We start from the raw sequence: 70,392 nt of genomic DNA on the forward strand, positions 1-70,392 counted from the left end.
TCTCAGGCTGTTAGAAGAGCCTGCCTCCCAAAACATTGGCTACCCCAAGTTTAAAGCCTTCAAAGCCAAGTTTAAATTCCCTTCTGGGAATAAGTTGGATGCCAAGCAGACTCTTGAGTCCACCCCCATCTCAAAGGATGCAGTGCTGTAAGCAGCAGCAAAAGCATGCCTTGCATAATCACTTGGATGAGTGCTCATTTGAAAGCCAAGTTCCAAGATTTGGAACAACTGCCACACCAATAGCACCTTCAAAAGTAGAGCACAGAGGGCATGTGGCTTGTGCTTAGCCATTAGTTCTAACCTCTTATGCACCCCCTGGTTTCTATGACTCGAAAACTGACCTACATAACATTCTGATCTGAAAATTTAAGCCTTTGGTAGAAACTAAGCTGGAAGTTTGAGTTCTTCATCTAGCAGTGAGAGCCAGGACACCATAAACACACACACACACACACACACACACACACACACACACACACACACACACACACACCCCATGTGGGATACTTCTCTCTCCCCGCCCTCTCTCTCCCCCCCCTCTCTCTCTCACACACACTCTTCCTCACACATGTAGGAACATCCTTCACACACATACCTTCCCCAAAGACACACAAAAGGGTAACAAAACAAAACAAAACACTGAGTGTATATTTCCATCCACATACACAAAACCCAACAGCCTCTTTTAAAATGTCCCATTTACCCCTTAGCCAATATCCTACTTGTTCCGGAGTTCCTTGCAGGAAGACCCTACATACTGTACATTTCATCTTTCACAACGATTGGAAGAAGTGATGTCATTGCTTGTGTTAGGTCTCTTGGCTGCGTTAATTATCACTGCTGCTAGGATATGGTGCTGATGGTTGTGGATTTCCAGTAGTTCAGGAAGCAAAGCTAAAAATGATGTATTTTTCGCTCAAGCTCCATTGCTTCATATATATTGCATTTTCATCCATGTGGGTTGCTGGTTATTCCGCTTCACTTAGCACATATGTATATCTATAGCACCACCCGAGGTGACAGCCCTCATGGCTGATAAGAGGAGGTTCTGGAAAGAGTCTATGAGTGCCGTTGTGACGGGCTTTCATGGAGAACATAGAAGAGCCACTCTTTCATGCCCAAATGGCAATGATGGCCATGATGGAGAAGCCCAGCCCAATGAAGAAGAACTTGGTGAGGGGGCTTTCGTGTGAGCGCAGCTCATAGGGGAGGATCTCCAGGAAGGTGACGTAGAGAAAGGTCCCCGCTGCCACCCCTTCCAACAAAGCCTGAGCCAGGCTGGTCCCGTCACTGTTGTAGAGGGAGACGCCAATCCCCACGCCAATGCCAGCGGGAGACATCAGAGCAAACACCACCAAGTACAGCAACCTCCACCGGGCCGGTGTGCCGCTCTGCACCAACTTCAAAGCCAGGCTGAAGACCACAATGGCTTTGTGGATCAGCACCGCCAGGCAAAGCTGAATGGCGGCCGTCTCCTGCTTTTGGACGCCGATGGCGAGGCCCTCAAAGACCGAGTGGAAGGAGAGTGACAGGAACAGCACGAAGGCCCGGAAAGAGCTGTGGGATTCCGGTGGGTCCTTCTGATCCTCTTCGGTGTTGTGGTCGCCATGGGAGTGCACGGCCTTGGGGCAACAATGGAGCACCACGCTCTCAATGAGGAACACCAGGAAGAAGCCGGCTGAGATGACGAGCTCCCCAAATGGGTACATCTGCCACGGGAGGAGAGAAAGAGTTGGACGTGTGTTAAGGCCCCATCTCCAATGCCCATTTCAAGCAGTATCATACCACTTTAAATAATCATGGCTTCCCTCAAATAATCCTAGGAAGTGTCGTTTATTATGGGTGCTGAGAGTTGTTAGGAAACCCCTATTCCCCGCTGCCACAGAGCTACAGTAAACGGCTCAGGACCGCAATACCTCAAGGACTGCCTCTTTCCATATGAACCTACCCGGGCCCTGAGATCATCTTCTGAGGCCCTTCTTTGTGTGCCTCCTCCTCGAGAGGTCCGGAGGGTGGCAACATGAGAACGGGCTTTTTCTGAAGTGGTTCCCCTTCTGTGGAATGCTCTCCCCAGGGATGTTTGCCTGGAGCCTTCATTATACACCTTTAGGCGGCAGGCAAAAACGTTCCTTTTTAACCAGGCCTTTGGTTGATCTGATTTACATCCTAAGCCCTTTTAAAATGTGTGTGTGTGTGTGTGTGTGTGTGGCTGGGGTGGGGTGGAGGGCTATTGGGTTGTTCTTTTTATTTTCATTATGTATTTTGTTGTTTTATATCTTGATTTTATTCTGTGAACTGCCGTGAGACCCCTCGGTATAGGGCGGTATATAAATTCAATATATAAATAATAAAATAAAATAAAATAAAGGCTATGTTTTTTGCCTATTCTGCAAATAATAATAATAATAATAATAATAATAATAATAATAATAATAATAATAATTTATTATTTATACCCCACCCATCTGGCTGGGCTTCCCCTGCCGCTCTGGGAGGCTTCCAACAAACATTAAAATACATCAAATATCACAGATTAAAAACAAGGCTGCCTTTAGGTATTTTCTAAATGTCAGGTAGTTGTTTATCTCTCTGACCTCTGATGGGAGGGTGTTCCACAGGGCAGGTGCCACTACCGAGAAGGCCCTCTGCCTGGTTCCCTGTAGCTTTGCTTCTCGCAGTGAGGGAACCGCCAGAAGGCCCTCGGCGCTGGATCTTAGTGTCTGGGCTGAACGATGGGGGTAGAGACACTCCTTCAGGTATACTGGACCGAGGCCGTTTAGGGCTTTAAAGGTCAAGACCAACACTTTGAATTGTGCTCGGAAATGTACTGGGAGCCAATGTAGGTCTTTCAAGACCAGTGTTATGTGGTCTTGGCGGCCGCTCTCAGTCACCAGTCTAGCTGCCGCATTCTGGATTAGTTGTGGTTTCCGGGTCACCTTCAAAGGTAGCCCCACATATAGCGCATTGCAGTAATCCAAGCAGGAGATAACTAGAGCATGCACCACTCTGGCGAGACAGTTCGCGGGCAGGTAGGGTCTCAGCCTGCGTACCAGATGGAGCTGATAGACAGCTGCCCTGGACACAGAATTGACCTGCGCCTCCATGGACAGCTATGAGTCCAAAATGACTCCCAGGCTGCGCACCTGGTCTTTCAGGGGCACAGTTATCCCGTTTAGGACCAGGGAGTCCTCCACACCTGCCCGCTTCCTGTCCCCCACAAACAGTACTTCTGTCTTGTCAGGATTCAATCTCAATCTCTTAGCCGCCAACATTCAGCTTCACTAGATGGATCAGATGAGGGTGCAAAAATCTCTCCCCGTCTTCATTATACACCGGGAAAATACGTTCATTTTTAACCAGGCCTTCGGTTGATCTGATTGACCTCCTATGCCCTTTTAAAATGTTGGGTTCTTTTTTTTGGGGGGGGGGAGGCGCTAATGGCCTGTTCTTTTTATTTTTATTATATATTTTGTGGTTTTATATCTTGCTTTTATTCCGTCAACTGCCCTGAGACTCCCGTGTATAGGGTGGTATAAAATAAAATAAAATAAAATTCCCAAAGTGGTATGAACCAGAGGGCATGCCACTGTTTCACAGCCTGGGGCAAAATGGGAATGTGCTGACCAGTGCGCCACCACAGACCTGCTTCCTTTACCTGGGTTGTGTGGCAAGATCTTGGGTTCTCATGCAATTTCAACAAGATCTTACAATATTTTGGCAAGGTGGCAGAAGAGGTGGCCGGGTTGGTGGGACCCCTGTTGGGTGGGGGGCCTTCTCTTGAGCTTCCGCAGCCCAAGACAGCTGCTTTACCTCACCTCACGGGGGACCAAACCCCGGGTTGAACAATCAAACACACTTCCAGGGAACTCCCGATATCGCTTTATATCTGCAGTGCAGATGGGGCCCAGGTCTGCTTGCTTGCATATTTATATTGCTTACAACTTTTTATTTCAACAAAGATCTTAAAGTAACTTCACATATCCCCACCCCCCCCCCAAAAAAAAATCAGTATAAAAATGCAAGTGCCACACTGCTGCAACTGCTAATACTTTAAAAGGCACATTTTAAGTAACGTAAGCAACAATAAATCTCAAAAATGCACATAAGTACACAAAAAGTAATAATTAAAAACCACAAAAAAGGAATTGTATACAAAATAGCACATTCCAGTATTGAATTGTTGCATCAATGTTCTCTTTCCCCACTCTTCTGCCCAATAGAGCCCAGTAGATGAAAATACTCCCCCCCCCCCCGCAATGCTCTCCTGCTACAATTTCACAAGCTGCACCATTAGCTTTGCAAAGCTCATTAACCCCATAGGGAATAATGAGTGTTGCGACCGGAAGCTAGCAGAAAAGCCTGTGTGTGTGTTAAGGGGTGGGTCTAAACTAAAAGGAAGAAGATGATTGGAGAGCTGAGTGTTGCTGGGCTAAATTGCAAGTATCCATTTCTTGATTGACAGGGCGAATGCTTAAGTACTCAGCGTTTCCAAGTTCAGCTTATCCTGGCTAGTGATTTTGAATCTCCCTCCCGCCCACCTCCTTTTCTTTGCTGGTTTAGAGTGACCTTGCTATGGCGCCGCCTGTATTCAGGGGCCAGTAGGAATTTTTTTCCATTTGGCTGATTGGCTGTTGCCATCTGGTTTTTCGTCTACTGCTTAGCAATAGTCACAACTTGTTAGGTTGGCGGTTAGGCTTTGGTTGATGAGTTTGGGAGGGGCATCGCATGGAGGTGCATGCCCCTCAGTGTTGCTCTTATAGAAGTATTCCGTTAAAGGAATCCTGGGGCTCCGGGGCTCTCGTCCTTACACCCCCGCAATGGTGCGAGGCTGGGGCCAATACAGAGCACGAGCCTTGGGGAACATTTCTGGTGGGGGAGATGGCCTGGTCTCAGCTATCTCCTCCACCATGGGGTGTTTACTTGACTTTCCTACCATAGGAAGTCAGAGCTGGTCCTGTCCCACCGTGGGGCAGAAGATTAACCAAAGCCTAAGGCCAACACTCAAATTAATTTGTAATTTGAATAAAGTTGTGGCGAAAAAACAAAAACTAAAATAATGTGTCTGTCTGAGTTATTGGGGGGAATTTTCTGGGGTGCCTCGGCACGCAAACCCAGTTTGGGGTTTCAGACATGTTATTTCTCAAACAGCAACTTTACATACTGTGTTTCTCTGAAAATAAGACACCGTCTTATATTTATTTTTCCTCAAAAAACACACACTATGGCTTATTTTCAGGGGATGTCTGTTTTTTCCCTCCTCCTCCTGCTGTGGCCAGCATTGTTGCTGCGCCTATCACTATGTCTTATTTTTGGGACATGGCTTATATTCCTTGAATGCTTAAAAATCCTGCTATGGCTTATTTTATGGCTACGTCTTATTTTTGGAGAAACAGGGTACCTCAGGGCAAACAGTATTGGAAGCTACGTATTCCATTTATGGTGCAGTTTCTGCACATGTGTGTTTTATAAAACCAGGTAGGGGTTGGTTTTTTTTTGGTCTTCTATTCATTTACCCAGGGACTTTATCTAAACCTAAGAGGTGCTCAAGTCTTCATGGAGCTTTTCATGGTTCCTGGTTTTGTTTTGTTTTAAATTAAAGTTGCACCACCAGGTGGCAATCAAGGGCCACCGCAGGATTTCTCAACTGGACCGAGGTTGTTTTGGCAGCTTCTTAGCCTTAGATTGCAACACCACCTCCCTGAAGGGAGGAAAAAAATGTGCTCACAAAACTTGGGTTTCGAAAGAGAGGTGAGAGGTGTGGAAAACAGAAGCAAGGCGTGGGACCTGGGAGGTACAGTAAAGGTAAAGGGACCCCTGACCATTAGGTCCAGTTGCAGACAACTCTGGGGTTGCAGCGCTCATCTCGCATTATTGGCCGAGGGAGCCGGAGTACAGCTTCCAGGTCATGTGGCCAGCATGACAAAGCCGCTTCTCTCAAATCAGAGCAGTGCATGGAAACACCGTTTACCTTCCCGTCAGAGCGGTCCCTATTTATCTACTTGCACTTGGACCTGCTTTTGAACTGCTAGGTTGGCAGGAGCAGGGACCAAGCAATGGGAGCTCACCCCATCGCAGGGATTCGTACCGCCGGCCTTCTGATCGGCAAGCCCTAGGCTCTGTGGTTTAACCCACAGTGCCACCTGCGTCCCGGGGAGACCAGTGTTCAAATCCACACTTGGTCAAAAAGTCAAATCACAGTCTTTCAGCCTAACCGACCTCACAGAGTTCTTGCAATGAAAAAATTGAGAGCTTCGGGGGAGGGGGATAAAAACATACACCACCCTAAGCTCCTTGGGATATAAAAATTTAAATAAATAGTAAGTAAAATAAAATACAATAAAATGCGTTTCAGCTCACCGTTTGGTGAATGTATCGGAACTGGCTGTGTTCCCATCATCAGGTACACAATGGCAGCCCTCTTTTTAAATTTGATTTTCACATATGTATCCATTCCTTCCCTCAAAGAGCTCAAGGTAGCATACATGGCTCTTCCCCCTTTCCATATTACCCTAATAATATGTTGTGAACCACCTTGTGATCTTTGGATGAAGGGCGATATACAAATTTAATATTTTATATAAATTTAATGTTTTAATTATATATATACTAGTGTCATTCAGCCCGTTCAGTAAACGGGCGCTAGAACATGTGAGGAATGGCGGGGCCGCGGCCTTCCCTCCCTCTCTGCGATTGGCTGCTGCGTCTGGGAGGAGAAGGGGAGGCAGCCTTCTGAAGCCCGCTTCCTCCCGAGTAGACCTGCCCGGCGGGGTGCAGCGAGAAGCAGGGCGGGCCGCCAGCCACGACCGAGCGAGGGGGACGACTCCGGCTCCCCGCCTCTGAGAGAGAGAGAGAGAGAGAGAGAGAGAGAGAGAGAGAGAGAGAAGGAAGGAAGATACCCCCACACACTTCCTTACCCTCTCCTCCTCCTCCTCCTCCTCCTCCTCCTCCTCCTCCTCCTCCTCCTCCTCCACCGTGCAGAGCCCTCTTTCCTTCTTTGTGTTTTTTCTTCCCGCCTTTCCCCTCTGAGGCAAAGGCTCCCCTCACGTGAGGCGGGGCTCCTGCCTGGCAGTGCCGGAGCTCCCTGCGGCCGCAATGGCAGCGCCTGCGCTTGAGGGAGCCGGCCGAGAAAAGAGAGACGGAGGTGTGGGGGAAAGAGCTGCAAACTCTTCCCGCCGCAGTGGCTGCTAACGCGGGTGGGCGGGGAAGGAGGGCGGCGGCGGGCATGTGAGGCTCGGTCCGGCGGGACCCGGCCAGGGAGCCTCAGCGAGAGCCAGTTGCCATGAGAGTGTCCTGGGCGCACGAGCAAGTGTCTCTGTGTCCAATCCCTGTGTCCGTGGGGCACATGCGCAGTAGCGCGGACACAGGGACACAGGGAATCTGGACGCAGAGACACTTGCACTTTATTATATAGGATCAGCAACAACCCTGTGAGCCAGACTGAACTGAGAGCTAGTGACTTGCCCAGCAAGCTGGCAGGTCTAAAAAAAAAAAAGTTTAAAAAGGTAAAGGACCTCTGGACGGTTAAGTCCAGGCAAAGGTGATTATGGGGTTGCGGTGCTCATTTCACTTTCAGGCCGAGGGAGCTGGCATTCATCCACAGACAGCTTTCTGGGTCATGTGGCCAGCATGACTAAACCGCTTCTGGCACAATGGAACACTGTGATGGAAACCAGAGTGCACGGAAATGCCGTTTACCTTCCCACCACAGCGGTACCTATTTATCTACTTGCACTGGCATGCTTTCGAACTGCTAGGTTGGCAGGAGCTGGGACAGAGTGACGGGAGCTCACCCCATCGCATGGATTCGAACTGCCAACCTTCTGATCAGCAAGCCCAAGAGGCTCCGTAGTTTAGACCACAGTGCCACCCGCATCCCCAGTCTATTTTCTTCATAGATGGATAGACAGACAGATATATATGCCTTTGTATCTTGCTCTGCAGTTTTAAGAAACTCCTCACAGCAGGAAGCAATTAAGTTCGAAAATGCAAAAATGCAAACACAACTATAACCATAACAAAATTTTACAAGGGAGTGTAACATTCAAGGTAAGTGTTTTCAAAGGTTTGTTTATGGTTCTGTCCGCAGATCGTTAAATAAGTAACCAAAATCAAGACATGAGCCAAGCAAGATTAGAACAGTCATTAAAAGATTGTGAAATATGCAGAGGCCAAGCTTGAGATCTTAATCAACTATCTCACCCCATACACTCTTGCAAAATTTGAGAGCCTTTTGCAGCTGACTAGAAAACAAAATCCTTGACTGTGTGGATCCTGTACCCCAATTCACAGCCCCATTCCCTGGAGGATAGTCAGAAGATGGATAAAAAGCTTTTTCAACTCCCCCGCCAATACCCAAGGTACCAAAATAAATAATCCATAATTGATCACAATGGCAGTTCGTGCCTATCCAAAGCTAACCTGATCAGCAATCTCAAAGGTGGGAGAAGAACAGTGTTCAAACAAGGGGAAACATACCTCATCATCATCATCACCTTCAGAGGTGCTGTTCTGCTTATGCATAGAAGCTCCCTGGGGGAAAAGAAAGAAACAGCTGAGTTGGAAACATTTTGGGGATAAGAATGGTTCACACTCATTGGCTATTATGGTGGTAGAATCAAGTTTCCTCTCTATTCAAGCAGTGGGAGCTCAGATCTTGAAGATCTGTCAAGTTTTGGAACCATGAACTTCTTTTACATGTTACAAACAATATCATCATCATCATCATCATCATCATCATCATCATCATCATCATTTTCTAAGGCCTCTTGTTGTTGCTTTCCCAATCCCAGTGCAACAGTACCCCTAATTATTAGAACAATTTCCAAAGGGGTAGCTGTGTTAATCTCTTGTATCAAAATGAGAGAGTCTTAAATTTATTATGGCATAAGCTTGTGGTTCCCAAACTTTCCCCTCCTTGGACCACTTGAAAATTGCTGGTGGTCTTGATGGGCTACTTAATGATTTTTCTGCCTGGTGTAGAAGTTACAGTGTGCTCTGATAGATGCTGAATGATTTCTGATTGCATTTTTACAGATACGCCATGGAGCACCTGAATGAAGCTCGTGGACCATGGGTGGTCCATGGATCACAGTTTAGGAACCCCTGGCATAAGCGTTCATGGACAGTTGTTCACTTCATAGTGTGCAGGCACTTTTAGAAGAAGGGACTCTATTCATGACCTTGTGATGAAGGGAGGTACATCCAGGAAGAAGTGATCTTTTAGGTCTTAAACCAGCTTTATAGGTTAGAAAAACCCAGTATTCTGAATTGGACAAGTCAGATGAAGCAGTGAAAGCCCCAAAAACAAAACAAAACCCACAACCAAACAAAACCTGTGCAATACATTTATAATGGCCAGTCCCATTCAGATTGTTGGTAACATGTTCTGTGCTGACATTTCCATACCATCTTCAAAGGCTGCCCCATCATTTTGGGAGATGATTCACCAGGAAATTCAAAAATTAATTAAAACCTCGTACGGTAAGAAAGCAGAAGCATATTTATTAGGAATCATGAACAATGACATACCCCGAGATTAGGAAGATATATATTTATATGCAACAACAGCGGCAAGGACGCTACTTGCGAAAACCTGGAAAGAGCCAAGAATACCAACGAGAGGAGAATGGATTGATAAACTTTGCGAATACCTAGAACTAGCCAAATTAACAGACTTGGTACGGAAAAAACCTAGAGATAGAATCAAAAAACAGTGGGAATGCCTAAACGATTATTTAAGGAAAATAGGAGTGGGAAATAAAACGTGGCTGTGTTTAGAATAACTATGCAGGAATATATACAAGAAATTTAGAAAGTTTTTTTTCCTTCTTTCATAGAACTTATGATAATGTGACTATGATTTAGATTATGTGGTTATGATTAAGTATAAGTGTGAACGTGATTATGACGGGCAAACAGAGGACAATATGTAAAAATACCGAAGGGTAAATCCCTGTGTATAGTGTGGAGGAAGTGATAGAGGATGTAATGAATTTTGATAAGAGATGACTGTTGAGTCAGTCAATAAAGCCTTGTTTTTCTTTTTCTTCCTTGTCTTCCCTTTCCCCCCTCTTTTTTATCTTCTTTTTCTTTTCTTCCTTTTTCTTTTTTTACTTTCCCCTACAATCTATCTCCTTTCTTTATCCTTTTCTCTCTAAACTTTTCTTTTTCCATCTTGAAGGTTAGATATGTTTCTTTGGATTTTAAACTTAGAAGAAAAAAATTGAATATATTATAAATATTAGTTCTTTAGGTACGGTATGTGTGTATTGTGTATGGGTAAGTGTATGTATTAATCTTTGTCCATTCTTTGTGTGTTGTACGGTTTGGTAGGTTTGTATGTAGATGTATCATTTTTGTATTATTTTTTGTACAATAAAGTTAAAAATTTTAAAAACAAAAACAAAGGCTGCCCCATGTACAGTGGGTTAAAGGTAAAGGTAAAGATAAACGGACCCCTGACCATTAGGTCCAGTCGTGACCGACTCTGGGGTTGTGGCGCTCATCTCGCATTATTGGCCGAGGGAGCCAGCATATAGCTTCCAGGTCATGTGGCCAGCATGACAAAGCTGCTCCTGGCAAACCAGAGCAGCACACGGAAACGCCATTTATCTTCCTGCTGTAGTGGTACCTATTTATCTACTTGCACTTTGGCATGCTTTCGAACTGCTAGGTTGGCAGGAGCTGGGACCAAGCAACAGGAGCTCACCCCGTCACGGGGATTCGAACTGCTGACCTTCTGATCGGCAAGCCCTAGGCTCTGTGGTTTAACCCACAGCGTCACCCACGTCCCTGTACAGTGTGTTACATTGGTCCAAACAGTTATTTACTAAAGCATGGAACACTGAAGTCCAGTTGTACAATTCAGCCAAGGTCAAAGCCGGGTTAGTGGTTTAAGCTTGTCCAGTATCGTCTCTCCTAATGTTCAACCAAACTGCAGGAGGCACTGGAAGACAGGAGTGCCTGGCGTGCTCTGGTCCATGGGGTCACAAAGAGTCAGACATGACTAAACGACTAAACAACCACAACAACAATGTTCAACCTTGGCTAAACTGGATGAGAATAAGAGGAGTTGTGGTCCAACAACATATAGGGACTCAAGGTTGAAGAACACTGGTCTGCTCTGACTGGCAGTAGCCTCCAGGGTCTCAGACAGTGGTATCTCCCATGATCTTTTTTTAACTGAAGATGCTATGGACTGAAGCTCAGACTTTCTGCATATAAAGCAGAGGTTGTTCCTGTGGCCCATCCAAATTAATTGCAGTGGAATTCAGATTTAAGAAGAAGAAGAGTTTGGGTTTGATATCCCGCTTTATCACTACCCTAAGGAGTCTCAAAGCGGCTAACATTCTCCTTTCCCTTCCTCCCCCACAACAAACACTCTGTGAGGTGAGTGGGGCTGAGAGACTTCAAAGAAGTGTGACTAGCCCAAGGTTACCCAGCAGCTGCATGTGGAGGAGCAGGGACACAAACCCGGTTCCCCAGATAATGAGTCTACCACTTTTAACCACTACACCACACTGGCACACTGATTTAAGAGACTGCTGTGATGGCACTCACCTGCTGCCGTCTCTTTTTCAGTTCCTCCTGGATGTCCCCCAGTGCGTCGGCCACCATGTGCATAATGCAGGCGCCAAGGAACACTCCGGCGGCAAAACAGCCTATGCAACTGAGGATGCGCCGATGCTTCCCTAGAAGAGATGCAGGACAGAATATGGAGGATTATGTCAAATGTACAGTTTGTCAAACAGAGAAGAAGCTGCCAATCCATGTCTTAAAAATATATCTTAATATAAGCCACCTTGCATAGATTTGGTTCCTGAAAGGCAGGATAATAACCCATACTAATACTACTAATAAAGGAGTAGTATTACATGCTCAGAATTCAGTGCATGCTCAAGAGTTCAAGGTCCACCAGCATCAAGAGATAATCTGGAGGTTTAAAGCACCCTTTCAGTTCCAGCACCATGGATAGAGCTTTTTGCCCCATGAAATGTAGTGTTTTTTAACAGAGCCAATTCTCTTGTTCAGCTCGCTTAAGCCCTGTTTGCTTATTCTGGGTGTGGAAGTAGAAGGAACGCTAATCTGTAAAAGGAACATGTGAGCATTCATTCAACAGAAAGATCAAGAGTGGTAAAGAGGGACCCACCTCAATATATGGCTACCTAGAGAGTTAAAGGTCTGTATAGTTAAAGCTATGGTTTTCCCAGTAGTGATGTATGGAAGTGAGAGCTGGACCTTAAAGAAGGCTGATCGCTGAAGAATTGATGCTTTTGAATTATGGTGCTGGAAGAGACTCTTGAGAGTCCCATGGGCTGCAAGAAGATCAAACTTATCCATGCTTAAGGAAATCAGCCCTGAGTGCTCACTAGAAGGACAGATTGTGAAGCTGAGGCTCCAATACTTTGGCCACCTCATGAGAAGAGAAGACTCCCTGGAAAAGACCCTGATGTTGGGAAAGATTGAGGGCACTAGGAGAAGGGGACGACAGAGGATGAGATGGTTGGACAGTGTTCTCGAAGCTACCAACATGAGTCTGACCAAACTGTGGGAGGCAGTGGAAGACAGGAGTGCCTGGCGTGCTCTGGTCCATGGGGTCACGAAGAGTCGGACATGACTAAACCACTAAACGACTAAACAACAACAACAGAGAGTTAACAACAAAGCTGAGGTCTCAAGACTTCCTGGTGTTGCACAGCACATTATTTGCACTCCTGCACAAGTTCTGACAGTCACATTGCATCAAGCCCCTCTGAAGATCAGGCCATACCCACTCCAATCCCTTCCATCGACTGCTCACCTCTGGCCATGTTGCTCTGGAACCATTTAACCTGCGCCGGGATGAGGCCACAAATGAGCGTGACCACCAGCAGACCTGCCAGGCAGCCGATCTTGACCTCCAACAATTGATCCATCTCTGCAGCGTAGGGTAGGGAAAATCACACAGGGAGGAGAGGCAAAGGCTTCTCCGTCGTATCTCTGGACACTTTCCAGGCTGGTCTGATTTCAAGACGTCTTACGAGCGTTAGTAACTAGTCCCAAACAGAGAAATCCACCTCTCTTCACACTCTTCTGGTGCAATAAAGCTTCCCCCCCTTTGGAAGTATGGGTGGCGGAAAGAGCAGGAAGAGAGCCTCACACTATGGAGTCTTCATGAACTGAGCATCCATATATAACAAGATCAAAAGCAACTAGATGTTCCAGCAGCAGTTGGGTGTATGGTGCTGTCTTCAACCTCTGCCTTCTAGATATATTTCATGGAGTCTTCTACTCCCCACCTTGTTCCCTTGTTCCTTACCCTCTGCTATTTCCCTCATTGATCTAGCTTTCTGGCCTCTTGTCCTGCAGATGTTCTCTCTTCCATTCCACCTTCCTTCCTTCTCTTTTCTACCTCCCTCATCAGATTCCTGCTTCCATCCAACCTCGGTCTAATCCTAGCCGCCTTCTAGGGAGTGAGTAATCACCCCGATACTCCAGAAAGCCGCCCGCCCACTTTGGTGTTGTCCCATCCCATCCCCTCCCCTTCATTATGTAAACGATGTAAACGTGCAATTTCATTTACAATAAACAGTCTACAAGCGATCGTTTAGTCATTAATTTTAAGGTCACTGGGCCACAGCAGCCACAGTCGAGGGCTCCACCTTGAATTCTCGATAAGAAATGCTCATTAAAAAAATGGGAGTCTATTGATCTAGCTGAAGATTGCTTTCCAGCCCGCAGCTCAAGGCTAACAAGTGCGTGGGTCTCAATAGCTGCACCTTTCACGTTTTACTTCAGATGTGGATAAGGGGGAAGAGAGGGAAAAACAAGCACAAGATTGTCTTCCATAAACACAATTTTAACAATGGGTCCGTAAGTGACTGTGGAGGCCAATTCTGGATGCACACGTTCTTCCACAGTGGGGACATTGGTTTTCAGGCAGGCAGTTTATCACGGTGTGGATTTGCCAAGCGTGCCTTCCTCTTAGCACGTTTCTCCCTTGCGTCCTGAGATCGAGTTTCTTCAAAGCCCATGACACCTTTGGTAAAGGCTGTTCTCCAATAGGAGCACTCGCAGGCCATTGTTTCCCAGTTGTCAGTGTTTATACTACATTTTTAAAGATTTGCCTTGAGACAGTCTTTAAACCTCTTTTGTTGACCACCAGCATTACGCTTTCCATTTTTAAGTTCGGAATGGAGTAGCCGCTTTGGAAGACGATCATCAGGCATCCGCACAACATGACCAGTCCAACGAAGTTGATGCTGAAGAATTGTCTTCCAAAAAACCACCGAGACCATTCCGTTGTTAACTCTCCACCCTCCCAAAATTTCAACACCTCTTGCGATGGTTTGGCCCCTTTCTGTTTTAACAGTACAAATTCTACAAACACCCTCCATATCTCCTCAAAATCATTTCTCCTGCATATTCCCCAACTTACCTTAATGGCACATGTTAATTTATCATTAATAGCGATATCCCACACCTCTTTATACCATTCTTCCATGTTATATTCTGCTTGCCCCTTCCTCTTCCTGGTTATAATAATTTGTGCAGCAGTCAATAAATTTGCGAGCAAGTCCTTCATAGCCCGTGAACCTTCCACCCCATCGTAAATGGGTATTAATGCTATCTCTGGACTTTTGGTCAGCTTTAGTCATGTAGATCGTGCTGGACAGATGCTCTTGGGCCCTCCTGAATACTGATCAGTGGTGTGTGTGTGTGAGTTCTGAGCCCTTGGGTTTATGATCCCCCTCCACTGCTGGGCACCTGTCTCCTACGGTGTTGAGCACCTGCACTGGGGGCAGGGGGTAGAAACAAACAGGGGCCCACTTCTGCCCACTCAAGGAGACCCACCCCAGAGCCCCCCTTATTCTGGCTCCAAAACCATCCCTTCTCCTCCCCCACTGCTCTGATGCCACAAAGGAGACGGGAAAAAGAGGCACACCTCGGCATGGACTGAGGGAGGCTTACAAAACCCATCCTGGAGCTAATATAGGAAATGTTCCTCCCCTAAGAACCCCCAGGACAGAAATGGATGGTATATCCCTCTTCTGCGAGAATGGTGTAAGACTGGCAGGGCTGTGAATTTGGTATTTGGCCCATCTTGGACTTCCCCCTCCTTCTACCCTGCCTTTTGGTGGCCCTGTAAATGTGGAACAGTGGAGCAGCAAGATTCCATCCATGTTGGGGCTGCTGGGAGCTGGGAGTCGAGCAACAGTTGGGCCACAGAACCCCCACCCTTGTACTAAATCGGTAAGATCTATTTTGTTGAGGTTATGCAATAATCAACCAAATGAGGCAACTTTAGTTCAGGAGCCTGAGCTATTCAAGATACTGACACAGTTCAAGATAAAGACCCTTTGTGCTAATTCTGGCCGGAGCTAACTAGGCTATCCCACCTGCCTTTATTTTGCCTGCCAGCTCCAAGACTGGTTTGACAGGCTGGCTGGAGCCACACCCACGAGCCTTCGCTTTTCAAACTTGGTTTCATTGAGAGCAAACCAACAAGTTTGGATTGCTACATTAGCTTCCTCATTACTCCACCACAGCTAGGAAAAACACGGAACTTTCCCCCCACTGTCTGAAGCCAAGGAAATAAATCTACAAAAGGACTCTCAAGCGGAGACCAGAGGCCCGCGTTTTTGCACCCAAAGTCCTTTGGCTCACAACAGCACCAGCAGGTGAGATTAAGGCTGGAATGAGACATGCTTGAGAGTAGGAGAGATAAATGGGGTTCTCCCAGCACTGCTCTCTTTTTCTACGGGCAGGAACTGTGAATGCCAGAATGGACTGCAGGTATGTGCACTGACCTAGCACTAAATAAAACATAGCCATGAGCCATTTGCTTAAAGCAAATATTGCTCCTCCAAAAGCCTTATAGCAGAGAACCAATTGTATCTGGAATGAAGATTTATTTATATTATTGTTTTTTTAAAAAAATACACAATCATTGGTTTCAGGACTTGAAATAGGGGCACCCTTTGCTTATTTTAACATTGCACTTGAAAAGTACAGTCATACCTTGGGTTATGTTTGCTTTGGGTTACATACTTTCGGGTTGTGTACTCCCCAAACCCAGAAGTATTTTTGCTGTGTGCGCGGTCTGCGCATGCACAGAAGCATTCTGCGCAGTCCGCGCATGCACAGAAGAACGCTTTTGCGCTTGTTCGGGTTACGTACTTTCAGGGCAGTCTCGAGCAGGTCGCGCGCCCTGGTGCTGAGGGGCTGAGATCACTCCGGCGCCCCCCCCCCCCGCAGGGCGCAGCATGGTTTCCGCGCGGCTTTGCCGAATGGCGCCCTGCCTACCAGCCTGGCGCCCTGCACCACCGGGGGTCTACCTAGAGCCGGCCCTGCATACTTTTCGGGTTACGAACCGCACCCCGGAACGAATCAGGTATGTAACCCGAGGTACCACTGTAGTGATTTCCTTTGACGTGTGTGTGTGTGTGTGAGAGAGAGAGAGAGAGAGAGAGAGACACAGAGAGACAGAGAGAACGAATCACTGGGCTCCCTGATATTATTGGGCTACCAACTCCCATCAGCTCCAGCCACCACAGCAAAAGGTCAAGGGATGATGGACGTTGTTCTGCAACATCTGGAGGACTGGAGGTTTCCTCCCCCTTGTATTAAGTCACCATTCTGTCCTCCCCGCCCCCAGGATTTTCAGTTTTTCCTATTCTGCAAACTGCACAACAACAAGGAGTAGCATAAAAATGCATGGGGTTTTTGGAAACAATTTTTCCTGCTATTGCACAACTTTGCAATGGCTGGGAAAGACATTCTAAAGACAAGGAAGTGAACTAAAGCAGTGATGAAAGAAAAAAACATGAAAGGGTTTCTTTTGTGATGGAAATTGCTACTTCTGGGCGTCATTCTAAATTACACAAAACCACATTTCAAATATATAGACCCAGTAAACCTGTTTGGTAAAGTGGAAGGTCAAGGGAAGAAATTACACCCTCCCAGCATCACTGGTCCCTGGTGTGCCAGGATGGAGGCCTCTCCTTTTCCCAGCCACTCTGGGCGGCTCCCAACAGAATATTAATATAATAATAATAATAATAATAATAATAATAATAATAATAATAATAATAATAATAAGGCGATATAACATTTAAAAAATCCCTAAACAGGGCTACCTTCAGATGTCTTCTTTAAGTCAGATAGTTATTTCCTTGACATCTGGTGGGAGGGTGTTCCACAGGGCAGGCGCCACTACTGAAAAGGCCCTTTGCCTGGTTCCCTGCAACCTCACTTCTTGCAGGAAGGGAACCTCAGAGCTGGAGCTCAGTGTCTGGGCTGAACGATGGAGGTGGAGACGCTTCTTCAGGTATACTGGGCTGAGGCAGTTGAGGGCTTCAAAGGTCACCACCACCACAACACTTTGAATTGTGCTCGGAAATGTACTGGGAGCCAGTGCAGGTCTTTCAGGACCGATGTAATATGGTCTAGACGGCCGCTCCCAGCCACCAGTCTAGCTGCCACCTTCTGGATTACAGTGGTACCTCGCAAGACGAATGCCCTGCAAGACGAATTTTTTGCAAGACGAATGTGTCTTGCGATCTGATGGCGACTTGCAAGACGAATTCATTTTGCGAAAAATTCATCTTGCGAATCGCAGTTTCCCATAGGAATGCATTGAAATTTAATTAATGCGTTCCTATGGGCCAAAAAAAAAAATTCAATGCATTCCTATGGGAAACCACGATTCGCAAGACGAATTTTTCACAAAACTAATTGACTCGAATTAAATTCGGCTTGCGAGGCACCACTGTAGTTATAGTTTCTAGGTCACCTTCAAAGGTAGCCCTATGTAGAGCGCAAAGCAGTAGACCAAGTGGGAAATAACCAGTCAAATACTGAGCTAGATTTTTTTCCCCTCCCCTTGACTTAGTATGAGGAATCAACCTGTGTTCCAGAGGGGGAAATGGCAGTGGGCGGTGGATTCCCCCCCCCCCATGTTCAAATCATGAGCTGAACCAGGGCAGTCTGGATGGGAGGGGGTGGGGGGCTCTGGAACTCTGTTCACATCATAAGAATTTGCAAGCAGAGGTATTCTGAGTTGTCCCTCCTTTTGCAAAACACACCTGTGGTCTACATGATGCAGAACACAGGATGCAAAAGTCCCAGTGATGCTGAGTAGGTCTGAGACTAGTTGGTGCCCAGAGAAGAGATCAGCAAGAAATCCTTTGTGTGGCAACTCCATAGAAGATGGGATATAAAATGTAGTGATTTTGGGTTGACTACACTGGTTGGCAGGCCTCTGCAGGGTTTTTGAAATGGTGCATTGCCAGCTCTAAATGCAGGTGAACTATAGAGATTTGCATGCAAAGCACCTGCATGACTGCTGAGCTACTTTGCTCACTCTGACCTAGAGCCAGTCACAAGATAATAATAATTTATTATTTATACCCCGCCCATCTGGCTGGGTTTCCCCAGCCACTCTGGGAGGCCTCCCTTCATCCTGGCGCACGAGGGACCAGTGATGCTGGGAGGGTGTCATTTTCCCACAATGCAATTCCAGGCTGCCTTAGCAATTGACAACCTACCACCTGGCAGGGCCCAGTACAGGTATAACAAACTGTTCTGCACTCTTCCCAACGACCAGCTGGGTGAAGCTCTCTGGTCCATGCACCTTTTTCTCAGATCACTCACTCCGCAATGAGAATGAAGCCTGCCCTTATTTTAATGGGCCTTAAAACATGAGCCTGGCCTTGTAGCCAAGCTCTTGAGATAGAATTTAGAAGCAGGATCATAGACTTCCCCCTGGTGGCGCATTAAAGCATAGCTGCCAGGACGGACTCTTCCATCTGCTTGGCTCAGAAGATTGGAACTCAACAGTATGCCCTAGTGACGAGAGTTAGGTGGTTTTATAAAGGATGCCCAGGATTGCAACCTGAGTCAGTGGGGCCACTTGCACATTCCAGAGTCTCGGGATGCTTCCTGAAGAAACTCACAACACATGGGCTGTGAACCTTGAGCAAAGAACCAAGTTCATCTGTTTCGCCCGAGGCAGGAAGTGCTGAAAAACTGGACTTGGCAAGCAGGAGTGAAATATTACTTTATTACTCAGTTATAGCCCATTTTTCCCATCATGAAACCCAAAGCACCCAGGCACTGACCAGAGCAAGACCTCCTTAGCTTCAGTAAGGCAGTAGTAATCTGAGAAGCCCTATATGGTTTGAAACCAGCTACCTGAAGGTCAATCCACTCACCTGTACCTGCCTGAACCTGAACCCTGGCGCTCTTCTCTGGTCTACTGCTGAGACCTTTAATGTCATTAAGTACCATGGACAGGGACTTGAGGGAGATAAATATGGAAACCTATTTCCTGACTTTTACAAGAGCCTTAAAAACTGAGCTCGGTTCCAGTTTGGTTTGTAATAATTTTATGACACCGTGCCTGTATCCTTTTTATCACACACCATCTGCTGCTCTTACTTTATTTTTTAAATAAAATTTATTTGGTTTTTCGAATTAAAATCTTACAGAAATATATCATAAAAACAAGATTCCAAGGACTTCCATCCTCCTCTTTGTGGGCCTTATTACAGTAATCCTTTCCTCCCGCTTCTTTTATGATAATCCAATACCTCTTCCATTATGTCCAGAATTCAACCTTAAACTACAAGTGATATTCCAATCCTACTAACAATTTTAACTGTTTATAATGGTCCTTAAGGTTAAGTTATAAATTTTTCCCTTTCCTTGTTATCTTGATTTCTGACTCTTCCAGTCATTTTAGCCATTTCAGCATAGTCCATTAACTTCATCTGCCACTCTTCTCTGGTGGGAACTTTGTCTTCTTTCCATCTCTGGGCAAGTAACATCTGTGCAGCCTGCTGCTCTTAGTTTAATGTTGTTGCTCTATATAAACTTTGTTATATTTTCTTATCTGTTGCTAAGCCACTTTGGGAGCGTGAACACCAGTAGAAGACAGGATTATTATTATTTTGATTTTTTTTTTATAAATCACCTAATCATACATTAATTCCAGCACACAGCCTTGAGTTGTTTGCACACCTCAGGAATCCCAGCTCCCACACCCTTGGCTCTTCTCCACTCTCTGCCCCAATTCCAAAACAAGGAACTGAATCCAGGATCCCTCCTAGCCCTATTTTAAACCTCTAATTTATTTCCAGAGCTGAGAATGAAACCAAGAGTCAAGATCACACCCTTCAGCCCTGGACCAAAACTAGAGATCTACCAGCTCCTTGTTTCAGGCTCACACCCACGAATTCCATTTAGAACCACATTCTTCCGCCCATGAGCCTGCCTGGAAGAAAGGGAAAGGATCTCTGCTGCTTTGACATTCTTTATCCAACCTGACTGTCCACGTTCTAAAGGAGAAATTCATCTGCACTAAGCCCCAAAGGCAGCTCCTCCCAGCCTAAAGGTGGCTTGTCTAAGGTGGTCCAGATAGTGCTGGACAACCACCCCCATCATCCCTGACCATGGGAGACCAATGGAAGCCTGATCTCCAGGGACTCACAGGTTCCCCACGCATAGGCAAGGCTTCCCATGCAGTCCAGCTGCATTAAGCCTCCTACTGGGTCCATATGAGAGTAAGTGCCCCAACAGGTTTACTCAGCCCCTTCAAACAGGGACTTTACCTAAGAACTAGGACAAACAAGCAGAAGCACCTTGCAATACAATTACCGTATTATTATTTTGCATGGGAGGAGATCTTTCTGGAAGTTTTCTCCCGTAACATTCCTCCTACAAATACAATACCAGGGAGGTTTGGAGCTATCCTTTCCCACAATACAGGGGTCTTGAACAGATAGATTTTAGAGAAGTGAGAATAGTAGAGGGATTTAAAGGTTCAACCATGTACGCCCTACTACCTGAAAGGGGGTAGCAGCACAAAGATACACCAGAGTGCTTGATGTTTTGTTTTCAGCCTACAATCTGCACACGTCAGACAGAGAATATAGACTGGCAAAGCACCTCTGGTGACTGGTTAAGCAGAAAATGACTCTTTGGAGTTTATGAATAAATATGCGACCATGTAGGACCGCAGAAAAACAGATCAACATTAAATACATGCACAGTGTGTCTCCAAGGAGCAGGAACAACTTCAGTATGTTTAACAGTGATACAAAACTGCCTGAAGCTTACTGAAACCTTCTGCTCTCTAAGATCCCACAGTTCCCCCACCAGGCCAGGAAGGCCTGGAAATGTGACTTGTGGCACCAGTTTATCCAACCAGCTCATGGATTCTGGAAAGCCATCCAGCATTTGTAAGCCAATCTGATGCAAGTTGCCTCTTAAGAGGATGTGGTATACACTGGGATGAGGAAGGTGGCTGTACAGAGCTCCCGTCAACTGTGATCTTCATCCGTGTCGCTTCTCTCTTCTCCCGAGTCTGGCTCGCTATCCAGGTTCGAAACAGGGAGGCGGTCTCCACAATTACTGTTCCGGGCACATCTGTAAAGATCCCTGTAGGAGAGAATGATGGACGAAGATGATCCCTACATGAGAGGGGGTGTAAAAACCTCTCCCTGTCTACATATTCCACACGACGCATAATATTATAAACCTCTATTGTGCTACACACAAACGGACACTTTACCGGCTATTTCTCTAAGCTAAAAGCCCCAAATGATATAATCTTCCTCAAAGGGAAGTTACTCCGGTGCCTTGATCATTCTTTCAGTTACTTTATCTAGAGAATTAAAGTGGAATAGGATTACAGTCATACCTGCGCTGCGGGTTGCCTCTTTTCATGTTACTTCCGGGTTCAGCACATCCGTGACCTGCGCACATGCGCAGAAGTGCTAAATTGCGCTTTGTGCATGCACAGAAGCACCGCATTGCGTCACACGCGTGCGTAGATGTGGCGCTTCATGTTGCAGCCTTTTCATGTTGCGAACGGGCCGCCGGAACGGATCCCGTTCGCAACATGAGGTACCACTGTATAACTGTTGAGTGACAAAGTATAATTTTGAATCTTGAAATAAAATAAAAATATTAGAAGTAGGGGGAAAGTCTACACCAGGGGTTCCCAAACTAAGGCCCAGGGGCCGGATGCGGCCCTATCGCCTTTTCAATCCGGCCCGCAGATGGTCCGGGAATCAGCATGTTTTTACATGAGCAGAATGTGTCCTTTTATTTATTTATTTGTGGGGCATAGGAATTCATTCAAAAAAATTTTTTTCAAAATATAGCCCGGCCCGCCACAAGGTCTGAGGGACAGTGGACCGGCCCCCTGCTGAAAAAGATTGCTGACCCCTGGTCTACACCCAATGCGCCACCCAGAGAATGAATGAGAGTCTAGAACCAAGGCCCCTCCCACCTTTGGGAGAAGAGATCCAGTACCTGCTGTGTTTCTTTGAAGTAATCACTGCGTGCTGAAGGTTGCCATCGGGACAGCACAGGTGGACGTGGACATGGCGGGTACGACAAAGGACAGGCTTTGTGATCCGAGGCCAGAGCTGCTCCAGTTCTCCTGATCCTCTGCGTAGAATCAGGTATGAAAACTTCTCCTCCTTCTGTGGTGGGTTCTGGAGGAAGACACAGAAGGTTAGGAAGGGGGAAATGACTAATTTGCTTCCCAGCCTTTGCTAAAGGGCAATCCAACTCTTGAAGTTGGCTTCATGTTTAATCAGGTGTGGATTAACTGAGCTGCCCGACTCCCTATCCGGTTCAGCCTGCCAGCATTTCCCAGCCCTGATCCTCCAGGATGAGAGAGGTGAAGGGAGAAGGGCAGCTTATTTGACAGATGCTGTTAATGGAGCCTAGTAACATGCCTCGTTGCCCGTTATCGTTCAGGCACAGGAAAAGCGTCTATGTAACAAAAACAATGCAAAACACTTCACCGTGGACAAGTGAGCAGGTTTTTATTGGCTCTGTGCATGCTCTCAAGCGTGCTATGTCATAGATTTGTGCCCCTGCTGTGCAGGAGAACTGCCTGCCTGCATGGCGACAACTAATAAAAGGGCTCAATATGCTTTTTCGCAGTCTGTAACGTAGGGACATGGGTGGCGCTGTGTGTTAAACCACAGAGCCTACGGCTTGCCGATCAGAAGGTTGGCGGTTCAAATCCGCGCGACGGGGTGAGCTCCCATTGCTTGGTTCCTGCTCCTGCCAACCAAGCAGTTCGAAAGCACGTCAAAGTGCAAGTAGATAAATAGGTACTGCTACAGCAGGAAGGTAAACGGCATTTCTGTGTGCTGCTCTGGTTCGCCAGAAGCAGCTTTGTCATGCTGGCCACATGACCTGGAAGCTGTACGCCGGCTCCCTTGGCCAATAAGGCGAGATGAGCGCCGCAACCCCAGAGTCGGTCACGACTGGACCTAATGGTCAGGGGTCCCTTTACCTTTTAAGGTAGGGAGACATAGTTAAGTTACATTGGAAACGAGGGAAGCTGAGCCAACCAGCCTATTGCTCGTAACTACACTAGCACCCCAAGCTGATCGAACACACCAGGAGGTTGACCAACGTACAATGTGGGAAAGCATTGCATGTGGAACAAGCAGAAACTCACCCAACTGAAAGGCAGCGGGAAATATGTCTGGGTAAAGTTACATGGCAGGATACGGTCAGGCGACAAACGAGGGCATGGCAAATGGTGCGGACACTGAGCACAAGAGAGAGAGAAAGGGCAGAAAGATCCTTTAGTATCAGGTTATGATAGGGTTATTTATCTCTCTGGGAATAGAAGACAACCAAAGTCTAATTTGCCCACAGCCGCCCCACCCCCATTAACAAGACTTTGCATCCTATCTACTCCACATTGCTCTAAATGGAAGAATTTATTAGACACGGTCCAGATGAAATGATCTTGGTCCTGTTTCCTGCATCTCATTTCAAAACCTGTGGGATTTCTTACACACTTGGTACAATTTAGAAGCCGTGGTTTATGTTCCGCCCACTAAAACAGATTGCAAACCACAGTATTTTTTCCCAAGGTTCCAAGCGAGTCTTCAGTTAGAATGAAACAGGAGATTGTGGTTTAACAAGCCCCAGAAATACTGAATTCAAACACACAAGAGATGGATAGAGTAAACTTGCAGAAACAGCACTCATTCTCAGTCTAAAAGACCTTGCTTTACCTTAGGGGTTGGTGCCCTCCAGAAATTGTTGGGACTCCCAAAACACATCAGCCCTAGCCAGCATGGCAAATGGGCTGGGATGATGGGAGCTGTAGTTCAGCAACATCTGGGGGGCATCAGGTTGTTCATTGTGGGTTTATCATACTGAGATAGTTATATCTGAACTACATATTAGCTTCCCACTACTCTCACGTATCTGTTTGACAGTTTTGGTACTGTTATTTATATTGTACAGTGGTACCTCGACTTACGAAGACAATCAGTTCCGCGGCGCTCTTCGTAAGTCAAGATTTTTGGATGCCGAAGCGCCCGTTCTGCGCATGCGCGAAGCGTGATTTTTGTGCTTCTGCGCAGGCTCAGAACGCGCGCGGGGCGAAAAGACTTTTGGGGTTGTCGACTTCATAAGTTGAAACCTTCGGAAGTCGAAGCATTCGTATGTCGAGGTACCACTGTACATTTAAAACATTTCTAGACTGGCTTTCATTCAAAATCACAGGGCAGGTGTACAACAACACCGCTAAAAATCACAGCAATAAAAACCCCATATACAATATAAAACATGGAACAATAATATATTCAAACCAAAACGGGATAGGTTCCAGTTGCCAGAAGATGGGGTGGAAGGTTTTCAAGAAAGGGACATTAACCAGCTCCTTGGAGCCAGTGTCACAACAGAAAATGCCCTATCTCAATTACTGTGATGCAAAACTTGACCAACAATACGTCACTATCTGATCTCTGTGACACAGCAGCTCGATGTGGGAGAAGACGGTTCCTCAAGTAGTCGGGTCTCAAATCGCTCAGGGCCCTCTATGTCAATACAAGAAGCTTACACCTGGCTCTGTTCTATACTGGCAGTCAGTGCAATTCTCAAGAGGGGCATTACCTATGCTGCACCACGTTCAGCAACCTAGCTGCAGCTTCCAGTCCAGCCTCAAGGACAGGCCCACATACAGTTCATTACAGTAGTCCAGACTTGAGGTTAACAACAGGAACAACTGTATGTGGCAAATCAGACGAAGATGGCAAAAGGTGCTCCTAAGCCATGAAGACTGGACCACTCCCAAATGAGGCACCTGTTCCTTTTTTTGGGGGGGGGGATATAATTCTGTCCAGAACAGGTAAATCACCTAATTCCTGGACCTAGGAACCATCCACAAGACCTCCTTCTTGGGATTCAGCAGCAGCAGTTCCTTTTCACTCAATCTAGCTTCAGGGAAATTTCAAAACTCACCGGGGCAAAAATGGAAGGCTCTCTGGGATCATGAACTACTTCATCTGTGCCCTACAGAAGAAGATGGATGGGGGTAGAGAAGCATAATTCATTTAAACAGTCATGCATGTCATTCTCACAGTCCTTCCTCGATCATGGGCAAGGAAGCTAAATATTGATGAAAATACAGGGGCCAGAGGTCGAGCAGGTGCAGCCACCAAAGGGACAGCCCTATCAACTTGTTTAAAGGTTCAGGCCCATTTGAAATGGAGACAAGCCTAAATGGCTGTTAAAATTATGGTGGGAGGGAATGAACTTTCCTTCTTTAATTAAAATTGGATTTTTAAGTATCTGGGCAAATAAGAGTGGTAATCTGGAGCGGTTTTGTTAATTAGAAGAGTTTGGGGTTAAAAGCCTTCAAGAGGGAAATGATGAATCTTAAACTCATTAATTACAGTCCATGCTCCAAAGAAAAACTTTGGGGAAGACATAAAGCAATAATCAGTCTAAGAGAAGGAGGCTGACGTGCTTCCTGGCACGATATCCTTTTTTTAAACAATGCTTTTATTTCAGGGGTCACCAACACAGCACCTATGGGTGTAACGGCACCCTTGATGTTGTCTTCTGGTGCCCACACTCACTGCCCCCCTTAGTTATGAGGCAATCAAGAACAGTTTCTTTCCTAGAGCAATCTTGGCCTTAAATGGAAACTCTGGACTCTGAAGTCATCGTATTTATTTGTTATATTGTTCTGTATTGTAATGCGCTTATTAGTATTTTAATTTATGTGGAGTGTCTTATTTGAGTTGAGTTGATATAGCAACCGAGAAATTTTGTTCTTCCCACAAAGGGACAAAGACAATAAAGATCTATTCTATTCTATTCTATTATCACCTTTTGTCCCATGGAGAGTACGCAGAATTGGAAGAGGAAGGTGGAAGGAGGACACTCATTCCCACTTGCTCACTCAGCACTTTTAAAGGCTGTGTGTATACGCGCACACACACATTTCCTGTCCCTGGGGAGCAGGAAGAAGTCAGGGGTTGCACCCCTAGCATTTGCTCGCAGGTCCAAAAATGTCGTCAACTCCTATTTTATAGCCTGCATGCATTTCTTTAAGCCACACAACAGAGAAGTGCCTCACCTTTAATATAAGATCCCGGGCTTCCATGAGCATCTGGTGACCTTCTTTGGTCCCGTTCTCTACCAGAACCTGGAAAAATGAAGGCAAGGGAGAGACTATACACTGGGTGGTGCTGAGCAACAGTCCCACCCCCCCCCCATTCCCAAACAAGAGCAGGCTTCTGCAGTGCATGGAATGCAAGGGAAAGTTGTTACTATCTATAGAACCACCAGCGGGCAAGGCACTTTGCCAAGCACATGAGAAGAAATCCCTGTCCCAGGGAGCTTACAATCTTAAGATTTTTTAAATAGGGGAAGCAGGTGCCTCCACTTTCTGCTGCTGTCTCAGCGCCGTGACTTGGTGATCCAGGAACAGCAGCTCAGAGTTTCCTCTGAGTTGCCCTAAGAATCAGGAGCCCCCTTTTCATTCAATAAATCCAGGTCACAGTCAGAGAAAAAGAGGGAATTTCAGAGACGATAGAAATTGCATACCCCCCTCCATTTACTGGAGCCAATAGGAGCTCCCCACACACCCTCACCTCTAATTATGGTGAGTGTGTAATATGTGTGCAGGGTCCAGATAGGTAGCTTTCTCCAAGCCTTACTGCAATACAGGGAGTGAGGGCAGAGAGGAGGCAAGGATATGCTGCAGGATGGGTAGGGAGGCCGCATGGGCCACACCCAGTTATTCCCCATCCCTGGAACAGAAGAATGGAAGGAAGATTAACAGGGAAGGTATATGTGGTTGCTTCAGTTGCACGTACTTAGGGGGAGAAACACAGTATCAGACGGGCAAGCTGTTTGCCCACTTACCAAAAAGCCACCTGTCTTTCTCCAGAGTGTCTGCACTGTCTCCACTCTCTGAGCATAACTTTGGAGTTCGTTGAGTGAGAAAGCAGAAACCACAAGGTCAAATTTCACCTGCATGTGGAGCAAAGGGAGAGAGAGAGATGGGGCTGGAATATGTAGGAACAGGGTATTCAATTACAAATTTTAGGGTCCTTTAAAAAAGAAAGAAAAGAAAAAAGGCCAAAAGTTTAATTTAGAGCCAGCGTGGACAATTTCTGCAGTGTAACGGTCAAGCTCTTGGACTTTTAGACTGGGAAGATCAGTCCACGCTCTGCTCTGCCATGACGTTTCCTGGGTGACTGTGACAAAGGTACACTCTCAGCTTAACCTACTTCACGGGGCAATGATCCAACTGGTGGTGGCTGGCAGCAGTTGGGGAGGGAGGAAGAGGCCTCCTTATACTGGATATTTTTAAGGGGTATGTTGAGGATCTGGTGGAAGTAGCAGAAGACACAAAAAATCCCTCCCATGAACTTCCTTATGGCTCAAGCCATTGGTATTATTCGAGAAAATCTCTGATTATTCTTAAGTGTAGCAAAAGTTGGTCACTTGCAGGGTTTTTTTAAATGGAAAATTTACACAGCTTAAGAAGTATTTTAAAACAAACTCAGGTGAAGACCAATTCCAATCATTAAGCCTGGGGAATGGGAGGGGGAACCTGTTTAGATGTGGAAGTTAAACAGTTCAAGTGGGAAATCCTTAAGTGGGACCATAGGCACCTGAATGGGGATTTAACGAGACCCCCTGGGACTCATCCTGCTCTGAGTGCAGCTGCCACTGGGAGGAAAATAAGATGATGAGTTATTATTACCTTTGGTGAAACTGGGAGGAACTGCCGAAAGTAGACTCCTGGGATGCATATATTCTTGTCCCCAGAAATGCCTGGGTATTGTTTTAAAAAACAAAACAAAAACAAAGGTAGAAGCAAGGAAAGGTTTGTGGGAGCTCAAATACAACAGGTGAAGTGCTGTAACTCAGTGAGTAGAATGTATGTTTTGCATGCAAAATGTGCTAAACTCAATCAAATACCGTGTTTCTCATATTATAAGACATGTCTTATATTTATTTTTTCCTCAAAAAAACACACTATGGCTTATTTTCAGGGGGTGTCTTATTTTTTTCCTCCTCCTCCTGCCGCGGCCGGCATTGCTAATGCGCCTATCACTATGTCTTATTTTTGGGGTATGGCTTATATTCCTTGAATGCTTAAAAATCCTGCTATGGCTTATTTTATGAGTATGTCTTAAAATATGAGAAACAGGGTATCCCCAGGTAGGGCTGGGAGATACTCCTGCTCAAACCTTGGGGAGTGACAGCCAGCCAGTGTAGACAGTACTGAGAAAGATAGACCAATGGCCTGGCCCTGTATATTTATTTATTTATTTATTCCCCACCCATCTAGCCGGGCCTCCCCAGCCACTCTGGGTGGCTTCCAACAGGACATTAAAAACACAATAAATGATCAAACATGAAAAACTTCCCTAAACAGGGCTGCCCTTAGATGTCTTCTAAAGGTCAGATAGTTGTTTATTTCCTTGACATCTGATGGGAGGGAATTCCACAGGGCGGGCACCACTACTGAGAAGGCCCTCTGCCTGGTTCCTTGTAACCTTACTTCTAGCAGTGAGGGAACCATCAGAAGGCCGGCCCTCGGAGCTGGACCTCAGTGTCCGGGCAGAATGATGGGGGTGGAGATGCTCCTTCAGGTATACTGGGCTGAGGCCATTTAGGGCTTTAAAGGCCAGCACCAACACCTTGAATTGTGCTCGGAAACGTACTGGGAGCCAATGTTAGGTCTTTCAGGACCGGTGTAAAATAGTCTTGGCAGCCGCTCCCAGTCACCAGTCTAGCTGCCACATTCTGGATGAGTTGCAGTTTCCGGGTCACCTTCAAAGGTAGCCCCACGTAGAGCACATTGCAGTAGTCCAAGCGGGAGATAACCAGAGCATGCACTACTCTGGCGATACAGTCTGTGGGCTGCTAGGGTCTCATCCTGCATACCAGATGGAGCATACCAGATGGAGCAGTTCCTATGCTCCCATGATTCTAGTGGCAATGGGTGGGAATTGTAGTACGGAAAGGGTCTGAAGCCATATGGCCCAGACGCAGGTTTGATGCTTAAAGAGTAGTAGAAGAAGAATTTGGACTTGATGTCCCACCTTTCACTCCCACTCTCAAAGCGGCTAACAATCTCCTTTCCCTTCCTCCCCCACAACAAACACTCTGTGAGGTGAGTGAGGCTGAGAGACTTCAAAGAAGTGTGACTAGCCCAAGGCCACCCAGCAGCTGCATGTGGAGGAGCGGGGAAGCAAACCCGGTTCCCCAGATTACGAGTCTACCGCTCTTAACCGCTACATCACTAAAGAGTAGGGTTACATTGAACTGCCCTGTGCAAATCACAACAAAGGGGCAAAGGGGCAGAGCTTCCCACCATTTCAATGGTCCCTGCATATAATTTCCCCATTCACTGGGCATCTGGCATCCTACCTTTTAATCAAGGATGGGGCAGGACGGGGATGTATTTCACCGGCATGATAGGGCTCCTGGATAGATGTCCGGCAAAGGAGAACTCCCCCCCCCCCCACGAAGTTCTCCACATAGCACCACTCACAACTCTCACCTTTCATCAGCCTCTCAGCTAAGGCTAACATTGAAGCCGAACTATCGATGTTCATGTACTCGTTGATACTCTTGCCCCAGATGCCGCGTGCTGCCCTAAAGTGAAGCGGAAGGAGAGGGAAGGAAGGAGCAGGGTGGCACGTCTATGAATGGTCTCTTCTAACAAGATCCAAGCTGCTAGGATGGAAAGACTCCTGGATCAGGGATAAAGAACCCGTGGCCCTCCAGATACTGGAATACAGCTACTACTATTCTTGACCACGGACCTGCTGGCTGATGGGAGTTAAGAGTCCAGCAGCAGGAGGGCCACAGCTTCCCCACCCCTATTTACATAAATTGTTCCCTCCCTCAATGCTGCTCAGGAATTAACATGATTTCTCACCAGGTGACAGCGCCCGTTCCTGAGCCGAAATCCAACAGGGTGCGCGGCTCAAAGTCCGAGACTCTCTTCTGGATCTGAAGGAGACAAAAAGAGAAATTGCTTCGTAAACCTGTCTGTCCATTGAACATACATATGAACCTTTCAAAAAAACAACAACAGAGTCCTTTTTGTTGGGGATAATTCAGAGGGAAATTCCCAGGTGTTAAAAAAAGAAGAAGACTATTTATATGGATGCTACTACTGCGGCCCATGTTTTGTTAGCCCCAAAATGGAAAATGAGAGAGGTCCCAAACAAAGAAGAATGGGAACTTAAACTGATGGAATACGCACAGCTTGCAGATTTAACATATAGAATAAGAGAACAAGAAGAATGCATGTTTAAAGAAGACTGGAAAATATTTACTGAATATATGGGTGAAAACTGTGTTCATTGAAAAACACTGGTAGCATTAAGATAAATTCAACAGTGTAGATAAGTTTTGATGGATGTAACAATGGATTACTGAATGGTTTAGTTCATGTAAAATATGCAGGGATGTATGGTATGCAAAATGAACCATGGAAAGGGAAGAAGGGAAGCCATTGATTTAAGGTTGTTTAAATGAGTATTTTGAAATGTAACTTAGAAAATTTAATAAAAATTGTATACAAAAAAAGAAAAAAAATGAGCCTGTTCGCCGTTTGAAAGTAGGGTACGGTATTTACAAACGCACCCTACAGTGCGATAACGTTTCCGAGCACAATTCAAAGTGTTGGTACTGACCTTTAAAGCCCTAAACTGCCTTGGTCCTGTATACCTGAAGGAGCATCTCCACCCCCATCATTCAGCTCGGACACTGAGATCCAGCACCGAGGGCCTTCTGGCGGTTCCCTCATTACGTGAAGTGAGGTTACAGGGAACCAGACAGAGGGCCTTCTCAGTAGTGGCACCCGCCCTGTGGAACGCCCTTCCATCGGAGGTCAAGGAGATAAACAACTACCTGACATTTAGTGGGCAGGGTATAAATCAATGTCTCCTGCTCACCAGGGTAGGAAGATAGAGGTGTGTGCATGTGGATGCGTATAGAAACTAGCCTATTGAACAAACTTTGTTTCCTGATCTGCATACTTTTGCCTCTCACCCTATCCACTGTCATTTGGCCCCCAGGTGGTCACCAAGAATGAAATACTGACCACAGGCTCAGAAAGCATTTATATGAGGGGCAGGGAACCCAAGCCATATCTATTTTATTCATCCCTGCATTTTTAATCCTGTTTGCAGAGGCAAATTACTGTTTGCCAAATTCGCTCATACCAATTGGTGGGGTGGGGCGTTTGCAAACCATCTTACAAACCCAAAAATAAAAAGGCAAGACGTATGAGGAAGAGGTGCTGAGGGAAAATGTAGAGGGGGTGTGTGATCCGTTATTCAAGGCCAGGACAAAGCGGTGATCCATAGCAAGGCATTTATATGCAGCTCAGGTCAGCCTGATCTTCTCTTGAAACTATTCATGGCTCTTGTTCCTTTGGGCCAATGGATGGAGACAGAACCCCTCTGGTTTTTTTGTTTTGTTTACATAAAGGTAGGGCTTGTCAAAAGACCCCAACAAAGCAAAGCCTTTGCTCAAAGGGGATGAGAAACTGGGGTTCTCATATCTAAATGATGCTGCACTAGCCCCAGGCCTGAATAATCCAGAGTTTTACCAAATGAATGTTTGGTGGTGGTGTTTTAACTACTAGTAAATTCATAGCCACCAAGTTGTTTTGAAAATGTACTACACAGCCATCTTCTCACCCTGCTCCACCCACTAAAAACTTGAAACGTCAACTCACTTCATGGAAAGCTCGTGTCACAGCTGCAAAAACCCCGTCCATCCGGGCTGCCATGTATATAAAGCTGAGTTCTTCAGTGTACCTAGGAAAAGACAAACCACATAACCAAGTCAGCAAGGAGCACAATTCTCACAGCCTGTGCCACTGAGAGAAATGGGAAAGCACTGTACCACAAAAAAGGGCTGAGCAAGAGTTCCCCACTGGTCTAAATTGTGTAATGAGTTGAATCTGCTCTACTACCGGTTCTACACCGGTTCTCACCCGGTACGCGGGTGGCACTGTGGGTTAAACCACAGAGCCTAGGGCTTGCCGATCAGAAGGTTGGCAGTTTGAATCCCCACGACGGGGTAAGCTCCTGTTGCTCGGTCCCAGCTCCTGCCAACCTAGCAGTTCGAAAGCACGTCAAAGTGCAAGTAGATAAATAGGTACCACTAAAGCAGAAAGGAAAACGGCGTTTCCGTGTGCTGCTCTGGTTCGCCAGAAGCGGCTTTGTCATGCTGGCCACATGATCTGGAAGCTGTACGCCAGCTCTCTCGGCCAATAACGCGAGATGAGCGCCGCAACCCCAGTGACGGTCACGACTGGACCTAATGGTCGGGGTCCCTTTACCGGTTCTTGCTATCGACTTATCCCTGTTACAATAAAGAGCCAGGTGTCTTCTGCAGGCTAGCCAATTTTAATTCAACCATTTGAGAACCTCAGCTTTCCATTTAAGTAATAATGAACAATCTTCTAGTTCTTAGCGTTAAGACAAAATATGAACAGAGGCGGGCGTGAGTCTCAAAAGGCAGGCAACAGCAAAAAAAGTATATATAGTTTATTATGTAGCTTCTTAAAAAATTCCGATTTTGGAAAGCTCGTCATTTCAAACAAGAGAACAAAGAGATAGGATTTTGGGCCTACACTACGAGAAGACCTTAAAGGTCCAAGGAACGCCAATAATAATTTTTAAAGACCTACCAAAATTCTTTTTGGACCTGAGATCCCAATATTCTGATTTGGTAGCCATCTTGAAGAGGCAAGGGATTAATTACAAGTGGGAACTACCGGAGGGCTTGAATTTTCAATTTCAACAGAAGAAGATAAAGATCAGGTCAGTTCAGCAGAAGAGAGAATTTCTTCAGAACCACGAGAGAGAGTTGTTAAGAGTTGGCTTAGCAACCTCCACTCCAGGTCAACCAGGACACCCGATTGAGTTAGACTCAGATTCTTTCTTGGGAGCAGGAGCTGCAGCAGCAATTTAAAGATGTCACTGAGGATTTTGTCATGGAATTCGAATGGCTTGAATTCGAAACAGAAAAGGAATGAAGTTTACCATACTTTAGCAAAACAAAGATTAGACATAATATGTCTCCAGGAAACTCATATTACAAGAGCACATCAAAGACTTTTAAAGAACAACAAGTCTGGTGAAGAATTCATCTCTTCGGATGTTAAAAAGAGAGGTGTGGTGATTTATGTGAAAGAAAAACTAAAGCCAAAGTTAATATTTAAAGATGAAGAAGGGAGATACGTCGCTGTGGAAATTTCATCGCAAGGCGAAATTTTTTTAATTCTGGGAGTCTATGCACCAAATGATGGAAAATCGGAATTTTTTAAGAAGCTACATAATAAACTCTTGGACTATTTGGATTACAAATTATGCTTAATGGGAGACATGAATGGAGTGGTCTCTACATTAATGGACAGATCACAAAGACAGTCCTGTACCAAAGAAGGAAGACTGCCAAAGTCTTTCTTTGATTTGATTGAAAATTTTGATCTGATTGATACTTGGAGATTGAAAAATCCATTGGAAAAAGACCAGACTTTTTTTTCAAATTCTCAACAATCGTGGAGTCGTCTCGATTACATATGGATTACAAAAGAGTTAGGACCAAGAATAAATAGTGTTGAGATTTGCCCAAGAACTTGCTCGGATCACAATGCTGTACTATTAGACTTAAGGATATCTCTCCAGGGAACTTTCAGATGGAGAATGAATGAAGCGTTAGTAAGAAATGAGAAAATAGTGGAGAAAGCTCAAAAAGTATTGAAAGATTATTTTGAGATAAATTTAAGGACTACAACTGAGAAAAAAATTGTTTGGGATGCCAGTAAAGCAGTGATGAGAGGATTTCTAATTCAACAGAATGCAATAAAGAAAAAAGAATCTAATGCGAATAAATAAAAGATTCTAAATCAAATGAAAGAAAAAGAAAGGAAATTGAGGGAAAACCCTAAAAATCAACAGGTGCAGAAAGAAATTAAGGCATTGCAAGTCCAATTTTCTAAATTGATGAATCAAGAAATCGAATCCAAAATTAAATGGATGAAACAGAAATCCTTTTGAGTCAGCAAATAAATGTGGAAAGTTACTGGCATGGCAATTGAAGAAGAGGCAGAAATTGAACACTATTGTAAGTCTAGTGCAAGATGGAAAGCATCTGGAACACCCGACAGAGATACAAAAATCTTTTCAGAAATATTTTAAACAATTGTACAAACAAGAAAATCAAAATAAAGAGGAAGTGGAGCAATTTTTGGACGAATTCGGGCTGCATAAAATCCCAGAAGAGAATAAATCCCTACTTTCCCAACAGATATCAACGTAAGAAGTGGAATATGCTATACAACAAATGCAGTCGGGCAAGACCCCAGGACCGGATGGTTTGACAGATGCATATTATAAGACAATGAAAGACTGGTTAGTACAACCTTTGAAAGATTTATGCAATGAAATTTTGAATGGAGGAGAGGCCCCCGAATCTTGGAAAGAGGCCTACATCACTCTGATACCAAAACCGGACACGGATAGAACGCAAGTTAAGAACTATCGCCCAATATCATTACTTAATGTGGATTATAAAATATTTGCAAACATTTTAGCCTCCAGATTGAAAAGGGTTTTGAAAGACTTTATTCATCAAGATCAAGCCGGCTTCCTTCCGGGGAGGCATTTGAAAGACAACATTAGGAATATAGTTGACATGTTGGAAATGCTGGAGCAGAAGATAAACAAAAAAGCCATTTTTATGTTTATAGATGCGGAAAAGGCGTTTGACAATATTTCTTGGCTATTTTTAAAAAGAAATTTAGAAAAAATGGGAATGGGCAGTGGATTTTTGAATGGAGTAAAAGCAATCTATTCAGATCAAAAAGCTAAGATAATCGTGAATAATATGGTGTCAGATGAGATTAGAATTGAGAAAGGTACAAGACAAGGGTGCCCTCTCTCTCCTTTGCTTTTTATATCGGTCCTGGAAGTCCTACTTGACAGGATTAGAAAAGATGATGAAATAAAAGGTGTGACCGTAGGGAAGAGACAATATAAACTTAAAGCCTTTGCTGATGATTTGGTGTTAACTTTACAAGATCCAGAGTCCAGTGTACAGAGGGCTCTGGAAGTTATTCAAGAGTTTGGAAGGGTAGCAGGTTTCAAACTGAACAAATCAAAAACTAAAGTACTAGATAAAAATTTGAATAAGGAAGAGAGAGAGAAACTGCAAGAAACAACTGGTTTATCTTTTGTTAAAAAAGTGAAATACCTTGGTGTGTATATGACTGCAAAAAATTTAAATTTGTTTAAGGACAATTATGTGAAATTATGGAATGAAGTTAAGAAGGATTTAGAAATGTGGACCAACCTGAAATTGTCTTTGTTGGGCCGTATAGCAACGATTAAGATGAATGTATTGCCAAAGATGTTGTTTCTATTTCAATCACTGCCAATAATTGAAAAGCTGACTTGTTTTAAGGAATGGCAAAAGGTGCTATCAAAATTTATATGGCAAGGGAAGAAGCCAAGAATTAAATATAAGAAATTGACTGATGACAAACAAAGAGGAGGCTTCTCTCTGCCTGATCTTAAAATTTACTATGAAGCAGCTGCCTTTTGCTGGTTGAAAGAGTGGTTTACACTGGAAAATGCTAATATTTTGGATTTAGAAGGTTATGATAATGTCTATGGTTGGCATGCATACGTGTGGTACGATAAGGTTAAGGCCCATGGAAGTTTTAAAAGACACATTGTTAGAAATTCATTGTTCAAGGTTTGGTCCAGATATAAAGATTTATTAGAAAGAAAAACGCCAAATTGGCTCTCGCCTTTGGAGGCCAAGGTTCGTAAAAGATTAAATATGGAGACCGGTTGGTTGAAATATAGAGATTTGTTGATTCAAGATGGAGACCAATTTAAATTAAAAACATATGAGGAGTTGAAAGGTAAATTGGATGATTGGCTCCAATATCATCAGATAAATGAAGTGTTTAAAATGGATAGAGTAATTGGTTTCCAAATTGAGAGGTCAAAGGTGGAAACAGAATTGCTAGAACCTAAGACGAAAATACTTTCGAGAATGTACAAATTGCTGCTAGAATGGCATACAAAAGATGAACAAACTAAAAATGCTATGATTTTGTGGGCAAAGGATGTGGGACATGATATTATGATAGAGGATTGGGAGAAGTTGTGGAAGGAAAATATTAAGTTTACTGCGTGTAGTTTATTAAAGGAGAATATAATGAAAATGATGTATAGATGGTATCTTACACCAGAAAAGCTAGCAAAGATTTACCACAACAACGATAATAAATGTTGGAAATGCAAGAAAGAAATAGGTTCATTTTACCACATGTGGTGGACATGTCCACTGGTGAATGACTTCTGGAATAAGATTTATAATGAACTTAAGAAAGTGCTAAAAGGCACATTTGTGAAGAAACCAGAGGCATTCCTAGTGGGCATTGTAGGGAAGGAGATTCCCAAGAGAAAGGTATCTTTTTTCATGTATGCCACCGCAGCAGCGAGACATTTGATTGCTAAATATTGGAAGCAGCAAACGTTACCAACGATTGATGAATGGCAGATGAAGATAATGGAATTTATGGAACCGGCAGAGATGACCGGACGAATCCGCAACCAGGGAGAACAAGCAATTGAAGAAGAGTGGAAAGATTTTAAATTGTATCTAAAAAATTACGCTAAAGTAATATTTTAAGAATAGAAATTAAGTGGTAAATAAATCTGTGGATTAGGTAAAAGAGGTTATTTTAGAATAGAAAATAAGAAATTTAGTATTATAAGTGAATAATTAGAGGTAGAATTTGCTAAATTAGAAGTGTGTTTGAGAAACACAGGGACGGGAACCCGAGGAGGTCCCAATATACACTGTGATAAAGATAAGTTATATAGTTTTTCACTGTGGCGATCAGTTTAAAAATTAGCCAGGCTGTAGAGGGTTAACCCTGTTAGAACCCTAAGAACCCAAGGGGGAGGGCTCTGGGGGAATATAAAAACCCCAACCCTGGAGTCAGGGAGGTTGTTGTTGTTGAAGGGAGTTGTTGGTTGAAGTCAGTCAGGTTAGAGTTGGTGTGAAGATAAGAGCTGGTTAATATTGAGGTGGTTGTTGAACAGGGAGATAGACAGGATACAGTGTGATGAGAATAGTGATAGATAATATTAGTTATTTTTAGAGGTAATAGGCCGGTAATTCAGATTTAGAGGTATTAGGCCGGTATAGGAACAATCTGTTATTTGAAACCGTTTAAGCTTTGTACCGTAACCATCACGCATAAGAACATTCAAATAAACTATCTTGTTTTTATTTTAAGATATCCTGGTCTGAGGTGTGTGAGTGACTGAATGTATTTGTTTGTCGTAGGCACATCACCAATAGACCGTTAAACGTCCGGGGGTGATGTGCAGGTCAGAGTGACCGCGACATTCACTTTTTTACTTTGTGGTTTTTTCTGTTTTTCCTGTTTTTTGTATTGTGTATTTTTGCTTTTTTGTACTCATATCTCCCCCACCCTTTCTAATTTTCTGTAAACCCTTTTTCTACTGTGAAAATCAATAAATATCTATTTTTTAAAAAAAGTATATATAAAATATTTGGATATGGATTTGGTAGCATATAGTTGTCAAAAGAACAGATCAGGACCATGGCCCATCTGGTCCAGCCTTCTGCTCCCATAATGGCTAACTAGATTATTGTGCAAAGCCCACAAGCAGGAAATGAGGGTGATAGCCCTATTCTACTTGCAGCTGATATTCAGACCCACTTTACCTCTGGTACTAGAAGCAGTAAACATCCATTCTGCATAGCAGCCACCAACAGACAGTGCTACTCTCCATGAATTTATCTGAAGCCAAATAAGAATGCATGTCCAGGACCACATAAGTTTGCTGCAGATTACTCTGTTTGGAATAAGCCACCATATTTATTCTCTATATTTAGAATGTGAAACAAAAAGAGAAAGGCTTTGCAAAAAAAGAAAGGATTTTATCTGCTACTCTGCATTCAGCAATATGAGACGGCATGCTATGCTCACGCCAAATCTTCCCAAGAGAATCCGGTCCTTGGTTTCTGGCAAGGTCCCCAGGACACTCACTTCAGCTCCTCCCAGTGGTAAGTTGCTTTTCGGAGGGCATCCAAGACCTTTTTCTGCAGCTTCGCCTCGGCTTGCTCATCCAGAGGGCCCGTTGCATCTGAGACAGAAGAAGTCGAATTATTTTATTTAATCCTACTCTTCTCCCACACTAGTATAAATCATTATTCAACCCCCTATCTCCCACCCATCCCCATGCAACAACATGTGAGATAAGTCAGGCTAAAGGAGTGTGACTAGCTCAAGATCGCCCAGCAGGTTACATGGCTAAGTTGGGAATAGCGTCATAACCTCACTCTCTGGAAATAGGTACTGTCTCCTCCACAACTACCCCACAAATCTGCACTCACTTTTCTTCTCCTGAAATTTCTGCTCCAATTCACGAGCCTTCCTGTGCAGATCTGCAGCCTCCAGGGGGCGTTTGCGGCTCCACAGGTAGTTGGTGAGGGCCTTGGTTTGTTGCTCCAGATTCCGCATGGAGGATTCTGGGGGGAACAAAAAGCTAGTCAGTGTATGGGCACCTACAGCAGCTCTAACTTGAAGACTCAAAGCTCTTTTTCAGCTTGTTATGATGCTATCAACATGCAGGGAACTTTCTTATCAGGGGATGAGCAACGGGTAGTAAGTACATCCCCCCCAAAAAATCTGCACTAAATAAGCAAGGGGTTTTGAATTTTAATTATTTAATAAAGGCAGCAACAAAACAGAAGTCTTTTGCTCCCCAATCTGTCACCAACTCAAAATGTGGGTGTGTACAGTCATACCTCGTGTTGTGTTCCGCTCTTGTTACAGACTTTCAGCTTCCAAATGCAGCAAACCTGGAAGTTTTTACTTCCGGGTTCGCCGCCCGCACAAGCGCTCAATCACACCGCGCACATGCGCAGAAGAGGCGCTCTTGTTGCGGACTTTTCGGGCTGTGAATGGCACACCGAAACGGATTAAGTCCGCAACTAGATGAACCACTGTACTTGCACAACAAGGGTGGGGAAGCGCTTAATTATTTATTGATTAAAGAAATGTATATCTTGCTTTTCCCAATGTGGGTCTCCAGGAAGCTTACAGCTATAAAATATAAAGGTAAAGGGACCCCTGAACATTAGGTCCAGTCGCAGACGACTCGGGGGTTGCGGCGCTCATCTCACTTTACTGGCCGAGGGAGCCGGCGTACAGCTTCCAGGTCATGTGGCCAGCATGACTAAGCCGCTTCTGGCGAACTAGAGCAGCACACGGAAACGCCGTTTACCTTCCCGCCAGAGCGGTACCTATTTATCTACTTGCACTTCGTGCTTTCGAACTGAAACTGAAACTCAGTAGGGATGGTGCCTGTCTAACTTTTTGCAAGAGGAAGTTGCACAGAGTTAGGTCCACAACACTTGAAGGCTTAATTTTTCATTGATGCAAGTCCAAATCCCAGCACCTCCTTGAGGAATAAGCTACAAAATATTATTTTTATATTATTATTGTTGTTGTTTATTCATGCAGATTATTTATATCCTGCCTTTGTGATACATTTGCATTGCTCAGAGGAACAATACAACAAAAAGCAATCACTGCACATGTGTGTATACTCTCTCTCTCTCTCTCTCTCTCTCTCTCTCTCTCTCTCTCTCTCTACCTAACATCAAAATAAGAAAACCAAGTCCCAAGGACCATTCCCTCTTCAAGGCTAGGGGACCTGCAGTCCTCCAGAGTTTACAGGTCTACAACTCTTATTTCTGACTACTGTCCATGCTGAATGGAAGTTGTAGTCCAACACACCCTGTAGGGTCACGTATTCTCCAGCCCCAATATACAACATCATGGGACCAAGAAAACAACAATAGTTTATTACAAAATCATTCTTTAACTCCGCACCTCTGGAGTTGGGAAGAGTGAACTCAGCCCACCCAGCAAATCCATGAAGTGCATGAGAATCTTCTACCCTTCACCCCACCTCACATATCACAGAGGTGCCATTGTTAATGGGTTTTACTTACCAGTTACCAGAAAGTGAGCTACTTCTACCAGTTCAGGAGGAAGCCTAACATTTTTGAGATGGAGGATGCCCGGGTGCTGGCGATGTGGAATTTTGCCCAAGAAATCGGAAGAATTATCTACTTGGGAGACCTTCGGTATGACAGTAGCCAGGCCCTGAGGGTAGACAAACAGAAAAAAGGGCTAGTTAGGAGACCCAAAGACATGTTCGCAGCCAGGCAGAACTACAGCAGTGTTACAAACTGAGATATTAAAGAGCTAAATGGCACCTTAAAACTAGGTTATGGGCACAACCATGGAATGTCTAGGCACACTTTTAAAAAACCAGAATACACAGCTGAAAATGAATGAACTGGAGCTAAAATATTTCATTTTCACATGGTCTAGTCGTTACCCTGCCCACCCACCCCCCACTAATACTCCTTAGAGTAGCTGAAAGTGGGAGACAGAAAAAGGTCCTCCTTTCCTTCCACTCTGCAATTTGAATCTGAAATCTTAGGCTTAGTACTAAGCTCAGAAACGGCTTGTGCTAATGAAATTCCCTGTTGCAAAATCCACCTAGATTAGAACAATGGTAGTTTCAAACACTGAACTATAGGGAGTAATGCAGGTTTATGCGGCTAAGGAAAGTAGTAGAAGGGCAACATTGCTAAGCTAGAGAGGCCCAATCCAGCACCTCTTTGCCAAACAGTGACCATCCACATCCCTAAGAAGCTCAGAGAAACAAACTTGCTAGTCTCCAAAACAATTTTTAATTGTTTGCTTTTATGCATTTCACAATGTTTTCTTTTATTCATAGAAGTGTATCTATTTCACCATATCATAAAGTATCAGGGCAACAATAAAAAAACACCAGGGGGGGGGAATACTAAAAATCATCAGAATGCCTGTCTAATTAGAGTTGCAAAGCTATGTTGGCATAAAACAATCTTGCTGCTGTTGTGAGCTGCTTTAATAATAATAATTTATTATTTATACCCCGTCCATATCTTTGAGTGGAAAAGATATACATACAATACATACAAAGAGAGAAAGAGAAGAGAAGTGTAAACAAATAAGACTAGCATGGCATAAATAACCACCTGGTGGAAGCATGAACTTCATTATTTCCAAGTGAGGGGAGAATGGTGGGCTAACCAACAAGTCACAGAGCCAAAAATTGGGGGTGGAACATTTGTGTCTTATCCATTTGCAAGCCGCTTTGAGGTTGTATGAATTTTACACACATTTCATGAAACAAACGAACAAAATACAACCAAGCCGGATCCAGAGCAAGTCAAGTGGTGCCCCAAAAGAATAAAAATAACCACAGTTATTGATGGATCCACATTTTAGTTAGGGGTCTTCATCGCCACCACTATTATTATTGCAATTATTAAGGCTGCATGCAATTTCATAACATTTGCATGCTGCTGGGTTGCTTTAAAAAAAAACATCATCCTCGAAGCAGTTTTCAAAAAGAGAATGAAGCAATAAAATTATTAGTGTAACCAATTCAACCCCCCCCAAAAAATCTCAAAAACCAGGAATAAACTAAAACACACACCAACATTTTAGGTTTATCTGGGTCAACACTGTGGTGGGTTTACAACCTGAGAGCATCACATTCTCCCATAAGCCACAGTTCAGCAAAGTCTGATCACCCGCAAATTAATGGCACAGGCTACAGTAGTGATGTATGGAAGTGAGAGCTGGACCATAAAGAAGGCTGATCGCCGAAGAATTGATGCTTTTGAATTATGGTGCTGGAGGAGACTCCTGAGAGTCCCATGGACTGCAAGATCAAATCTATCCATTCTTAAGGAAATCAGCCCCGAGTGCTCACTGGAAGGACAGATCGTGAAGCTGAGGCTCCAATACTTTGGCCACCTCATGAGAAGAGAAGACTCCCTGGAAAAGACCCTGATGCTGGGAAAGATTGAGGGCACAAGGAGAAGGGGACGACAGAGGACGAGATGGTTGGACAGTGTTCTCGAAGCTACGAACATGAGTCTGACCAAACTGCAAGAGGCAGTGGAAGACAGGAGTGCCTGGCGTGCTATGGTCCATGGGGTCACGAAGAGTCGGACACGACTAAACGACTAAACAACAACAACCTAATAAACTCAAGCCTAAAGAAAGCCTCTAAATGCAAAGTTTACAGCGCCCCCAGCCCTTTCGCGGATAAACGGGGGCGAAGGGGGGGAAAATACCCACTCTAAACGCCATAAGATAATTCCACGTTTTCCCCAAGCACCTCGCAGCCGCCATCTTCGGAAGGGAATGGGTTCTCGTCGCGCCGTCGCACAAACGCTCCTCCCTCCCCCGAGTCGCATCGCAGCCGCCATCTTGGGAAGGGCACTGACCGAATATCATATAAACGCATGCGCGTAACTCTCCACTCCTTTCCTACAAGAATGCAGAGCGAGGACAAGCCAGAGAGGCAGGCGCCTGGTGTCCACGCCCGCTAAGCTGCTGATTGGCCCCAGAGTCACCAATTATCAGCAGCTGCCTCCCCTCAGTTGTTGGTCCCTTTTTTAAAAAAAAGAAAAAGAAGAGCGGTGTATTTGCATACTGCTCGCTGATTCGCTCGTTTGGCATTCTAAGGCCGTGATGTGCCCGCCCGCTTCCTTTGGCTTTTCAGCAATACAGCAGTTTGTTCTCTTTGAGTTCAGAGCATGGCTGCGCGTGTGAGTTTGGTTGAGTGAGCGGGCAAATTATTATTTTTTCTTCTTGCACTTGCAAAAAATAATAATGCGTTTTTGGGTCTCTGAAGCTTGAACTGTTATGGAGACCCATTCGTAAGTAGCAAGCAGCTCTAGATAACTACTGTTACCTTCTTCAGTGAGGTTGTTCCACGACAGTAACCACATTTTTTATTATTTTTAATTAGCTACTGCATCTCAGTCTTTGATTAAAATTGCTCTACTGGATTATTTCACATTTCAGAGTCACTGATGTGAATAAAATTTCCCTGTGCCTTATAGTTTTCAAGTCATTATGGGGGGGGGGGAGGATGAAAATTAGGGAAATGCTAGATACGTGCACGATGAATCGTAGAATGATGAAATAAAACGAAGAAAAGACGCCAGTCAATATAATCTTTTATTTTAGACACCTCTGGAAATACATACTACATTAAGCACAGGTGTATATAACAAATCTCTATAGCAGAAATCTCTCCTCCCAAAAAGCTGAGATCCTCCCTTCAGAGCTCAGTTTCTTTTGCACCTTTGAAATTATATGTACTGAATGCACATTGGCCAATAGATTATGCTGCCTGGGGGGGGGGGGGGGGAACCAGGGTGGAACAGCAATGGACTAATTACATTGGAAAAGGACCAAACTTAGGAGGTCATATAAACCATGAAATCCCATGGCCATTTATGTGAATAAAGAGCAGCAAGTGTGTAAGTTGTAGATTTGTGCATACATTATGTATTTTATTTTATTTTTGAACATAATTCCTGAACTTTTTTTTAAAAAAAGCCAACTATATTAGAGTAACAGAAACAAGTGAGCACTTGGTGTACAAGGTGATCTGACACAGGACAAAGCTTGAGTGCAACTGTATCCACAAATCCGTATTGAATCTATATTCATCGAGCATCCCTCATTCAAATGTTGAACAAGGCTGAGATTAAAATGAAAATAAAAAAATCCTTCCAGTAGCACCTTAGAGACCAACTAAGTTTGTCATAGGTATGAGCTTTTGTGTGCATGCACACTTCTTCAGATACACTGAAACAGAAGTCACCAGACCCTTATGTATAGTCAGATGGTGGGGGGTGGGGTGATGGGAATGGGTGATGGGCTGATAGGAGTGGTAAACCTGTTGATGACTGTTAACGACTGTTAATGACTGCAATTGGTCTTGCAGGAAAAAGCAAGGGCCGAGGTGCTAAAGAAAGCTTGATCATGTATAATGAGATAAGAATCCTTTGTCTCTGTTCATACCAGGTCTCTCCATGGTTTTAAGCTTGGTAATGAGTTGCAATTCAGCAACTTCTCTTTCCAGTCTGTTTCTGAAAATTTTCTGTAATAAAACAGCTGCTTTGAGATTTTGTATAGAATGTCCGGGGAGATTGAAGTGTTCTCCTACTGGTTTCTCTGTCCTACTGGTGTTCTCCTACTGGTGTTCTCCTACTGGTTTTTGACTGCGTCAGACTAACACGGCTACCTACCTGTAACTAGTACTATGGGAGGCTGAGATCATCGTCATACACATAATATCTTCTATTAACATCCAAGGGGGGGAAAGTCATAGGAAAACATATTAAAATGCAAATGTTCAAAAACGTTGCCAACTTTCAAATGCAGGCTTACATTTCATCTTCACTCTTCAGAAATCGTTGAATCCAAAATGACAGCAGTTTAATAGTTTCCTCAGCTATTGGACAGACAGCCTAATGCAGAGGCTGTCCACCTTTTAGGCCTCAAGGTCACATTTGCAAATGTGTGCGTTGTGGGCACCACAAATGCACTGGAACCAAGCAAAAGCTGCAGCCTATTATACTGACTACAAAAGAATGCTTCTTTTGAGCCTCATTTCAGTGGGTGGAGTGGGGGAACTTGAAGGCATCCGAAAAGACATCTGTGGATACCTTGGTGACCCCTGACCTGTTGCCACTAAACCTATAATTGTCTAATAGAGTAACACACACACACACTCTCTCTCTCTCTCTTTCTCTCTTTCTTTCTCTCTCTCTCTCTCTGTGTATGTGTAAGAAGTGGGAAATCCGGCTTTACTTTTTGTCATGACTGGGGTCAGGGAGGGAAAGATGTATGTAGAACTGGACAAGTTTTTTCTTATACAGTGGAACCTTGGTTGTCGAATGGCTTAGTTGACGAACAAATCGGCTCCCGAACACCAAAAACCCGGAAGTAAATGTTCCGGTTTCAAACGTTTTTCAAAAGCCAAACGTCTGATGTGGCTGTCGGCTATTGTTTCTGGGGCGCCTGCACCAATCGGAAGCTGTGCCTTGGTTTTCCAACATTTCAGGAGTTGAACGGACTTCCGGAACGGATTAACTTCGAGAACCAAGGTTCCACTGTACTAATGGCCGGAGAAAGAGTAGTAAAATCAATGGGCCAGATTAGATCGATACCTATCTCCAATATGTCCCACATGCGCAGAGGAGAGATGGCTCCGGGTAGAATTGGGTAACCAACCATGCAGATTGACCCTATGTGTCTTGGATCTTGTGGGTTTACAGCATATGCAAATGTACCTCAGCATGGACATGTGCCAGGAGTATCAGAGACAGGGCAGGAAAACAGCTGCTCTCTTTTGCCCATTCATGTATATTAGTTGAGTTTGGGGAACACATTGTTTGATGTGGCATGAAATATCTGGATGATCCAGTCCTGCAGTTTTGGATCAGATAATGGAGGCCAGCAATATCTGGAAGGCCACAGGTTCCCCACCCCTGTATTATGTGGCCTGACAGGTACCTGACAATGCCTTAATCTGAATTTTAATGTTCCAGGCAAGTGGCCAAATGAAATCTCTGGCTTAATGGGTTATATAGTGATCAGCCCTGCGTTAATCCAAGGCATGGGCAATGTCATGCTTCGTTACATTGATGAGCCTCTGTAAAGAAATAATAGGTGAATTCTTTTCTTCTATTTGTATATAATTTTTATTAAATTTTCTGTTTTGCAATTTAAAATTCTTATTTTTACATCCTTAAAATATCAGTGGCTTCCCTTCTTCTCTTTCCATGGTTCATTTTACATATCATAAATCCCTGCATATTTTACAAAAACTAAACCATTCAGCATTCCATTATTACATCCACCCAGTGCTTTCTTTTCTAAAAAAAAAAATGTTTAGGGATACTCTCATTTTCCTACTTGTATTGAAATACTGCCCCTCAATGAGGCCAAACGTAGATTCACAAAATGTTTAGGGGTATGCATACCCCAGCGTCCCCCCAGGAAAAAAAAGCACTGCATCCATCAAAACTTATTTACAGTGTTGAATTTATCTTAATGCTGCCAATGTTTCCAGCTGTACACAATTATTTCCCAAGAAACAATAGGCGGATTCTTACTACACTATACAGTACATACATTAACTGAGAACTTCGGGTAAGTGAGATTCAGGTTGCAATTCTGTTGTGAATCAGCTCCGTGGAACACCTGCTTTCAAAGATTTTTACAGCTGTTTAGTGCTCTTGCTGCATGTGGAAATGGCAAGCCTGCCCTACATGAAATTGCTTTCTTCAAAATGGACAGGCCATCCCGATGCATCGCAACCTATGACAATGTGCCTTTGTCCCGTGTGGGCCCAGTAGCGGCACTGGCCCCGCGAAGTTCCCTGCAGTTTGCAGGTGGTGACAGATAACTGCGCCCTGCTGAGCCTCAGGGCCCGGCGGTAGTGGGTCCCGCCACTGCTGCAGATGTCCTTCACGTCGCTCCTGGGCGCATGGACAAAGCTGTTGGTGTCTTTGCAAGGCCTCGTCATCCCCCGCCGCAGCATCATGGTCCCACAGTAATCCTGCCCGGCCACATTGGTCCGGGGGAAGTCGTTGTGCTGCCTCAGGAACTTCTCGTGCCGAGGATTCTGCGAGGAGACGCGGCTTACGATCAGGCAGGAGGCCAACAGGAGCAGCAATAGCGCTTCGTTTCCCTTCAGGGAGATCATTGTCGCTGCTGGTTTCCGTTGAACCTGCAGCCATCGAAAGGAAGCAGGTGAAATGTTTATTTCGCATCACTTTATGGTTTGTTTGTTTTTTTTAAAAAAAATGGGTTGCAATGTATCGTAAAACAAATACGCATTGCAAATGAAGGTCACATTTTTTTTAAAAAAGGCATTTAAAAGAAGCATGATTGACATGAAAACAAAACAGAAAAAATCGAAAAACTGAAACTCCACATGGAGCTTTTTTCCTTGTGTTTTTCACTTGTTTTACTTGTTTTTTACTTGCATCGTTGGCGATGCAGTGAACAATACAAGTGGTTTTATTCGGGGGGGGCACAGGGGTATGCATACCCCTAAACATTTTGTGAATCTTTGTACTTTTGTCCATTTACTGTATTTATATTTCCTGATCTGAACTATAAAATTGTGATTTTCTTGAGTCAAAATGAGAGTACCCCTAAACATTTTTTAAAGAAAAAAGTACTGAACAATTTCATAAGAAGTATTGTTTACCATCAAACACAGACCATTGGTCCATCTAGCTCAGGCATAGGCAACCTTGGCTCTCCAGATGTTTTGGAACTACAACTCCCACGATCCCTAGCTAACAGGGCCAGTGGTCAAGGATCATGGGAGTTGTAGTTCCAAAACATCTGGTGAGCTAAAGTTGCCTATGCCTGATCTAGCTCAATGTTGTCCATACTGACTGGCAGCTGTTCTGAGGGGTTTAAGTCAAATGGTCACATCTAGCTGTAAAAGTACCAATTTGAGAGAGCTGCTTTGCCCCAGTTTTGAGACACCCACCACAAAAACAGGCTAGGTCAATGCAGTTGACACTAGATGGCAACAGAGAACAAAAGATAACCTGTCATGGAGCAGAAACTGTGTATGAGAGAGATTGCGAGCGCCTTCAATTTCTGTTCAGGAATGTTTTTTAGGGCGCCCATATGCGAAAGAGGGCAAAGTCTCTCATGTGTTTTAAGAGTTCTCTATCAAAGCAGGGTGTGTATCAGGCACAGCTTGGTGGCAGGGGAAAAGCAAAGTCAAACACTCTGGAATTCCCACTTTTTGAAAGGCACAAGGAATGTGTTTTCAACATTACACCAAGTGATCATCTTAAAGGTGCTCTTTTGGCAATTTCTTATTCTCTCTCTCTCTCTCTCTCTCTCTCTCACACACACACACACACACACACACACACACACACACACACATTCTTGCTCTGCATGGACTAGAACAAAACCACAGGTGGGTTTCATTGGCAAGAGTCAGCTCCGGGACATACCAGGTAATTTTAAAAAAGAAAGAAGGGAAGGGAACAGTCCCTGAGAACAAAAGGATTTACCATTATTTTTTTATTTGCCATTTTGTAACAGAAAAAGCACCGAACGTTGAAGGGGAAATAGCTTCTCTCAAACAAGTAAACAAAATAACAAAACCCAGGTAATGTTACCATTGTAACAAGGAACTAGTCCCTCCGGGGTCTCACACATCCCTTACCCCTTTGCTCAGTTAGTCAGAGGCTCAGCAATAGAGATGTACTTTCTGGGTGATTCTGCTGTGTGAAAGGGAATCAGTGCTACACGAGACCCCCTTTCCTCTGAGGGACAGTCGTGGGTACATGCAACAGGGTGCCTTATTCTCTCTCTCTCTCTCTCTCTCTCTCACACACACACACACACTACACACAGTCACACACTTCAGACCTTCTCGTGTGTTATGACTGCAAAGCACATACTGTTAGAATCTTTTCTTTCTTTTTTCTTTAGTCTGGTGGGGGGGCACAGAGACTGGGTATCCTGTGCCCCCCCTCTAGATGCTTTCCAGCCAGCGTAACGGGTGTTCAGTGATGGGAAGGGCGATCTCTGCTTCTAGTCAGTCAATATTCTTCACATTTACAAAGCCGAGAAAGGTGCTTTTAAGGCCAAATAACACACATGCAGCTGGAGGGAACTGAACTTTCCCACTCTCCCGTTCCTTACAGCCCAGTTGATACTGGAGCTGGGATAGGGAAGAAAGCAGTTGAGGCACTACTAAGCCATAGGGAAGTGATGCTGGGAAGGGTCCCAGCTCACGTCCACGTTTATTTTTATTCCAAACACAAAATCTCTCCTCTCCATCTTCTGCCATCACAAATGCGCATGAGGAAACCACAACAGGGCTGCTGCCGCCTCACGTAGTTTGACCTGTAAATTGTCACTGCGAGGGCCCCTCCATTCGCCCTTCGCGGCAAGGAGAGCGAACCTGTGGCCCTTCAGATGTTGTGGACTGCAACTCCCATCATCCTGACCACTCAGTATGCTGGCTGGCACTGATGGGAGTTGGAGTCCAACGGTATCCCTAGGTTGGCAGCTTCCCCCCCCCCCAACCTACACAGTGTAAGTCTAGCTGGGGTTGCAACCAGTGTTTCCTTTGGCGACAAACTCAGCCTCACTCCCTGACACAAGCTAAGGACCACAATTTTATCACCCAGAACGATTTCTGCACCAACTTACCTGATCTGCTTGGCCAGCACTACTCAGAAACGCCTCCAAATCACCCTGGGGGCCTTCGGAGCGGTGAATTCAGTTTCCTGCAGAGCTGAATATTTTCCCGTCATATCCCCGGGCTCTTTATACCCAGCCTCACCAGTTGCTGGTAAAAGGTTAGCACCGATCACATGCAACTGGATTGAACAGGCAGACAATGTGCGGATCACTGAGATGGAGGGTAGGGATTAAGAAGAACAAATGGACTTAGGGTCAAGACACAGTTGACCTCATCGTGGTTTGAAGTCTGTCTCTGATAACCAGTAAACATAACACTACTTGCTGAATCCTAGCTTCTGAATATTTCTCCTAGGTGTGTGAATCCTGCAAAAATCAATAAATTCACTTCTTGGTTGATTTAAACAATACTTTTACTGGGAATGGGGAAGAAATTTGATTCAATTCGCACTTCATGGTCAACATACTTAATTTATACTTCCTGGAACATTCTGCCTATCGAAAAATGGCCAACCTTAAAATTCACACTTCTGTGAATTTTTCAGTGTAGTTCTGCTGCCAGGTAATGTGTGCAAGAATGCATGTGCTGGAGTAAAGCGTGCTTATAAGTGCATATGTAAAAAAATAAAAATAAATCAATAAATGCACATATGATTGAGAATCATTATAGAAGGGGGTATTGCTTTGCAAAAAGAAAAGGTATGCATTGGGCAAAATGGCATAAAACATGTATGTATGTATTAGGAGAAATTCACACAAAATGCTGATGAATTTCCATGGAGACTCTTAAAAAATGAAACTGCTGTGGAGGTGAATTTAAGATTGGATTTAAAAACGAGAACTGGAGAGAAAATGAAACTGACAGATTTGCTTACCCCCAATTATTCCCTGTTTGGGTGGATGCTAGAACTGTCTTTTTAAAAAAAATATTATTTTTTATTCGAAATTTTCAACATAACACAAATTAAAACTAATTAATTATTTATCCCTTCTGGACTTCCCCCACCCCACCTGGTTTCCAATGTCTCCCCTTTGTTTTCTTTTCCAATCTCAAATCCTTAACCTTAATACTTCCGGTTGCGGACGGGATCCGTTCCAGAGCTCCGGTCGGATCCCGAGGTTTTGCAACTGGAGGTGACACTTCTGTGCACGCACATGGCGCAAAAAAAAGAAGCGCTTCTGTGCATGCACGTGGCACGGAGAGAGTTTCTGCGCATGCACGAGCGGCAACCCGAAGTTTAAATTACCTGAGGGTAATGTAAGCTGAGGTTCTACTGTACATGTGGTGCTTCATAGATGCTATATCAACCCTGCTAATGTTTTTAACTCTTTACAGTGAACTTTAAGGTATTCTATAAAAATTTTCCAGTCTTGTACAAACTTCTCTTCATCTTGGCTGCGGATCTTCCTGGTAATCTTTGCCATTTCATCACAGTCTATCCTCTTCGTTATCCATTCTTCCTTCATTGGAACTTTCTGTTCCTTCCATCTTTGGGCAAATATCATCCTTGCTGCTGTGATTGCATACATAAATAATTTTTTAACATTTCTTGGCAAGTCTTCACCTGTTGTTCCTAATAAAAAGGCCTCTGGTTTTTTAACAAAAATTATCTCTTTCAGCTTCTGCCTTCTGGAAGAAGGTACAGAGTTATGAAGACTAGGACTAGCCGCCTGAGAAACAGTTTCTATCTAAATGCGATTTTGGTTTTAAATGCAATGTAAGGTAGTCTTTATGGGAGTATATTGTATTTAATTATGGGGTACCAGAGTCTGTGGGGTGCTAATCAGGATGGGATAGCAGGCTTGTTGGTTTTGAATACTGTATCTGAGTTTTTTTCAGTTTCGTTGTTCTGTATGGGACAATGACAATAAAGATTATCTATCTAAAACATTTTTTTTTCAATTTGTTATAAATCATTTCCCAGAAGCCTACTACCTTTTTACACGACCACCACATATGATAAAATGTACCTACTTTATCTTTACACTTCCAGCACGCATTAGATAAATTCTTATACATTTTAGCTAAATTTACTGGCATGCATCCTTTTCATATAATTTTCTTTTAAAGCACTACAAGCCATAAATTTTAAGTCTTCATTCCGCAACTTCTTCCATGAATTGAGTGGTATATTGTAACCTACAGGTATATCCTTTGCCCAATGTATCAAAACTGCCTTCGCTTCTTCATCTGAAGTGAAGGCTAGAGCTGTCAGTCATGTCCACTTAGGGCACTGTTGGTGAGTTTTACAAAGCATACAGCACTTTCATGTTGGACCCGGCATGTCATCCACTGCATGCTGCTGGTTGCAATGCATGCATTTTCCTATGCATACGTACCCAGATTGAGAAACTGCAGTTCACCCTGGCTTTCCAGTATGCACAGATTATATATGCATGCAGTGAAACGCTCACTCATCAAACATGCATATTAATTCTTTCGACGAACCATTTGTAGCTCTGAAACTGTTTAATGTCAACAGGTCTTTTCTCCGAGAAGCACCACTTGAGGAATAAAAGATTTCAGGGCATATAAATGGATTTGTGCCAAGCTGCAAGAGAGTCAAGGGTGATAATTTTTTAACTGGGGCCCTCTTTCCAATATTATCACATTTATTAAGTATGTATATATATATATATGGAGAGAGAGAGAGAGAGAGAGAGAGAGAGAGAGAGAGAGAGAGAGAGAGAGAGAGAGAAACCTTCCATGGAGCTGTACAAGACACACCTCCAAGATTAAAGTGGTCATGTGCAGACATCCTGGGATGTCATGAACAGACATCCCAGAAACTAAGACACCTCTATATTTCTTCATCTTGCAAGGGAGGAAGCTAAGCAGGATGAGGGTGGTGGCAGTGAAGAAACCTGTTAGTGGCATGGAGCGAACATACATCAATGCTTTTTTTTCTCCTGCAGTGGCAAAAAGAAGTACCTTGGTTCTCGAACGCCTTGCGACTCGAACGTTTGGCTCCTGAACACCACAAACCCGGAAGCAGGGCGGTAGCTAGGGAGTTGCGAGGTGCCCCCCCCTGCAAAACCGGCTAAAATGTGTCCATAAATATGTCTATAAATAAAAATATTGATTATTGCCTCATAAGAAAAGGTTTTAAATACAGGGTGAATTGAATGGGGGTAGGGTTGGAGGAGAGGCGGAAAGAAGAGCTAATTTTTCAGTGGCTAGGGGGCGCAATCTGGACAGTTCTGCTAGGGGCACAATATCACCTAACTACGGCTCCGCCCGGAAGTGAGTGTTCTGGTTTGCGAACGTTTTTGGGAAGCCGAACATCCTACGCAGCTTCCATGGCTTCCGATTGACTGCAGGAAGCTCCTGCAGTCAATCGGAAGCTGCGCCTTGGTTTTTGAAGGTTTTCAGAAGTCGAACGGACTTCCAGAATGGATTCCGTTTGAGAACCAAGGTACGACTGTACCTCAGTATTGTCCTCGCTGATTTTGGATAGATGTTGCCTTCTTACAAGGCACAACAGCTGCGTCCAACTCTACGGCCCCCTATTCTCTACACTCCAACTGTATAATTATTAGAGGAACAGAACTCCACAAAACACCAAGGACGGTTCAGTTTCACAGGGGATTAGACTTCTGTTGAACTCTGAAGTGTAACTGCTGGATTTCTTCAGCAACATTCTGGACATTCTTAGCTGATCCTGCGCCTTGTCCTGAGATGGGAACACCATTGTCTCCTGAGTCAGTCAATATTTGGCCACTAATAAAGGAGCAGCAAACAGGAACAATCCATTGCAGGCAGGAGGACTTGCTGAATTTATCATAAGCTATTGTTCACCAGCCTTTCGGAGCCACACTCTTGCTTATCTCTTGCCCAATCTCCCATTCCTTATCCCAGAGGTGATGGCTGGGGAAAACCCATCTAGATAAAGCCCAAAGCCTTTTCACTGCATCAGGTTCTATCCAGGCGAAACAGGTTGTAGCTGGCCTGCCTCACTAGGAGGGGCTGCCACATTTCCAGGAGTCACTTCAAAGAAACAAATGGACAATTAGTGTTTTTAAAATCTCCCTCCAGTACTCAGATTGGTCCAGCAGGGCTCTTATTACATTATGTTATTTGCGTTCATTTTAACCACTTTGGTGTTTTTCTTCCCTGTACTCATTTGGGGCTCTGATTCAGTTATGTTTTCGGTGTTTGGTTGATTTTGTCATTTCTGTTTTCTTTAGCAGAACAAACAAGACGGTTCGACCTTGGCAGATACGTTGCCCCACGAGACATGCCAACTGCTGCGTTGCAACTTCCTACCTCCCCTTTGAAAAACGTCTAGAAACATATCAATCATTTGGTCATTGGCTTGTTTCCAAACACCCCTACCAACTTCTGTGGCCAAATGGAGGCCTCTCTTCTGGGGGGAAGATGTGCAAATGCTTGAGATTACAGGAGGTGGCTTTCACAAGCCAATTTAGCTAGTTCAGAGTAATGGCACCATTGAACAAGTTTGCAATGGTCATCACTAAGAGGCACTTAAAAGGTGGTGAAACCATACCTCTTGATACTGGTGATCTGAGGGTAGAGAAACTGCTAAAAGAAAATTTATGTGGTGCAGACTGGATAACATCACAAAAGACCAGCCTCCAGAACCCATGTTTTCATAGGTTCCTGTGCATTCAGGCCTCATCCTATTCCTGTTGCTATAATTTGTTTTAACAACTTTCAATACTGAATTCTAAGTTGCTGCTTTTGAGCCTGTTAGGATGGCCCATGCTGCCTTCTAGCAGGTCACCTACTTAGTTCAGTATTGCCTTCTCTGACTTCCTCAGAGTCTTAGGCAGAGGCCATTCAAATCACCTGATAACTTTAAAAACAAAGCAAAATCTGTAGATGCTAGGGACTGAACTGGTGGCATTATTGTGCTATTAACAATGAGTTATAACTTGTTCTCCAAATTTACTACTCCCCAGGAACCAGAATCAACACCTGGCGTCCTTAGAAGAGAGGCGGGAGAAATTTGGCTCTTTCTTTGTATACAATCATACATCATTGTGCAACAAAATGGTAGACTGAAGCTTTTCAAAACTGGATTTGTTTGTTTGAGCAATGCCAAGTATGAGGCTGCTGGTATATATCGCAAACACATTTAAACTCAGTAGTCAAACAAATACTATCCGCACACAAAAGGGGAGGTCTTGGGAAACCCCAATGTTTACTAAGGTACCCAAGCAGAAGGACCCTAAGTTTTGAAGATCTTTAAAAAGTTCAAAGAGGGATGGAGCAGGGCATGTGTAGCTGGCTGGCACTTCACTGCAGCCTTTTGTTCCAGATAACAACACAGTTCTACATATGTAAAGGAATATTTTATTACATGAAACTGCAAGAGAAGACCATTCAGTCACAGGTTCCAGTTCTTAGCCTTAATCTTTAGCGGGCGTTAAAACACACTTAGGCTTTAATGGGCTAACACCCTTATCCTTTAACGGGTGTTAAAAAGCAAGGATAGGAAAATGCATTTATACTGCTTTATGACCACTAGATGGCATGCATTTTATTAAAATACAAAAGCAGGAGGAAAAGACTGGAGGGAAAGCAAACGGTAGCATTTGAAAAGGCAAACTGCAGTTGAGATACACAAACAGAAATAGATTTTTTAAATTCTACCCGATTCTAAAAAGGGATTTAAAACATTGCGATTCAACACAAGTAAGCAGAGACATCTAGAGAGGCATTTTGAAGTGAACCGGCACCCCGTTAGTGCAGGCCACCCGAATGCGCTGGGAGGTGGACCTGCCTCTGTAGTTACAGGGGGGTCTCTGGGAGCCTCCCCCAACAATGCGGCAAGCAGTGATGTCAAAGGGTGTGTTGCTGTCATAGTAATTCTCGCTGGAGTGGGTCCCCCCGTCACCGCAGATGGCATCCACAGCCATGGGGTCCCCATGGATGAAGGTGTTGGAAGGTTTGCAAACACTGTCGGTCATCCCCCGTCTCTGCATCATGAGGTTGCAATAGCGTCGGGCATCCAAGTCACTTCTGGTCTTTGGGGAGTCCATGTGCTGCCGGTTGAATTTCTCATGACGGGATTCCCTCTGGGTAAGCGCCGGCAAGACCATCAGGAATATCAGCAGCGAGCAGGCAGTCGTCTGAGCCATGGTGTCAGCTGCACTTAGGAATGGAGAAAGTGTAAGGCGATTTGCACACACAAAACTAAATGATTTGGTAAAGGAAAAGGGACCCCTGACCATTAGGTCCAGTCGCGGACGACTCTGGGGTTGCGGCGCTCATCTTGCATTATTGGCCGAGGGAGCTGGCATACAGCTTCCGGGTCATGTGGCCAGCATGACTTAACCGCTTCTGGCGAACCAGAGCAGCACACGGAAACGCCATTTACCTTCCGGCCGGAGCGGTACCTATTTATCTACTTGCACTTTGATGTGCTTTCGAACTGCTAGGTTGGCAGGAGCTGGGACTGAGCAACGGGAGCTCACCCCGTCGTGGGGATTCGAACCGCCAACCTTCTGATTGGCAAGCCCTAGGCTCTGTGGTTTAACCCACAGCGTCACCCACGTCCTTATGCAGAATGTAGGCACCCTATACAGTGGTACCTCTACTTACGAATTTAATGTGTTCCAAATGCACATTCGTAAGTTGAAAAAAAATGTAAGTCGAACCCGATAGGAATGCATTGGGAGAAAAAAATCGTAAGTCGAAGCAACCCTATCTAAAAATTTGTAAGTAGAAAAAATCCTATCTAAACCGCATCCAAGATGGCGGACGGAGCTCCGTTCATAAGTAGAAACATTCGTAAGTAGAGTTATTCGTAAGTGGAGGTACCACTGTATATAGAAATGAGCAAACCAGTGATATTTTAGGGAGCAGGCTAGCAGGCGGGGCCCATTGCTTACATCATAGGAGCCTACACAACACAAAACACTGTTGCTGTATGTAGGTTTTATTTTATTTGTTTGTTTATCATATATTTTGGAAATGTACATCCAGTTGTTTTTTTCCTTTAATTTTTTTGGGGCTCCCCAAGAGCATGGGGCCCTAAACTACAGCTTGTTTTGCTTATACGTAAATCTGGCACTGTTCCCATGCAGCAGAAGTCCCTAACCCACTGAGGGTTTGAGACCCATCGGCTGCCCACACCTGGTTTAGTGTGGATGCTGTCGCATGCTGACAGCTTCTGGAAGCCACAGGTGAGAACTGAATGCAGGGTGGGGACTAAAAGCGGAAGAAGAAGGAGCACAACGCGTCCCTCACCAGAGATACTACCCCCTCCCCTAACACCCCATACACTCCAGAACATTTAATTATAGCAACTCATTTGAATGTTTGAATTTTTTCAACAGATCCTACCTGCTTTGCAGAGCAAAATGGTCCCCCTTCCGAGCTGTGTTTTTCCCTTCAGGAGATCTTGTTTTACTGAGATGGCGAAACAGATCAGGTTCCCAGAAAAACTTTTTTTTTTAAAAAAATGGCATATTTTGCAATCCTCTGGACTGTGTGGAAAAGTGGGAGGCTCTGTTGCAAAGCTGTTTTCGGCAAATTGGCTGGTTCTAGACCACTCGTTGCTTATTAACCAATGGTTCTGGCTCATTTTAAAAAAACAATTAAATCAACATCATCATCTCACCCTTGAGAAGGTGCTGTGCTGCCAAAATGTGTCAGGGCCTTAGTGTTGACAAAGCCAGAATGGACAAGGCTGAAAACCGCACCCCACTGATTAAGGGCGGCGGGAAGGGGGGGGGGAGAGACTTTTGTTTCATGTTTCTAAGGAAAGAAAAGATGCAGAGCATCTGGAACTGATAATGTTTGGAAAGGAAAACATCGCTAGCTACTTTCTTCTGTTACACGTCAACCAAGCGAGGGGGAGCCAGGGAGGAGTAAATAACTACTGCTGAGAAAATTAGACTGAAGAAGATGACTGTGATTTGGAGCAAAGGAAGAACAGTTCAGATCAGCCTACTCTCTCTCTGAAAGGCAAATGTCACAGACCTTCTCTATTTTCCCTCGCTGAAACCTGAATCTTGTGGCATGGGTCTGCTGTGGGTTAAACTACTGAGCCTAGGGCTTGCTGATCAGAAGGTCAGCGGTTCGAATCCCTGTAGATAAATAGGAACCGCTACAGCGGGAAGGTAAACGGCATTTCCGTGTGCTGCTCTGGTTCGCCAGAAGCGGCTTTGTCATGCTGGCCGCATGACCTGGAAGCTATATGCCAGCTCCCTCGGCAAAATAATGCGAGATGAGCACGCAACCCCAGAGTCGGTCACGACTGGACCTAATGGTTAGGGGTACCTTTACCTTTTAAGCTTAAGTATCTCCTCTTCCCCGCTTCTTCCACTTCAAAAACACTGTCTCAAAAACTGGTCAGGGGGATACCTCCTGCAGAGACACATCTGACCTTTGGGTTGATGTTCTGTTGATACCAATACCATCTGGAGATTTCCAACAGACTTCCAAGCTGACTTGGAAGTCTGAATATCCCAGTACACATTTAAGGGGAACATTGGTCTTCCAAAGAAGGGAGTTTACATGCTCCATTATATTTACCCCCCACCTTAAAGCACCCACAGAGCCATAAAGGGCATGATGACTATTTATTAGGCATGTGCTCAGAAGCAGAATAAGGAGAGAATATAAATTATATATTAATCATATATAAATTATATGAAAAAGGAGGTTCCCAGATCATCACTTGGCTTGTTGTTGTTGTTGTTGTTGTTTAGTCGTGTCCGACTCTTCGTGACCCCATGGACCATAGCACGCCAGCCACTCCTGTCTTGCACTGCCTCCCGCAGTTTGGTCAAACTCATGTTCGTAGCTTCGAGAACACTGTCCAACCATCTTGTCCTCTGTCGTCCCCTTCTCCTAGTGCCCTCAATCTTTCCCAACATCAGGGTCTTTTCCAAGGATTCTTCTCTTCTCATGAGGTGGCCAAAGTATTGGAGCCATCACTTGGCTTAGTGTAGATTAAAATCCCACTGGCAATCAGAATGTTCCTCCACAGCCCTGGGCTTGTGGTGCCTGATTGCATGATGACAACTGGCTGTGTCTATAAACATGAACTCTGCACACTGGGACAGAACTGAGTGCGGAACCAGAGTTGCGAAAGTGTTGGGGGAAGCATTCCAAGCTGCTAGAAATTAAGGCTGAACCATATGCGCTCTGTATTGTGAATACCTTATGAATGGGGGTTAAATGGAAGGAGAAAATCTAGACATTTGGGGGATGGGGAAATGGGAAAAAAAGGAGTGGGGGCCTTACTGAGAAAGGCAGTGGTGACAGCTCCCCACCCTAATATTTAACTCCTATTCCTTTCCCTCTGAAACCTGATTTTGCTACAGTCATGAGCAACCAAAAACCTCCTATCCATCTTCCAGCAGATTCTATGTTCCCCCAACAATGATTCACTTGGAATAACTGTATGCCATCATGTAGTATAATTCATGGCAGGAAATGGTTGTAGCCTACCTGCTCTCAAAAAAACATGTTGCAAATACTGAGCGCCAATTCAATCTAGCCAGGACCCCAACTTTTATCGCCAATGAATCTTCTAGGTACTCTGCCTCCCCTATGGTAAGGTAGAGGTAAAGGTAAAGGACCCCTGGACGGTTAAGTCCAGTCAAAGGTGACTACCGTATGGGGTTGCGGCCCTCATCTCACTTTCAGGCCAAGGGAGCCAGCGTTTGTCCGCAGACAGCTTTCCGGGTCATGTGGCCAGCATGAATAAACCGCTTCTGGCGCAACGGAACACCGTGATGGAAGCCAGAGTGCACAGAAATGTTTACCTTCCAGCCACAGCGGTGCCTAGTTATCTACTTGCACTGGTGTGCTTTCGAACTGCTAGGTAGGCAGGGGCTGGGACAGAGCAACGGGAGCTCACCCCATTGTGCGGATTTGAACCTCCAACCTTCTGATTGGCAAGCCCAAGAGGTTTATCTAGCTAAACTCGGAAGTCCCTAAGCACCAGAGGGCCTTTACCTTGGCTCGATGACATGCCCTTCCTTCAGGTGTCCTTGATGGCCCATACAGGAAGATTGTTTTACTGGAGAGACAACACCCCCTGTGACTCTGGACAAATAGAAAGCATGTGTTTCTCCAGTGTCTTTATTATAGAGACATTCATACTAGCCTCATCTTACCATTACTGCATAAGTAGCCAGGGCGCACAGGACAATTCTATACCTCTCTGCCACTTTCAGATACCAATCCTGCTACAACACACATTGCCAGATTCTGCACAGTAGGGCTCAAAATTCCTCGAATGGTGACCTGTGTCACAAACTAGATATAATGAGCACTGGTATTAGAGTGCTCTGTAGACTGTCAGCTATAGTCTTATATATACTAACCTTTTACGCTCTTTCACTCTTGTCTAATATTCCTAACCCTTCTTTTAGACTCCCTTGGTTTATTTTGGATTCTGATAGACTTTTATATATATATATACTTTCTGTTTTAACTCCTTTTAAAACAAAACAAAACAAAAAGTTTTTAGATTTTAAATGAATGTCCCCTTCCCTCCTTACACTGGTCTACAACCGTAATAAAGATTTGATTTGATTTAGGTGTAGCCTACCACCCACATAGGCAGAAACATGGAAGAAAATCTCGGACAGTGCATTACTGCATTCCACATTCCCTCCCTTGGATGCAATAAGAAAAAGAAAAGGAAATGAAATTAAACACACATCAAATGTTATGCAACATTCTCCTCAGTTTAATAGTAACAGACATTGCTGCTTTCACAGAATCAAAGCATGTTTGTTTGCCACTTAAGGGTTTTTTGTTTGTTTGTTTTTTAATTGCAGTAAAGCAGAGCTAGACAGAATGGCAGCAAAGGGGGATTTTCCGTGGAGTTGCAAAGGATGGCATAATTGTTTAAAAGCTGAATATTTGGATCTGGGCGTTGAAAATCTTACACTGTGACAATGATGCTTTCGTCAAAGTGCACAGGCTCTTTGTTCTGATTACAGGCAATGACGATGTATCTGGACGATTTGTTATCGGAATATTTGCAAGGTGGGCGAGTTGAGCCACCTTTGTGCTTGCAGGTGGTGACAGTGAAGGGGCGGAGGGCGATCCTCAGCCCGTTCCCGTAATCCTTTCCTCCAGAATCATTGCACACTGCTTTGATGTTATTCGTGGTGTCGTGGATGAAGGTGTTCACGTCCTTGCATGGTCTGTCCAGCCCGCGTCTTTTCATCATGACATCACAATACTTATTTCCAACGCTGCTCTTGGGATAATCATAGTGCTGCTTTAGGAATGTCTGATGGCTAGGTGCACAGTAGGCTCCCAGTGCCAGAACAGACACCAGAAAGGTGAGGAGCCCAAGGCCAGATTCCTTGAAAGGCATCATCGTGGGCAACCGCCGCCTGAAAGAGATACCTGGGGGGGAAGTAAAGTGGATGTGTAAATGCTTTCTTTCCGTTTGCCCCCAGAAGGTGCTTTGTGAAACAGCTCGGAGTTCAAATGAATGCTGTACAGCAGGGGTCCCCAGACTACGGCCCCCGGGCCGAATGCGGCCCAATTGGCCTCCCAATCCGGCCCGCGACGACCCCCGCCGCCCGCTGCCGCCACCCACTCTTACAGCGCGCAGCACGGCGGCAATCTTCCAAATCGGAAAAAAATCGCCGAAAATCCTTTGTGCGCATGCATATGGGCCTCTCCCGACCCAGAAGAGGTCATTTCCAGTGCACTTCCGGGTCGGGGGAGGCCCATACGCATGTGCACAAGCGATTTTCGGCAAGTTTTTCCGACCGGGAAGCGCGCCAGTGCACCAGTAAGTGTGTGTGCGCATGCGCACAGGCGTGCACTCCCCCGCCCTCCGGCCCGCTGCGCGTGCACTCCCCTGCCCTCCGGCCTGCCGCGCGGTTGGCGTGGCGGGCACCGGCCCAAAGCCCGGTAAGTCTGGGGACCCCTGCTGTACAGTATATCCTTGCAAATTCTTATCTGCAAATGCTGTGGTGGTTGCTATCTAGCCAGGATCACATATCCATGTGGATATTGATACAAACCAGTCACATTGCTGCTTATGCATCTTATAATACATCTTATAATGTATTAAAGAAGTTTAATACACAATTTATTTATTTTTTAAAAAACACACTAAGTAGAATAATAGAAGCAAAACCACCCCACTCACCCTCTTCTCCCCCCCCCTTCTTCTTCCTGATTGTTTGAATCAATTCATAAACCAAGAGTTTATGCATTCACCACTAATAATGAAACACATGTTGAAGATATTTTTCAATTGTGATATACAATGACATGAGAAAACTTGGTATACTTATTTGTATAACATCATTCTTGTTTGTAAAACCCAATTAAAAAAAACTCCAATATAAAAGAAGGAGCTTAGACCGTTGTTGAGGGTCAGGGAGAGGAGGCCAGAAGATAAGATATTTGTACAAGCTCAGTTAAGTTTCTGGCTGAAGTGAGATCTGAGCAAGGGACTCTCTGGTATGAATCTGAGCTCCAGACTAGCACCAAGAGACCAGGGTTCAAATCCCCACTCAGCCGTGAAGCTCATTGGGAAACCCTGGGTCAGCCTCAGTCTCTTACCCTAGCCTGCCTCACAGGATTGATGAGAGAACTGATTGGAGAATGATGGATGCTGCCTTGAGCTCCTTGGTGGAAAGGTGAGGTATAAATGTACTCAATCAATCAATCAATATCCCTTTTGTATAAACTCCCTCAAAATCCTTCTGAAAGTCTTCACCAAGCACCACCAGGAGCTCAACAAGAGAGTGGGGTATAAGATTTATTTTCTAACCTTTAGGTTAAAGTGCTGTACACCTGGGAACACCATGAGCTTTAAGTAGCTGGGTTGGTGTTGCAGCATCAATAGATTTAAACAATTGTTCCAATTGTTGCTATAATTTGGCTGCTATAATCTTTTCACATAGCCTCTTACATAAATGCATCTTAAGCTTCCCCGCTCCCCTTTTCTAGTAGGATTTAAAGGTAAAGGGACCCCTGACCATTAGGTCCAGTCGTGACCAACTCTGGGGTTGCGGCACTCATCTCGCGTTATTGGCCGAGGGAGCCGGCGTACAGCTTCCAGGTCATGTGGCCAGCATGACAAAGCCACTTCTGATGAACCAGAGCAGCACACGGAAACGCCATTTACCCGAAAATCCATTGTGCGCATGCGCGTGGGCCTCCCCCCCCCGGAAGTGCACCAGAAATGACTTCTTCCGGGTCGGGAGAGGCCCATACGCATGCGCAGAAAGGATTTTCGGCACTTTCTTCCCAACCCGGAAGAGCGCTGCCACGCTGCGCGCCGCGAGAGCGGGCGGCGGCGGGCGGCGGGGGTCGTCGCGGGCCGGATTGGCAGGCTAATTGGGCCGCATCCGGCCCCCGGGCCGTAGTCTGGGGACCCCTGCCCTAGGCTCAGTGGTTTAACCCACAGCACCACCTGCATCCCCAAAATCCTGAACGGTCCCTGGGTGGGCTAGAACCACCAACCTTTCGGTTAACAGCCGAACGCGCTAACCGATTGCACCACAGAGATCTCTAGGATTTAGTAAGAGCTAAATTGGACTCACTTTTGCATGTTGCAATTTCTGCACACAACAGCTCCCTCATCTTGTGGTTCAATGTGGTATGTTCACCCCTCTTTAAACTATATATTCCCCTAATAATAACTGCATGCTTTATATTCTGCTTATGCTTCCTAGGCATTTAATGTTCTCTAACATTTTGCTTTTTCTAAGATTCGTCTGTGTGGAATGTGCGTTGAATTTCCTTTGTTACTCTGTGAGATTATTCCTCCCATCCAGGCCCATGAGAGGGTGGGGGGCAGCCAAGTACCGCGACTATAAGTTGGGCCAAACTTATTCAGGGACAGCCCCATGGAGGCCATGCTTTCCACAAAGTCCCAAGTGGCCCCTTGTAAGGTCGTGTCAGCATGGATGTTAAAAACCCCCAGGACAACCAAACTAGGTGTCTCCAGGAGAACAGCCGCCACGACCTGAAGCAGCTTGGGCAGGGAATCCTAGGTGCAGCAGGGAGGCTGGTACACCAAAAGGAATCCTGTACTACCTCTATTGCTCAACTTTCAGAACATGCAGTCAGAGAACTGGGTCTTTGCAATAGGATGCCTGGTGCAAGCTAATGACTTCCTGAAACTCACTGCAACCCCACCTCCCCGCCCATATGACCTGGGTTGCTGTGTTTAAGAGAAACCTGGTGGACAAGCGGTGACAAGGACAGGCCCATCTGCTTCATCTAACCAAGTCGCTCTTACAAATGCCAGGTCAAGTCCTCCATCCACAATCAAGTGGTGGATGACAGCCGTCTTGTGAATCATTGATCTGGCATTGCACAGCAGCACCTTCAGGTCGCTTGGGTCTACCTTGTTGAATCCAGTATCCTTGCGGTCAAGACCAGACCCAGAGGCAGGGATAGTTTTCAAACAATGACTAAACCTGTCTCCTTGGTAATGACCTGGTCATAAATCCACCATTGCTCTGACCTTTCAATAATTGTTACGCTCTTAGGCATCTACCACCAGACCCAATAACTTACTATTTCTTCTCTTTAGCCTCCTTTCTTCTCTCTTAGCCTCTCTTATGTTTTGCTCAGCTCCAGGTGATACTCTGTCAACCTTTGTCCAACCTTTTATTCTCTAGTGGCCAAAGCTTCTGGCCAATAGCACATGGCCAGGTTGCAAGACAGTCTTCTACTGGACCTCAGCCAAGGTCCAATAGGAATCCTTTAGTGACCCTCAGAACACCAATTGTGAGCACAAACCATTGAAGGCTGGTCCTTTAGGATGAATGGAACAATACCCCCCAACAACAACAGCGTGATCCTAGCCACTTCCTCCAGCCAGCCCAGAGCATGCCCCTAGCTGTCAACTTCCTCTTCCTCAGTATCAGATCATGCCAGTCATGAATGGATAATTAAATGCAATTTTGCAAAGCAGTTCAGATATGCCGAAATGTGTTTTCGAAAGCCAAAGCTGACGAAAGTCCTTCACAATGTTTCTGGAAAAGGGTCAGGGTTGCAACTGTAATCATTAGGAACCCTTCTTAGTCACTGCCGAGAGCTAGTAGGAAAACAATGTCCACTTGGAAGAAGGTTGGACCTGTTCACTGGCATCCAAAAGTGGCCGTGCGTTCGGTTTCCCCACCTCTGCTCTTTTAAATGCCTCCTGTATTTTGCTGCCATGCAAGATTCTTTGGCCTGTCTCTCCATCCCAAAACCTGATCTATTGTTCCCCACCCCCTGTAATTTCTTCATTACCATTTATATTCACCTTGGTAAAGACTGAATTCCTCAATGAATTCTGCTCATGTGTCAGGGTCAGTGTTCGTTTGTAATGAGGGGCAGAAATCCACACTCAATTAATACTTCAAACAACAACAACAACAACAACAACAACAACAACAACAACAACAACACAAAAACCTGAAAAGGCAACCAACCGAAAGAGGAACTTGCTGCCAAACATGGATGGCTCAATAGCAACCTTCAGGAAATGGGGACCCCAGTCATCTGAATTTGAGGCAGAAATGAGGCCCAGACCTTTTCTATTAATCTGTGGAAGACTTCACTGATAGCATAGGCCAGGGGTCGGCAAGGCTTACCGGGCATGGGCCGGATCACTCCCGCAGAGATCCTCCGTGGGCCGGACTGGCGCACCGCAACTCCGGAAATCGCGTTTGCGCATGTCTGTGGCACCGGAAATCACTTCTGTGCATGCCCAGATGCTGAAAATCTCGCCTGCGCAGGCGCAATTTTCAACATCTGGGCATGTGATTTCTGGCGCTGCGGACATGCACAGAAGCGATTTCGGGAGCCCCAGAAGAGAGTCCCTGTGCCATGCTGTGCTGGTTTAGCGCAGCGCACGGGGACTCTCTAAGCGGGCAGCTCGGTTCGGGGCAGCTCATGGACTGGTTAAGCGACCCTCATGGGCCACCTCCGGCCCATGGGCCTTAGGTTGCCGACCTCTGGCATAGGCCAAGGATGGGGAACTGGATTCAGCTGGTGGGGGCAGGTCCTTGGTTCCCCCACCCTTGGTATGCCATTTTAACAAGTGCCCATCACCTGACATCACTATGACGTCAAAATATCAATTCTTCCTTCCTAGTGTTTAAGCTGCGCTAGAAAGGAAAATGCAAAACCAGCTAAGCAAGGCTGGAAATTTCTGCCATGGAAACATAGGAAGTTAGCTGACCAGTGCTGTCTTCACTGTCTGATCACTTGAAGCTGATCCCAGGGAAACTGAAGCCCATCTTAGTCTGGAAGCTACACAACTGGAAGTATTATTTTAAAAAACCAAACATAGCTCTATCACCTTGCCTTGAAATAAAACAAAAGGAGCTTATTATTTTGAATTTTTCTCATTTAATCCCTCATTTGCCTCTTCTCACTTTCATAACACCTCTTTTTATGTGTGACTATGTCCCGCCTTCTCTTTCCTGCAGGATATTCTGTAGCAGCAAAAGCCAAAGGGGCCATGCCACACCTGATATGATCACAAATTTAGTATAGCGGTAGTTCCTAAATTTCTCCCATGGCTACTTGAAAATTACCAAGGATATTGTCAGACCACTTAATGATTTCTTTTCTGTCTGTTGTAGTATTTGCAACACATGGCAACAAGTGCTCTGTGGTTCTTGATTGTATTTCAGTGCTTCTTTTGTTTCTTATATTGTATTTTATTGCATTACAATTAGGATTGTATATAATTCAGTGGAATTCACAGACACACCAATGGACCACAGTTAGAAAACATCTGTATCATAGGATAAGAGTTCACTGCTTAGAGTCCACTTTTTCAGATATATCTGAAATAGTTGAATTTTTAAATTTATTAATACACTTTTTCCTCAAAAATACTTTCCAAGTGGGGAGGAAGGAAAATTCTGTGTCTCAAATTAGCAATAATCCCCAGATTACCAGTTTTCATTCTTTTTCTCCTTAAAAAACAAAAACAGATTCCTAGCATTTTTATAACATTTATATAACAAAATGTGCATTCTCCAGTTTTCTTCTTTTTTCGTGATAAATAAACATGTATTTCCATTTTCAGTATTTTATTCTGTCCCTCCCCCATAGAAAGAAAAAATCACTCCATGCTGTAGAATAATTTCTACAGATGCCCAAGCCTCCAAGACTTGTTTCTTTCTTCTGTTTAATAGAATTCAAGTAGAAAAGTGGGGAAAGATAATTGAAACAGCTTTCTCTAAATGGCAGCAAAAAAAAAGTTTGACATGGGAAGTAATGGATCTTTCAAAATCCATTCAAACCAGAATAATTATTTCTTAATTTTTATTTCTTGCTCTCTCTACATCGATAGAAAGAAATAATTGAGTATTATTACATCCAGATACTAGAGAAGTTGTAGTAACCATATGATTGTGAAATGTACCGTACAATTGGGACTGTAAATCACTAAAAACAACATCAAAGAATGGGAAGGATTATAGTACAGTGTTACAAAATACCACAGTTTAGGATTGTGACAGGAGCCATATTGGTTATAGCTGCTTGTGCATAGTGGAAATTTAACTGAGTTAAAACCAGTTCTTCTTTTCTGGGGGTACGCATACCCCCAGAATTGAAGTTTGGCCTCATTGAGGGGCAGTATTTCAACATGAGTAGGAAAAATGAGAGTACCCCTAAACATTTTTTTTAATAGAAAAAAAGCAATGGTTAAAACTATAGCAAAAATACTGACAAGACACGTGGACAGCTACTCACCAAGAAGCAGAAGTAAGTATTAGGCAGTTTCTGGTGAGCAAATCAGATGTTACAGAATCTGAGCCACAGAAAGTAAATCGTTAGCTTGCTTGACAAATAGACAGGAGCCTAACCGCAGCAACTAACCACCAGCTTGCTTGCTCATAAACCAAGATACCACTGTAATGTATAATTTGCTTAAAAGCATGGTTTCCTAGCTGTGTACAGCAGGAATACAACATACAAAAGAAAATCAAAGACAGTTGAATTTTTTTTGGGGGGGGGGAGGGGGTGTTGTTTAAAATGGCTGCTGAAATTTAAAAAGTCACCGTTTTGGCCGTATGGGTTTTGTGTGTTCTGAAAGGAATCATATAAGTATGTGGACCGTTCTTACAACGTTGCCTATGCCAGCCACTGAAAGGTGTAAAAGACAGAAGTGAAATATGAAAAGAAAATGAATATGAAAGAAAAAGTGTTTGATATGTGTTGTATTTGCAATATAACATTGTTGGTGATGTGGAGTCCTGTTTTTCTCTACCTGTTTTTGCAGTTTAAATTCACAATGGAAGGGGGAAGAGATACCAACAGTGCAGGATTGGCAAATAAAAATAATAGAATTCATGAATTTAGCCAAAATGACTGCAGCTGTATAAGGAACATCCCCAAACAAAAAATTCAAAATGAGTGGAAATTGGTAGAGGACTATCTGAAAAAAGAAGGTATAAAAACTGATCTGGTGATTTGCTTAAGTTAAGTAATGTATAAAGAGAGACATTTATTAGACAAAGGAAGAAGGTACTCCTGTGGTAGGTGGTTCAAATAAAGGAATTTAAGAAAGCTAGTTAAGAGGGATGAAAGCTATAGGAAGCGATATGCTAAAAATCAGAAGTATTTTAAATTTTTATTTTTATTTCTTTTCTTTTTTCCTTGTTTTCTTTTTGAAATTTTGTGTTTTGATTTCATCTTGATTTAAACCTTTTGTATATCATTTGATATGTATTGTGTTGAGTATAAGTTTGGATGAAATTTTATTTTGAGCATTTATTTTTATGTTTTGCTTTTGATATTCTTATATCTTTTTCGGTTTCTTTATATTTTGTAAATCTTTTGTTTTTGTTATATTTTGTAATGTTTTAAAGAATTGAAATGAATATAATAATATATATTTTTACAGTGCTTTAAACTGAAACACTTCTTTGATGGGTCTAGATCCAGCTTCAGAGTCAGCTGGGTACATTAACCCAAGCATCAGAGAGCAAAGCCAGCCAGGGGTCGGGGGTGGCTGCCAGAGGCCTGCCAGACTTATGCCCCGTGCCTCCCTGCCAACCAGTCAGGGAAATATGTATCTCCCGCAGAGACGCATCTGACTTTTGGGTTGATGTTATATTGATGCCTTTTGAAGATTTCTCTCTCTCTCAGTTTCCAACAGACTTCCAATCTGACTTGGAAGTGTGAGTCCCATGTGGGTCTAAATATCCCCCCACACTTTCAAGGGGAACATTTGTCTCCCTAAGAAGGGAGTTTACATTCTCCATTATATTTATTCCCAGGCCTCCAGGCTCCCACAGAGCCACGAATGGCAAGATGACTATTTGTGCACCCCTTGGGATGTGCTCAGAAGCATCCCTGGGGTTGTGGTGGCTAATCACATGGTGACAACTGGCTGTGTCTATAAAGGTAGGACGTGGGTGGCGCTGTGGTCTAAATGACTGAGCCTCTTGGGCTTGCTGATTGTAAGGTCAGCAGTTTGAATCCACGTGACGGGGATAAAACAGGAAACTTAGACCATTGTTGAGAGTCAGGGAGACGAGACCAGAAGATAGGATATTTGTACAAACTAAGTTAAGTTTCCGGCTGAAGTGAATTCTGAGCAAGGGACTCATTTGTATGAATCTGCGCTCCCGACTAGCACGGAGAGACCAGGGTTCAAATCCCCACTCAGCCGTGAAGCTCATTGGGAAACCAGCATAGCTGCCAAGTTTTCCCTTTTCTCGCGAGGAAGCCTATTCAGCATAAGGGAAAATCCCTTTAAAAAAGGGATAACTTGGCAGCTATGGAAACCAGTTTCTCCCCTCCTCTATTATATAAAGGAGGATTGCTGAATCATAAATGTAGAGAAGAAAACTTTATATAAAGCAAATGTAAGCTCCCCTCCGCCCACACCGTCTTTTGCACCGAATGAAGTAATAATAATAATAATAATAATAATAATAATAATAATAATAATAATAATTTATTATTTATACCCCGCCCATCTGGCTGGGTTTCCCCAGCCACTCTGGGCGGCTTCCAACAGAAGAATAAAACACAATAATCTATTAAACATTAAAAGCCTCCCTGAACAGGGCTGCCTTCAGGTGTCTTCTAAAAGTCTGGTAGTTGTTTTCCTCTTTGACATCTGTTGGGAGGGCGTTCCACAGGGCAGGCGCAACCACCTTATCTCAAGTGTTATCTCAAGTTCGAACCTTAATGACCTTGCAGCTGGTTCTGTTCCGCAGTTTGTGATCTCATATATTCTAGCACCCGCCTATACTTTAGTCCATTTAAGGTAATTAATTTAAGCATTTAAGCTCTAATTAACAAGAGAACAATGGCTTCTTAATGGCGGCGTTGGAGGGTTTTTGGCAGGTGAAGTGCCTCAACCTCTAATATGATTGTCATCAATTAAAGAAAAATGTTGCTATGTTTTACCCACTGTTTGGTTACCATAGTAAATACATTGGGAACAATCTATGAATGAAAATATTGCTGGCCGCCACCCCGTAAACTAGGTTTTCTTCGGTCTTGCTGTAGCCTTATTAGCTGATAAGGGTTCTTAAATTGTGCCCAGGCAGGGACAGAGACAGTCAATAACGACACCGGGGTTGAGTTCCATTCAGAGAAAGAGTTTAATTCTTATTAATAAGAGACTCTTGGTGATCAGATCACGACAAGAGTAAAGAAACACAAATTTGCAAAGCTTCTTATATACTTCTTGGGCTCCTCCCCCCCTCCTCTGTAAATGTGCGCACGCAAGGGGGTCACAAGTACATATAAGGAAGATCCGTATCCTGTCATAAACACATGCTGACGCAGCAATGCTACCCCGGTAGCATCCTCCAGCAGCCTTGAGTGGGGGATTGCCAGTTCTGTGCGTCAGACTGATAGCGCCAGACAAGGCCATCCATCCGGCCTTGATAGCAAGCTGGGCATCCTGTTCCTTTTCCTTACATTACACAGAGAGAGGCAAAGAAAAAAACATTTTAAGCAAGAC

General features: G+C 44.5%; 4 protein-coding genes and 1 pseudogene across 7 annotated transcripts; all 5 read right to left on the minus strand.

The window, feature by feature from the left end:
• Positions 1-627: 627 nt before the first annotated feature.
• SLC39A2 (solute carrier family 39 member 2) lies at positions 628-13,429 on the minus strand. Its single transcript, XM_035135056.3, has 4 exons — positions 12,800-13,429; positions 11,560-11,690; positions 8,476-8,529; positions 628-1,709 (listed from the first exon to the last, which is right to left on the minus strand). The coding sequence occupies exons 1-4, from the start codon at positions 12,912-12,914 to the stop codon at positions 1,113-1,115; spliced, it is 897 nt and encodes a 298-aa protein (XP_034990947.1). The 5' UTR covers positions 12,915-13,429; the 3' UTR covers positions 628-1,112.
• Positions 13,430-20,622: 7,193 nt separating this feature from the next.
• METTL17 (methyltransferase like 17) lies at positions 20,623-42,639 on the minus strand. Its single transcript, XM_035135058.3, has 14 exons — positions 42,572-42,639; positions 40,378-40,531; positions 38,752-38,886; positions 38,405-38,501; positions 32,033-32,114; positions 30,221-30,294; positions 29,840-29,934; positions 28,031-28,101; positions 27,184-27,291; positions 26,393-26,461; positions 25,270-25,320; positions 23,468-23,560; positions 22,300-22,484; positions 20,623-21,420 (listed from the first exon to the last, which is right to left on the minus strand). The coding sequence occupies exons 1-14, from the start codon at positions 42,623-42,625 to the stop codon at positions 21,303-21,305; spliced, it is 1,386 nt and encodes a 461-aa protein (XP_034990949.3). The 5' UTR covers positions 42,626-42,639; the 3' UTR covers positions 20,623-21,302.
• Positions 42,640-45,972: 3,333 nt separating this feature from the next.
• LOC118094542 (ribonuclease pseudogene) lies at positions 45,973-49,622 on the minus strand (annotated as a pseudogene). The gene is made up of 2 exons (XR_015946557.1): positions 49,496-49,622; positions 45,973-47,027 (listed from the first exon to the last, which is right to left on the minus strand). The product of XR_015946557.1 is annotated as a ribonuclease pseudogene (transcript).
• A 5,158-nt stretch (positions 49,623-54,780) lies between these two features.
• On the minus strand, positions 54,781-56,851 carry LOC118095832 (ribonuclease). Of its 2 annotated transcripts, none has more exons than XM_035137109.3 (2): positions 56,799-56,851; positions 54,781-55,599 (listed from the first exon to the last, which is right to left on the minus strand). In XM_035137109.3, exon 2 carries the CDS (start codon positions 55,589-55,591, stop codon positions 55,160-55,162), a length of 432 nt encoding a protein of 143 aa, XP_034993000.3. In that variant the 5' UTR covers positions 55,592-55,599; positions 56,799-56,851; the 3' UTR covers positions 54,781-55,159. The 2 variants fall into 2 exon arrangements, with proteins under 2 accessions (XP_034993000.3, XP_034992999.3); XM_035137108.3 differs by having other exon boundaries at positions 54,781-55,604.
• A 3,288-nt stretch (positions 56,852-60,139) lies between these two features.
• Positions 60,140-67,266, minus strand: LOC118095034 (angiogenin-2). 2 transcript variants are annotated; one of them, XM_035135900.3, is made up of 2 exons: positions 67,161-67,266; positions 60,140-60,833 (listed from the first exon to the last, which is right to left on the minus strand). In XM_035135900.3, the coding sequence occupies exon 2, from the start codon at positions 60,802-60,804 to the stop codon at positions 60,361-60,363; it is 444 nt and encodes a 147-aa protein (XP_034991791.3). In that variant the 5' UTR covers positions 60,805-60,833; positions 67,161-67,266; the 3' UTR covers positions 60,140-60,360. The 2 variants fall into 2 exon arrangements, with proteins under 2 accessions (XP_034991791.3, XP_034991792.3); XM_035135901.3 differs by lacking the exon at positions 67,161-67,266 and adding an exon at positions 63,978-64,108.
• Positions 67,267-70,392: the final 3,126 nt, after the last annotated feature.

The sequence above is a fragment of the Zootoca vivipara genome, chromosome 12, assembly GCF_965207765.1.
Source record: "Zootoca vivipara chromosome 12, rZooViv2.hap1.1, whole genome shotgun sequence".
NCBI classification, from domain to species: Eukaryota; Metazoa; Chordata; class Lepidosauria; order Squamata; family Lacertidae; genus Zootoca; species Zootoca vivipara.

What these genes read in the sequence shown, in the direction of transcription:
- SLC39A2 (XM_035135056.3), bottom strand. Translation starts at nt 12,914, where the DNA reads ATGGATCAATTGTTGGAGGTCAAGATCGGCTGCCTGGCAGGTCTGCTG. An exon ending in CCAGAGCAACATGGCCAGAG is followed by an intron (nt 11,691 to 12,799) that starts GTGAGCAGTCGA and finishes CATCTCTTCTAG; the next exon opens with GGAAGCATCGGCGCATCCTC. An exon ending in AAGGTGATGATGATGATGAG is followed by an intron (nt 1,710 to 8,475) that starts GTATGTTTCCCC and finishes CTCCCGTGGCAG; the next exon opens with ATGTACCCATTTGGGGAGCT.
- METTL17 (XM_035135058.3), bottom strand. Translation starts at nt 42,625, where the DNA reads ATGGCGGCTGCGAGGTGCTTGGGGAAAACGTGGAATTATCTTATGGCG. An exon ending in TACCACTGGGAGGAGCTGAA is followed by an intron (nt 32,115 to 38,404) that starts GTGAGTGTCCTG and finishes GTCTTTTCCTAG; the next exon opens with GTACACTGAAGAACTCAGCT. An exon ending in ACTTCAAAGAAACACAGCAG is followed by an intron (nt 21,421 to 22,299) that starts GTACTGGATCTC and finishes TCTCTCCTACAG; the next exon opens with GGATCTTTACAGATGTGCCC.
- LOC118095832 (XM_035137109.3), bottom strand. Translation starts at nt 55,591, where the DNA reads ATGGCTCAGACGACTGCCTGCTCGCTGCTGATATTCCTGATGGTCTTG.
- LOC118095034 (XM_035135900.3), bottom strand. Translation starts at nt 60,804, where the DNA reads ATGATGCCTTTCAAGGAATCTGGCCTTGGGCTCCTCACCTTTCTGGTG.